Source organism: Heptranchias perlo, unplaced genomic scaffold (genome assembly GCF_035084215.1).
Source record: "Heptranchias perlo isolate sHepPer1 unplaced genomic scaffold, sHepPer1.hap1 HAP1_SCAFFOLD_148, whole genome shotgun sequence".
In the NCBI taxonomy this organism is placed as follows: domain Eukaryota; kingdom Metazoa; phylum Chordata; class Chondrichthyes; order Hexanchiformes; family Hexanchidae; genus Heptranchias; species Heptranchias perlo.
The window spans coordinates 884,645-956,733 of NW_027138733.1; the positions used below are offsets into that span (position 1 = coordinate 884,645).

The 72,089-nt window shown below is 49.6% G+C and overlaps 1 long non-coding RNA gene across 1 annotated transcript; it reads right to left on the reverse strand.

Moving 5' to 3' along the window:
- Positions 1 to 24,154: 24,154 nt before the first annotated feature.
- LOC137309125 (uncharacterized) lies at positions 24,155 to 46,037 on the reverse strand. The gene is made up of 3 exons (XR_010959758.1): positions 45,207 to 46,037; positions 33,628 to 33,847; positions 24,155 to 26,145 (listed from the first exon to the last, which is right to left on the reverse strand). It is a non-coding gene; the product is annotated as an uncharacterized lncRNA (long non-coding RNA).
- Positions 46,038 to 72,089: the final 26,052 nt, after the last annotated feature.

Sequence of the window (72,089 nt, forward strand, 5' to 3'; positions counted from 1 at the left end):
GGCTGGACTGGGCCCAGACTCTCACATCCAGTGCATGGACATCCCATAATCACCAGGTACAACATCCCATAATCACCAGGTATAACATCCCATAATCTCCAGGTACAACATCCCATAATCACCAGGTACAACATGACCATAATCCCCAGGTATAACATCCCATAATCTCCAGGTACAACATCCCATAATCCCCAGGTATAACATCACAAAAATCACCAGGTATAACATCCCATAATCACCAGGTATAACATCCCATAATCCCCAGGTATAACATCCCATAATCACCAGGTGTAACATCCCATAATCACCAGGTATAACATCCCATAATCACCAGGTATAACATCCCATAATCCCCAGGTATAACATCCCATAATCACCAGGTATAACATCCCATAATCCCCAGGTATAACATCCCATAATCACCAGGTATAACATCCCATAATCCCCAGGTATAACATCCCATAATCACCAGGTATAACATCCCATAATCACCAGGTATAACATCCCATAATCAACAGGTATAACATCCCATAATCCCCGGGTATAACATCCCATAATCACCAGGTGTAACATCCCATAATCCCCAGGTGTAACATCCCATAATCCCCAGGTATAACATCCCATAATCCCCAGGTATAACATCCCATAATCACCAGGTATAACATCCCATAATCCCCAGGTATAACATCCCATAATCCCCAGGTATAACATCCCATAATCACCATGTATAACATCCCATAATCCCCAGGTATAACATCCCATAATCACCAGGTGTAACATCCCATAATCCCCAGGTATAACATCCCATAATCACCAGGTATGACATCCCATAATCCCCAGGTATATCATCCCATAATCACCAGGTGTAACATCCCGTAATCCCCAGGTATAACATCCCATAATCCCCAGGTGTAACATCCCATAATCCCCAGGTATAACATCCCATAATCACCAGGTGTAACATCCCATAATCCCCAGGTATAACATCCCATAATCCCCAGGTATAACATCCCATAATCCCCAGGTATAACATCCCATAATCACCAGGTATGACATCCCATAATCCCCAGGTATAACATCCCATAATCCCCAGGTATAACATCCCATAATCCCCAGGTATAACATCCCATAATCACCAGGTGTAACATCCCATAATCCCCAGGTATAACATCCCATAATCACCACGTATAACATCCCATAATCCCCAGGTATAACATCCCATAATCACCAGGTATGACATCCCATAATCCCCAGGTATAACATCCCATAATCCCCAGGTATAACATCCCATAATCCCCAGGTATAACATCCCATAATCACCAGGTGTAACATCCCATAATCCCCAGGTATAACATCCCATAATCACCAGGTGTAACATCCCATAATCCCCAGGTATAACATCCCATAATCACCAGGTGTAACATCCCATAATCCCCAGGTATAACATCCCATAATCCCCAGGTATAACATCCCATAATCACCAGGTATAACATCCCATAATCACCAGGTATAACATCCCATAATCACCAGGTGTAACATCCCATAATCCCCAGGTATAACATCCCATAATCCCCAGGTATAACATCCCATAATCACCAGGTATAACATCCCATAATCACCAGGTATAACATCCCATAATCCCCAGGTATAACATCCCATAATCACCAGGTATAACATCCCATAATCACCAGGTGTAACATCCCATAATCCCCAGGTATAACATCCCATAATCCCCAGGTATAACATCCCATAATCACCAGGTATAACATCCCATAATCACCAGGTATAACATCCCATAATCACCAGGTATAACATCCCATAACCACCAGGTGTAACATCCCATAATCACCAGGTATAACATCCCATAATCACCAGGTGTAACATCCCATAATCACCAGGTGTAACATCCCATAATCACCAGGTATAACATCCCATAATCACCAGGTGTAACATCCCATAATCACCAGGTGTAACATCCCATAATCACCAGGTATAACATCCCATAATCCCCAGGTATAACATCCCATAATCACCAGGTGTAACATCCCATAATCACCAGGTGTAACATCCCATAATCACCAGGTATAACATCCCATAATCCCCAGGTATAACATCCCATAATCACCAGGTATAACATCCCATAATCCCCAGGTATAACATCCCATAATCACCAGGTGTAACATCCCATAATCACCAGGTGTAACATCCCATAATCCCCAGGTATAACATCCCATAATCACCAGGTATAACATCCCATAATCACCAGGTATAACATCCCATAATCCCCAGGTTTAACATCCCATAATCACCAGGTATAACATCCCATAATCCCCAGGTATAACATCCCATAATCACCAGGTATAACATCCCATAATCACCAGGTGTAACATCCCATAATCCCCAGGTGTAACATCCCATAATCACCATGTATAACATCCCATAATCCCCAGGTATGACATCCCATAATCCCCAGGTATAACATCCCATAATCCCCAGGTATAACATCCCATAATCACCAGGTATAACATCCCATAATCACCAGGTGTAACATCCCATAATCCCCAGGTATAACATCCCATAATCACCAGGTATAACATCCCATAATCCCCAGGTGTAACATCCCATAATCCCCAGGTATAACATCCCATAATCACCAGGTATAACATCCCATAATCCCCAGGTATAACATCCCATAATCACCAGGTATAACATCCCATAATCACCAGGTATAACATCCCATAATCACCAGGTATAACATCCCATAATCCCCAGGTATAACATCCCATAATCCCCAGGTATAACATCCCATAATCACCAGGTATAACATCCCATAATCACCAGGTGTAACATCCCATAATCCCCAGGTATAACATCCCATAATCACCAGGTGTAACATCCCATAATCCCCAGGTGTAACATCCCATAATCACCATGTATAACATCCCATAATCCCCAGGTATGACATCCCATAATCACCAGGTATAACATCCCATAATCACCAGGTATAACATCCCATAATCCCCAGGTATGACATCCCATAATCCCCAGGTATGACATCCCATAATCACCAGGTATAACATCCCATAATCACCAGGTATAACATCCCATAATCCCCAGGTATAACATCCCATAATCACCAGGTATAACATCCCATAATCCCCAGGTATAACATCCCATAATCCCCAGGTATAACATCCCATAATCCCCAGGTATAACATCCCATAATCACCAGGTATAACATCCCATAATCCCCAGGTGTAACATCCCATAATCACCAGGTATAACATCCCATAATCACCAGGTAAAACATCCCATAATCACCAGGTATAACATCCCATAATCCCCAGGTGTAACATCCCATAATCCCCAGGTATAACATCCCATAATCACCAGGTATAACATCCCATAATCCCAGGTATAACATCCCATAATCACCAGGTATAACATCCCATAATCCCCAGGTATAACATCCCATAATCCCCAGGTATAACATCCCATAATCACCAGGTGTAACATCCCATAATCCCCAGGTATAACATCCCATAATCACCAGGTGTAACATCCCATAATCCCCAGGTGTAACATCCCATAATCACCATGTATAACATCCCATAATCCCCAGGTATGACATCCCATAATCACCAGGTATAACATCCCATAATCACCAGGTATAACATCCCATAATCACCAGGTATAACATCCCATAATCACCAGGTATAACATCCCATAATCACCAGGTATAACATCCCATAATCCCCAGGTATAACATCCCATAATCACCATGTATAACATCCCATAATCACCAGGTATAACATCCCATAATCCCCAGGTGTAACATCCCATAATCCCCAGGTATGACATCCCATAATCCCCAGGTATAACATCCCATAATCCCCAGGTATAACATCCCATAATCCCCAGGTATGACATCCCATAATCACCAGGTATAACATCCCATAATCACCAGGTATAACATCCCATAATCCCCAGGTATGACATCCCATAATCCCCAGGTATGACATCCCATAATCCCCAGGTATAACATCCCATAATCCCCAGGTATAACATCCCATAATCCCCAGGTGTAACATCCCATAATCACCAGGTATAACATCCCATAATCACCAGGTATAACATCCCATAATCCCCAGGTATGACATCCCATAATCCCCAGGTATGACATCCCATAATCACCAGGTATAACATCCCATAATCACCAGGTGTAACATCCCATAATCCCCAGGTCTAACATCCCATAATCCCCAGGTATGACATCCCATAATCACCAGGTATAACATCCCATAATCACCAGGTGTAACATCCCATAATCCCCAGGTCTAACATCCCATAATCACCATGTATAACATCCCATAATCCCCAGGTATGACATCCCATAATCACCAGGTATAACATCCCATAATCACCAGGTATAACATCCCATAATCACCAGGTATAACATCCCATAATCACCAGGTATAACATCCCATAATCACCAGGTATAACATCCCATAATCCCCAGGTATAACATCCCATAATCACCATGTATAACATCCCATAATCACCAGGTATAACATCCCATAATCCCCAGGTGTAACATCCCATAATCCCCAGGTATGACATCCCATAATCCCCAGGTATAACATCCCATAATCCCCAGGTATAACATCCCATAATCCCCAGGTATGACATCCCATAATCACCAGGTATAACATCCCATAATCCCCAGGTATAACATCCCATAATCCCCAGGTGTAACATCCCATAATCCCCAGGTATAACATCCCATAATCCCCAGGTATAACATCCCATAATCCCCAGGTGTAACATCCCATAATCCCCAGGTATAACATCCCATAATCCCCAGGTATAACATCCCATAATCCCCAGGTATAACATCCCATAATCCCCAGGTGTAACATCCCATAATCCCCAGGTATAACATCCCATAATCACCAGGTATAACATCCCATAATCACCAGGTATAACATCCCATAATCCCCAGGTATGACATCCCATAATCCCCAGGTATGACATCCCATAATCACCAGGTATAACATCCCATAATCACCAGGTATAACATCCCATAATCCCCAGGTATAACATCCCATAATCACCAGGTAAAACATCCCATAATCACCATGTATAACATCCCATAATCCCCAGGTATAACATCCCATAATCCCCAGGTGTAACATCCCATAATCCCCAGGTCTAACATCCCATAATCACCAGGTGTAACATCCCATAATCCCCAGGTGTAACATCCCATAATCACCAGGTATAACATCCCATAATCACCAGGTGTAACATCCCATAATCACCAGGTGTAACATCCCATAATCACCGGGTATAACATCCCATAATCACCAGGTGTAACATCCCATAATCACCAGGTATAACATCCCATAATCCCCAGGTATAACATCCCATAATCACCAGGTATAACATCCCATAATCACCAGGTGTAACATCCCATAATCCCCAGGTATAACATCCCATAATCCCCAGGTGTAACATCCCATAATCCCCAGTCATGAACTCGGGATCACAGTCTCAGGATCAGGGGTCGGCCATTTGGGACGGAGATGAGGAGAAATGTCTTCACTCCGAGGGTTGTGAAATTCCCTCCCCCAGAGGGCTGTCGATGCTCAGTCGTTCAGTATAATCAAGACTGAGATCGATCGGTTTCTGGAAACTCAGGGAATCAAAGGATATGGGGATCGGGCGGGAAAGTGGAGTTGAGGTGGAAGATCAGCCATGATCTTATTGAATGGCGGAGCAGGCTCCAGGGGCTGTGTGGCCCACTCCTGCTCCTATTTCTTGTGTCCTTATGTTCTTCTCAGGGTGACTCGGGATGGGCAATAAATGCCGGCCTTGCCAGCGACGCCCACATCCCGAGAATGAATGAAAGAAATGGAACCAATTCCCATTATCTCTTTGTCTCTGTCTGATGGGCCCATTGATCAGTAAACCTGCTCCCGTCCACCTGCGATTCGGGAAACAGGTGGGAATTTGGGATTATGAAGAACAGCGACTGTTATTAGCAAAAGGTCAAGAATATTTAACTTTAATGAGCATCAAAGAATATCACAAATGAATGCAAATAACATTTAAACGTTAGATAAAATCACAGCGCCGAAACGGAACAGTTTAATTAAATTCAAGTATTGATCTTAATTCTGATTCACTGAGGTTTAAGTTGACTAATATTTACAATAATGTCTTAAGGGGCAGTATCTGTTATCCTGAGCATTTTATTGATCACACTGAAATCCATAAATACATTATCCCCTCATCGAATTCCAGTAATTATTTCATCCTGATAATTATTCTTGGTAAAAGCTATTTAATTTTTTATGACGGTGATCTATTTATTGGCCGTCCCAGTCCTGAATCAGCGAATGGAGAACAAGCTTGTTCCGAGGCTGATTTATAAGGAGGAAATTGAGAGAGAAAATTGATTTAAAAAGGAAACTGCAGAGATGTGGGGAGTTTCTGGTCAGTGTTAAAAGACGGACCTGCATTTATATAGCACCTTTCACCACCTCAGGACATCCCAATACACTTTACAGACAATGAAATAATTTTGACGTGTCGTCACTGTTGTAATGCAGAAAATGCAGCAGCCAATTTGTGCACAGCAAGATCCCACAAACAACAATGAGATAAATGGCCACATCATCTGTTTTTAGATGTCGGTTGAAGAATAAATATTGGACCCAGGACACGGGGGAGAATTCCCCTGTTATTCTTTGTAATAGTGCCATGGGATATTTTATGTCCACCTGAGAGGGCAGATGGGTCCTCAGTTCAACATCTCATCTGAAAAATGGCACCTCCTACAGTGCAGCACTCCCTCAGTACTGACCCTCTGACAGTGCAGCACTCCCTCAGTACTGACCCTCCGACAGTGCAGCACTCCCTCAGCACTGACCCTCCGACAGTGCAGCACTTTCTCAGTACTGACCCTCCGACAGTGCAGCACTCCCTCAGTACTGACCCTCCAACAGTGCAGCACTCCCTCAGCTCTGACCCTCCGACAGTGCAGCACTCCCTCAGGACTGACCCTCCGACAGTGCAGCACTCCCTCAGCACTGACCCTCTGACAGTGCAGCACTTTCTCAGTACTGACCCTCCGACAGTGCAGCACTCCCTCAGTACTGACCCTCTGACAGTGCAGCACTTTCTCAGTACTGACCCTCCGACAGTGCAGCACTCCCTCAGTACTGACCCTCCGACAGTGCAGAACTCCCTCAGTACTGACCCTCCGACAGTGCAGCACTCCCTCAGCACTGACCCTCCGACAGTGCAGCACTTTCTCAGTACTGACCCTCCGACAGTGCAGCACTCCCTCAGTACTGACCCTCCGACAGTGCAGCACTCCCTCAGTACTGACCCTCCGACAGTGCAGCTCTCCCTCAGTACTGACCCTCCGACAGTGCAGCACTCCCTCAGTACTGACCCTCCGACAGTGCAGCACTCCCTCAGCACTGACCCTCCGACAGTGCAGCACTTTCTCAGTACTGACCCTCCGACAGTGCAGCACTCCCTCAGCACTGACCCTCCAACAGGGCAGCACTCCCTCAGTACTGACCCTCCGACAGTGCAGCACTCCCTCAGTGCTGACCCTCCGACAGTGCAGCACTCCCTCAGTGCTGCCCCTCCGACAGTGCAGCACTCCCTCAGTACTGACACACAACACACTGAAACTGGACCCAGACCATAATATACAGTGTGATGTGGGTTGTGGAGATCACTCTCGGCGATGAGGATTTCTGAGTGAATGATTTCCATAATGAATGATCTGTTTATTAAGGGTTTTGTTTGGAGTTTCCATCACACTGGTTGATTGGGGATGAGTTGATGAGTTTGTCGTTCAGTTTGTGACACTTGCATTCCCAGACTGTGAATAATAACGGGCAGAATAACGGCAATTTAAATAATATTCAGAGTCTGCACCTTCTCCCAGTGAGGATCAGGAATCAGCTCGGTGCCATTTGCTCTCATTTATGGGGAGACAAACTCGGGGACTTGGGCTGATTTTTGCTTCAATTCCATCGACACAAACCTCTTCCCAACTTGCTCCGAGCAGCTGTTTCCAGATCTATTCCTGCCCGGTGATGGGATGGTTTGTTTGTTGACTGTGATGGGAAGATGTCTCTCCTTGTCTGCTGGGGAACGAGGAAGAAAAGGTTCAGGAGGTTCCCCGGGGGTCAGTCGGGACCTTTCAGGGGCCCCTTTACTGAAATATTAAAGGGGAAGCAAACTTGGAACCTGCCAGGTGAGGGGAGAGAGCGAGGGAGTGAGAAAAAGGGATGGGGAGGAGCTGAGGAGGGGAGGAGGGGGTGAGTGGGGAGAGGAAGATGTGAGCAGAGTTTGGGAGTTGCTTGCTGATAGAGGCAGGCGAGCGAGAGAAGTGGAAGAAAATCTTATTGACGTCTGTGTGTTGTTTGAAGTAAAGTCCAAGCCCATCAGTGATGGCGGGTTAGTCACCAGGGAGCGGCTGTCAGAGGGAGATGGGGACGGTGATGACCTTATATTGATGTTTCTGTCTGCTGGGCAGGATATGAAGGGAGGGAAATACTCTGACTGCTCTTTTCACTCTGCGATAGTCCACGGCCCACTAATTACTGGGAGGGTCGGGACCCCAATGTGACCCTATTTGCATTTTGTAAATGTGGAGCTTGTCATCCTGCCCGTGACCTTTGAACGACGAGCTCTGGGGACAGTTTCCAACCTACCCTGATTGTCGCTGGATGTGCAAAGACTGTCTCACCATTCGCTGTCTCCATACTGATCACTGTCCACTGCCCATATCTCATAGAGTCAGAGAGAGCAGGAGAAACTTCTTCACACACAGTCGTGAGGTCAGTGGTTGAGGCAGAAACTATGTCAACAATGAAGATTAAATTGGATCGGTGGATGAAGGGAAAGGGGATGAAGTGATGTGGGAACAGGGGGGAAATGTGATTGGAACTATTTGCTCGTGTGGAGGGTAAACACCGACACGGACTGGATGGGCCGAATGGCCTGTGTCCGTGTTGTGACTTCTGTGTATTTCTGTGTCTGGGATCTGGTCGGTTTTGAAATGTTATTGTGCAGAATTGATGAGAATAAAACAGGATTGATTTTAACATTCAGGACGTGAGTTGATTTGTGGCGTGTTCTCAGTGTTTGACTGTGTGTGTTTAATGTCTCAGTTTGTCTTGTCTTTAACCTCACTGAAACGTTCTTACTCTGGGTCAGATCCGAGCTCTATCTGGAACCTCCATCAGCTGGAGTGAGTCCCAATCCCAGACTGGGCAGGATTAATGTGATCCTCAATCTATCAGCGTGTTGCTGCTTCACGGTGTGAGGATCCCCAGTGAGTGACGGTGGGAGGGGGAATGTCTCTGTCGATGGGACCTTGTTATCACAGGGCAGCTGATCCATCTTCATCATCTGGACAATCTTCAGTTCATTGTCGCAGCTCCTTCAGTGGTGGAAATACTCGGATCTTTCCGATCGTCAGGCTCCCTCCTGACACGGAGTTAATCCGTGTTCAGTCCGGAGTTAATCCGTGTTCAGTCCGGAGTTAATCCGCGTTCAGTCTGTTGGGGAGGGTTTAAACTAATGTGGCAGGGGGATGGGAACCGATGCAGGAAGTCAGTGGGAAATAAAGTGGTGACAGAAACAAAAGGCAGTAAGGGAGAGTGTACAGAACATGACCGGACAGATGGTCTGAGAAAGCAGGGCAAAGACCAAGGGAAGTCTAGATTAAACTGCATTTATTTCAATGCAAGAAGTCTGATGGGCAAGGCAGATGAACTCAGGGCATGGATGGGTACATGGGACTGGGATGTTATAGCTATTACTGAAACATGGCTAAGGGAGGGGCAGGACTGGCAGCTCAATGTTCCAGGGTACAGATGCTATAGGAAAGATAGAGCAGGAGGTAAGAGAGGAGGGGGAGTTGCGTTCTTGATTAGGGAGAACATCACGGCAGTAGTGAGAGGGGATATATCCGAGGGTTCGCCCACTGAGTCCATATGGGTAGAACTGAAAAATAAGAAGGGAGAGATCACTTTGATAGGATTGTACTACAGACCCCCAAATAGTCAACGGGAAATTGAGGAGCAAATATGTAAGGAGATTACAGACAGCTGCAAGAAAAATAGGGTGGTAATAGTAGGGGACTTTAACTTTCCCAACATTGACTGGGACAGCCATAGCATTAGGGGCTTGGATGGAGAGAAATTTGTTGAGTGTATTCAGGAGGAATTTCTCATTCAGTATGTGGATGGCCCGACTAGAGAGGGGGCAAAACTTGACCTCCTCTTGGGAAATAAGGAAGGGCAGGTGACAGAAGTGTTAGTGAGGGATCACTTTGGGACCAGTGATCATAATTCCATTAGTTTTAAGATAGCTATGGAGAAGGATAGGTCTGGCCCAAAAGTTAAAATTCTAAATTGGGGAAAGGCCAATTTTGATGGTATTAGACAGGAACTTTCAGAAGTTGATTGGGAGAGTCTGTTGGCAGGCAAAGGGACGTCTGGTAAGTGGGAGGCTTTCAAAAGTGTGTTAACCAGGGTTCAGGGTAAGCACGTTCCTTATAAAGTGAAGGGCAAGGCTGGTAGAAGTAGGGAACCTTGGATGACTCGGGAGATTGAGGCACTAGTCAAAAATAAGAAGGAGGCATATGACATGCATAGGCAGCTGGGATCAAGTGGATCCCTTGAAGAGTATAGAGATTGCCGGAGTAGAGTTAAGAGAGAAATCAGGAGGGCAAAAAGGGGATATGAGATTGCTTTGGCAGATCAGGCAAAGGTGAATCCAAAGAGCTTCTACAAATACATAAAGGGCAAAAGGGTAACTAGGGAGAGAGTAGGGCCTCTTAAGGATCAACAAGGTCATCTATGTGCGGAACCACAAGAGATGGGTGAGATCCTGAATGAATATTTCACATCGGTATTTACGGTTGAGAAAGGCATGGATGTTAGGGAACTTGGGGAAATAAATAGTGATGTCTTGAGGAGTGTACATATTACAGAGAGGGAGGTGCTGGAAGTCTTAACGCGCATCAAGGTAGATAAATCTCCGGGACCTGATGAAATGTATCCCAGGACGTTATGGGAGGTTAGGGAGGAAATTGCGGGTCCCCTAGCAGAGATATTTGAATCATCCACCGCTACAGGTGAGGTGCCTGAAGATTGGAGGGTAGCAAATGTTGTGCCTTTGTTTAAGAAGGGCGGCAGGGAAAAGCCTGGGAACTACAGACCAGTGAGCCTGACATCTGTAGTGGGTAAGTTGTTAGAGGGTATTCTGAGGGACAGAATCTACAGGCATTTGGAGAGGCAGGGACTAATTAGGAACAGTCAGCATGGTTTTGTGAGAGGAAAATCATGTCTCACGAATTTGATTGAGTTTTTTGAAGGGGTAACCAAGAAGATAGATGAGGGCTGTGCAGTAGACGTGGTCTACATGGACTTCAGCAAAGCATTTGACAAGGTACCGCATGGTAGGTTGTTACATAAGGTTAAATCTCATGGGATCCAAGGTGAGGTAGCCAATTGGATACAAAATTGGCTTGACGACAGAAGACAGAGGGTGGTTGTCGAGGGTTGTTTTTCAAACTGGATGCCTGTGTCCAGCGGTGTGCCTCAGGGATCGGTGCTGGGTCCGCTGTTATTTGTTATTTATATTAATGATTTGGATGAGAATTTAGGAGGCATGGTTAGTAAGTTTGCAGATGACACCAAGATTGGTGGCATTGTGGACAGTGAAGAAGGTTATCTAGGATTGCAACGGGATCTTGATAAATTGGGCCAGTGGGCCGATGAATGGCAGATGGAGTTTAATTTAGATAAATGTGAGGTGATGCATTTTGGTAGATCGAATCGGGCCAGGACCTACTCCGTTAATGGTAGGGCGTTGGGGAGAGTTATAGAACAAAGAGATCCAGGAGTACAGATTCATAGCTCCTTGAAAGTGGAGTCACAGGTGGATAGGGTGGTGAAGAAGGCATTCAGCATGCTTGGTTTCATTGGTCAGAACATTGAATGCAGGAGTTGGGATGTCTTGTTGAAGTTGTACAGGGCATTGGTGAGGCCACACTTGGAGTACTGTGTACAGTTCTGGTCACCCTATTATAGAAAGGATATTATTAAACTAGAAAGAGTGCAGAAAAGATTTACTAGGATGCTACCGGGACTTGATGGTTTGACTTACAGGGAGAGGTTAGACAGACTGGGACTTTATTCCCTGGAGAGTAGGAGGTTAAGGGGTGATCTTATAGAAGTCTATAAAATAATGAGGGGCATAGATAAGGTCGATAGTCAAAATCTTTTCCCAAAGGTCGGGGAGTCTATAACGAGGGGGCACAGATTTAAGGTGAGAGGGGAGAGATACAAAAGGATCCAGAGGGGCAATTTTTTCACTCAAAGGGTGGTGAGTGTCTGGAACGAGCTGCCAGAGGCAGTAGTAGAGGCGGGTACAATTTTGTCTTTTAAAAAGCATTTGGACAGTTACATGGGGAAGATGGGTATCGAGGGATATGGGCCAAGTGCAGGCAATTGGGACTAGCTTAGTGGTATAAACTGGGCGACATGGACATGTTGGGCCGAAGGGCCTGTTTCCATGTTGTAACTTCTATGATTCTATGATTCTATGAGTTAATCTGTGTTCGGTCTGGAGTTAATCCGGTGCCTAACTCCTGATCTCACTATAGTTCACGATGTGCAGATGAGGAAGAGCAGGGGGCCCAAGATTCGATCCATGGCCTCCTTCCTCCGGTGTCAGTGTGGCTCAGTGGGTCGGACTCTCACCTCCGAGTCAGAAGGTCATGGGTTCAAGCCGCACTTGAGAGACTTGAGCACAAAATCCAAGCTGGCACTCCCGGTGTCAGTACTGAGGGAGTGCTGCACTGTCGGAGGGTCAGTACCGAGGGAGTGCTGCACTGTCGGAGGGTCAGTACTGAGGGAGCGCTGCACTGTCGGAGGGTCAGTCCTGAGGGAGTGCGGCACTGTCGGAGGGTCAGTACTGAGGGAGTGCTGCACTGTCGGTGGGTCAGTACTGAGGGAGCGCTGCACTGTCGGAGAGTCAGTACTGAGGGAGTGCTGCACTGTCGGAGGGTCAGTACCGAGGGAGTGCTGCACTGTCGGAGGGTCAGTACTGAGGGAGCGCTGCACTGTCGGAGGGTCAGTCCTGAGGGAGTGCGGCACTGTCGGAGGGTCAGTACTGAGGGAGTGCTGCACTGTCGGTGGGTCAGTACTGAGGGAGCGCTGCACTGTCGGAGAGTCAGTACTGAGGGAGTGCTGCACTGTCGGAGAGTCAGTACCGAGGGAGCGCTGCACTGTCGGAGAGTCAGTACTGAGGGAGTGCTGCACTGTCAGAGGGTCAGTACTGAGGGAGTGCTGCACTGTCAGAGGGTCAGTACTGAGGGAGTGCTGCACTGTCGGAGGGTCAGTACTGAGGGAGCGCTGCACTGTCGGTGAGTCAGTACCGAGGGAGCGCTGCACTGTCGGAGAGTCAGTACCGAGGGAGCGCTGCACTGTCGGAGGGTCAGTACTGAGGGAGCGCTGCACTGTCGGAGGGTCAGTACCGAGGGAGCGCTGCACTGTCGGAGAGTCAGTACTGAGGGAGCGCTGCACTGTCGGAGGGTCAGTACCGAGGGAGCGCTGCACTGTCGGAGGGTCAGTACCGAGGGAGCGCTGCACTGTCGGAGAGTCAGTACTGAGGGAGCGCTGCACTGTCGGAGAGTCAGTACCGAGGGAGCGCTGCACTGTCGGAGAGTCAGTAACGAGGGAGCGCTGCACTGTCGGAGAGTCAGTACCGAGGGAGCGCTGCACTGTCGGAGGGGCAGTACCGAGGGAGCGCTGCACTGTCGGAGGGGCAGTACCGAGGGAGCGCTGCACTGTCGGAGGGGCAGTACCGAGGGAGCGCTGCACTGTCGGAGGGGCAGTACCGAGGGAGCGCTGCACTGTCGGAGGGGCAGTACCGAGGGAGCGCTGCACTGTCGGAGGGGCAGTACCGAGGGAGCGCTGCACTGTCGGAGGGGCAGTACCGAGGGAGCGCTGCACTGTCGGAGGGGCATTACCGAGGGAGCGCTGCACTGTCGGAGGGGCAGTACCGAGGGAGCGCTGCACTGTCGGAGGGGCAGTACCGAGGGAGCGCTGCACTGTCGGAGGGGCAGTACCGAGGGAGCGCTGCACTGTCGGAGGGGCAGTACCGAGGGAGCGCTGCACTGTCGGAGGGGCAGTACCGAGGGAGCGCTGCACTGTCGGAGGGTCAGTGCCGAGGGAGCGCTGCACTGTCGGAGGGGCAGTACCGAGGGAGCGCTGCACTGTCGGAGGGTCAGTGCCGAGGGAGCGCTGCACTGTCGGAGGGGCAGTACTGAGGGAGAGCTGCACTGTCGGAGGGGCAGCACTGAGGGAGTGCTGTACTGTTGGAGGGTCAGTGCTGCACTGTTGGAGGGTCAGTGCTGCACTGTCGGAGGGTCAGTACTGAGGGAGTGCTGTACTGTTGGAGGGTCAGTGCTGAGGGAGTGCTGCACTGTTGGAGGTGCTGTCTTTTGAATGAGAATTTAAACCGAGGCCCCGTCTGCCCTCTCAAGTGGATGTAAAAGAGTCCCTGGCCATTATTTCAAAGAAGAGCAGGGGAGTTCTCCCCAGTGTCCTCACTAAAACAGATGATCTGGTCATTATCTCATTGCTGTTTGGGAACCATAGGTCCAAAGTCCCCTGTTCCTCCTGAGCCTGTTACACTCACCACACGTCATGTCTCAAATTACTCAGATGCTGGATCACAAAATATTATTCCTGAATGAAATCGATGTAATTTGTATTTGAGTGAATCAATACTAACTGTTCCCACCGTCTCCCTGGGGAACCTGTTCCATAGATTGACCACTCGCTCACTGAAATATTGTTCCCACAGATGAGTTTTGAATTGACCCCCTTCGAGCGCAGGCCGTGTCCTCGGGTTCTCCTGTTCTGGACGAGGTGAAACAGCTGGTCATGGTCGACATTCTCCAGTCCCTTTAGAATCCTAAACACAGGAACTGGGAATTTTTTTTGTTTTTTTTATTCGTTCACGGGATGTGGGCGTCGCTGGCGAGGCCGGCATTTGTTGCCCATCCCTAATTGCCCTCGAGAAGGTGGTGGTGAGCCGCCTTCTTGAACCGCTGCAGTCCGTGTGGTGACGGTTCTCCCACAGTGCTGTTAGGAAGGGAGTTCCAGGATTTTGACCCAGCGACGATGAAGGAACGGCGATATATTTCCAAGTCGGGATGGTGTGTGACTTGGAGGGGAACGTGCAGGTGGTGTTGTTCCCATGTGCCTGCTGCTCTTGTCCTTCTAGCTGGTAGAGGTCGCGGGTTTGGGAGGTGCTGTCGAAGAAGCCTTGGCGAGTTGCTGCAGTGCATCCTGTGGATGGTACACACTGCAGCCACAATGCGCCGGTGGTGAAGGGAGTGAATGTTTAGTGTGGTGGATGGGGTGCCAATCAAGTGGGCTGCTTTATCTTGGATGATGTCGAGCTTCTTTAGTGTTGTTGGAGCTGCACTCATCCAGGCAAGTGGAGAGTATTTCATCTCACTCCTGACTTGTGCCTTGTCGATGGTGGAAAGGCTTTGGGGAGTCAGGAGGTGAGTCACTCGCCGCAGAATACCCAGCCTCTGACCTGCTCTCGTAGCCACAGTATTTATATGGCTGGTCCAGTTAAGTTTCTGGTCAATGGTGACCCCCAGGATGTTGATGGTGGGGGATTCGGTGATGGTAATGCCGTTGAATGTCAGGGAGAGGTGGTTGGACTCTCTCTTGTTGGAGATGGTCATTGCCTGTCACTTGTCTGGCGCGAATGTTACTTGCCACTTATGAGCCCAAGCCTGGATGTTGTCCAGGCCTTGCAGCATGCAGGCTCGAACTGCTTCATTATTTGAGGGGTTGCGAATGGAACTGAACACTGTGCAGTCATCAGCGAACATCCCCATTTCTGACCTTATGATGGAGGGAAGGTCATTGATGAAGCAGCTGAAGATGGTTGGGCCTAGGAAACTGCCCTGAGGAACTCCTGCAGCAATGTCCTGGGGCTGAGATGATTGGCCTCCAACAACCACCACCATGTTCCTTTGTGCTAGGTATGACTCCAGCCATTGGAGAGTTTTCCCCCTGATTCCCATTGACTTCAATTTTACTTGGGCTCCTTGGTGCCACACTCGGTCAAATGCTGCCTTGATGTCAAGGGCAGTCACTCTCACTTCATCTGTGGAATTCAGTTCATTTGTCCATGTTTGGACCAAGGCTGTAATAAGGTCTGGAGCTGAGTGGTCCTGGCTGAACCCAAACTGAGCATCGGTGAGCAGGTTACTGGTGAGTAAGTGCCGCTTGATAGCACTGTCGATGACACCTTCCATCACTTTGCTGATGATTGAGAGTGGACTGATGGGGCGGTAATTGGCCGGATTGGATTTGTCCTGCTTTTTGTGGACAGGACATACCTGGGCAATTTTCCACATTGTCGGGTAGATGCCAGTGTTGTAGCTGTACTGGAACAGCTTGGCTAGAGGCGCAGCTAGTTCTGGAGCACAAGTCTTCAGCACTACAGCTGGGATGTTGTCGGGGCCCATAGCCTTTGCTGTATCCAGTGCACTCAGCCGTTTCTTGTTGTCACGTGGAGTGAATCGAATTGGCCGAAGACTGGCTTCTGTGATGGTGGGGATATCGGGAGGAGGCCGAGATGGATCATCCACTCGGCACTTCTGGCTGAAGATGGTTGCAAATGCTTCAGCCTTGTCTTTTGCACTCACGTGCTGGACTCCGCCATCATTGAGGATGGGGATGTTTGCAGAGCCACCTCCTCCCGTTAGTTGTTTAATTGTCCACCACCATTCACGACTGGATGTGGCAGGACTGCAGAGCTTTGATCTGATCCGTTGGTTGTGGAATCGCTTAGCTCTGTCTATAGCATGTTGCTTCCGCTGTTTAGCATGCATGTCGTCCTGAGTTGTAGCTTCACCAGGTTGGCACCTCATTTTTAGGTATGCCTGGTGCTGCTCCTGGCATGCTCTTCTACACTCCTCATTGAACCAGGGTTGATCCCCTGGCTTGTTGGTAATGGTAGAGTGAGGAATATGCCGGGCCATGAGGTTACAGATTGTGGTGGAATACAATTCTGCTGCTGCTGATGGCCCACAGCGCCTCATGGATGCCCAGTTTTGAGCCGCTAGATCTGTTCTGAATCTATCCCATTTAGCACGGTGGTAGTGCCACACAACACGTTGGATGGTGTCCTCAGTGCGAAGACGGGACTTCATCTCCACGAGGACTGTGCGGTGGTCACTCCTACCAATACTGTCATGGACAGATGCATTTGCAACAGGTAGATTGGTGAGGACGAGGTCAAGTAAGTTTTTCCCTCGTGTTGGTTCGCTCACCACCTGCCGCAGGCCCAGTCTGGCAGCTATGTCCTTCAGGACTCGGCCAGCTCGGTCAGTAGTGGTGCTACCGAGCCACTCTTGGTGATGGACATTGAAGTCCCCCACCCAGAGTACATTTTGTGCCCTTGCTACCCTCAGTGCTTCCTCCAAGTGGTGCTCAACATGGAGGAGGACTGATTCATCAGCTGAGGGAGGACGGTAGGTGGTAATCAGCAGGAGGTTTCCTTGCCCATGTTTGACCTGATGCCATGAGATTTCATGGGGTCCAGAGTCAATGTTGAGGACTCCCAGGGCTACTCCCTCCTGACTGTATATCACTGTACCGCCACCTCTGGTGGGTCTGTCCTGCCGGTGGGACAGGACATACCCAGGGATGGTGATGGAAGAGTCTGGGACGTTGGCTGAAAGGTATGATTCTGTGAGTATGGCTATGTCAGGCTGTTGCTTGACTAGTCTGTGGGACAGCTCTCCCAATTTTGGCACAAGTCCCCTGATGTTAGTAAGGAGGACCTTGCAGGGTCGACTGGGCTTGTTGTTTTGCCGTTGTCGTGTCCGGTGCCTTGTGGTCCGATGCCGGGTGGTCCGTCCAGTTTTATTCTTATTATGACTTTTTGTAGCGAGATTTTACAACTGAGTGGCTTGCTCGGCCATTTCAGAGGGCAATTAAGAATCAACCACATTGCTGTGGGTCTGGAGTCACATTTCGGCCAGACCGGGTAAGGACGGCAGGTTTCCTTCCCTAAAGGACATTAGTGAACCAGATGGGTTTTTACGACAATCCGGTAGTTTCATGGCCATCATTACTGATACTAGTATTTTAATTCCAGATTTTTCATTTAATTAATTGAATTTAATTAATTAATTGAATTTAAATTCGCCAGCTGTCGTGGCGGGATTTGAACTCATGACTCTGGATTTTAGTCCAGGCTTCTGGATTACTCGTCCAGTAACATAACCACTATGCTCCCGTCCAGAAACAGCCGAGACCCTGGAACACACACAAGGTCGAGGGGGTGCAGTCTGAGCAACACTGCGATCAGATCCAATCAAATCAAAGCTACAGGATGAAACTGGCAAAGTGAGGTCAGAACAGGAAGGAAATTCCCGGAGTGGGAATCTCAGGAGCAGCAGGAGAGACATTTGGGAATGTTCACTCACTCCTGAGTACTGGGTTTGGAGAAAATGTCCCCACTCTGCAAATTGCTAAACAATCAGTCCCAGGATCAGAAAAGTGAAATGATTGGAGATTCAAGTGGAAACAATTTCACTTTATTAAAATTTAAACAGGCGACATCAGGCCCAGATATAAATAATGAATAAACTGGTGTGTAGAATGCAGGGTATGTTTGACCTTCAGATCAGCACTGCTCTGTCTGAGGATTTCTCTCAAACCTTTCATTAAACCTTCCAATTGTGTCTCCACAATCACCAATTTCTGGCACTGCTCAGGACTCAGGCCCTGAAATCACAACAGGGATAGTTTTGGAGAAATGATTAACATGTTCAGCTAAGAAAGAAAGACTTGAATTTATATAGCGCCTTTCACCACCTCAGGACGTCCCAAAGTGATTTACAGCCAATGAACTACTTTTGAAATGGAGTCACTGTTATAATATAGGAAACGTGGCAGCCAATTTGCGCACAGCAAGATCCCACACACAGAAATGTGATAAATGACAAGATAATCTGTTTCTTAGTGATATTGGTTGAGGGATAAATATTGACCAGGACACCTGGGAGAATTCTCGAACAATGCCTTGTGATCTTTTACAGCAACCCGAGAGGGCAGATGGGACCTCAGTTTAATGTCTCATCCGAAAGACGGCAACTCTGACTTGGGACATAGAGGGAGGATTGATGGGTCATTGGAAGAAGATTGATGGGTCATTGGAAGAAGATTGATGGGTCGTTGAGAGAAGATTGATGGGTCATTGGAAGAAGATTGATGGGTCGTTGAGAGAAGATTGATGGGTCATTGGAAGAAGATTGATGGGTCGTTGAGAGAAGATTGATGGGTCATTGGAAGAAGATTGATGGAACTTGCGCTCCAGAGTGAGCCGTGCCTCCAGCCAAGCTGTTCCAGTACAGCTACAACACTGGCATCTACCCGACAATGTGGAAAATTGCCCAGGTATGTCCTGTCCACAAAAAGCAGGACAAATCCAATCCTGCCAATTACCGGACAGTGCTATCAAGCAGGCACATGGGAACAACACCACCTCCCCTTGACAGTCAATGGCATTACCATCACCGAATCCCCCACCATCAACATCCTGGGGGTCACCATTGACCAGAAACTTATCTGGACCAGCCATATAAATACTGTGGCTACAAGAGCAGGTCAGAAGCTGGGTATTCTGTGGCAAGTGACTCACCTCCTGACTCCCCAAAGCCTTTCCACCATCTACAAGGCACAAGCTGGAGTGTGATGGAATACTCTCCACTTACCTGGATGAGTGCAGCTCCAACAACACTCAAGAAGCTTGACACCATCCAGGACAAAGCAGCCCGCTTGATTGGCACCCTATCCACCACACTAAACACTCCCTTTACCACTGGCGCACCGTGGCTGCAGTGTGTACCATCCACAGGATGCACTGCAGCAACTCGCCAAGGCTTCTTCGACAGCACCTCCCAAACCAGTGACCTTTCCCACCTAGAAGGACAAGGGCAGCAGGCACATGGGAACAACACCACCTGCACGTTCCCCTCCAAGTCACACACCATCCCGACTTGGAAATATATCGCCGTTCCTTCATTGTCGCTGGGTCAAAATCCTGGAACTCCCTTCCTAACAGCACTGTGGGAGAACCTTCACCACACGGACAGCAACGGTTCAAGAAGGCGGCTCACCATCACCTTCTCAAGGGCAATTAGGGATGGGAAATAAATGCCGGCCTCGCCAGCGATGCCCACATCCCATGAATGAATAAAAAATAAACATTGGGAGAAGATTGATGGGTCGTTGAGAGAAGATTGATGGGTCGTTGGGAGTAGATTGATGGGTCGTTGGGAGTAGATTGATGGGTCGTTGGGAGTAGATTGATGGGTCGTTGGGAGTAGATTGATGGGTCGTTGGGAGTAGATTGATGGGTCATTGAGAGAAGATTGATGGGTCGTTGGGAGTAGATTGATGGGTCGTTGGGAGTAGATTGATGGGTCGTTGGGAGAAGATTGATGGGTCATTGGGAGAAGATTGATGGGTCGTTGGGAGAAGATTGATGGGTCGTTGGGAGAAGATTGATGGGTCATTGAGAGAAGATTGATGGGTCGTTGGGAGAAGATTGATGGGTCATTGAGAGAAGATTGATGGGTCGTTGGGAGAAGATTGATGGGTCATTGAGAGAAGATTGATGGGTCATTGAGAGAAGATTGATGGGTCGTTGGGAGTAGATTGATGGGTCGTTGAGAGAAGATTGATGGGTCGTTGAGAGAAGATTGATGGGTCGTTGAGAGAAGATGATGGGTCGTTGAGAGAAGATCGCTGTGGAGGGGAAGAGAACCAAGAACCTCAGTCTGTGAAAACCAGTGGACGGTGTCGGCCATGACTCAGTGGGGAGCAATCTCGCCTCTAAGTCATGAAGGTCATGGGTTCAAGACCAACTAACAACGGGTCTCACGAAGAGATCGAAATCTTCAGGTTATTTTAATCAGCCGACACCCCTGTAAAATTATACTAAATGTGATACAGAAAGCGTTCCCAGTTTAAATGAGGTCGGATGTCTGCGATATGCTCCCTGACCCCTGACCCCCGACATCAGCCCAGTCACCTCCTACCGCTGTAAAAGGCCCATCGTGGATCATCACCACTCAGAATCTTGTGGTGAAGTAACTGCAAACTCAACAAGAACCTCCGATTCCTCAAACACTCTCAGCTTCCTCTCTGTGGCCTGAAAAGGCCCCAGGCTTTTAGTTTCAGACCACATTCTGTCAGCTGTGATAATTAATCATTAATTCCCGGCCTGGTTCCCAGTGGGTGAGAGTTCGGTCTTATACTGGAACGCTGGGCTGATTGATCATGTTCTGGATTCAGAATGGAGGGAGATTCTGTTACATTCCGACTCGAATTTCACTCAACATCAAATGTGGGATTGGAGCAATTATCGTGTTTTGGGACCAATGATCTGTGGTCGATCTCTCAAACCGGAGGATTGTGAGAACAGGTCTTCCCGAATGAGTCTTAAACACTCTCCCCTCTGGGTCAGAAGGTTCGAGTCCCACTGCAGAGACTTGAACCCATAATCCAGGCTGACACTCCAGGGCAGCACTGAGGGAGTGCTGCACTGTCGGAGGGTCAGTACTGAGGGAGCGCTGCACTGTCGGAGGGTCAGTACTGAGGGAGTGCTGCACTGTCGGAGGGTCAGTACTGAGGGAGTGCTGCACCGTCGGAGGGTCAGTACTGAGGGAGCGCTGCACTGCAGGAGGGTCAGTACTGAGGGAGTGCTGCACTGCAGGAGGGTCAGTACTGAGGGAGCACTGCACTGCAGGAGGGTCAGTACTGAGGGAGTGCTGCACTGTCGGAGGGTCAGTACTGAGGGAGCGCTGCACTGTCGGAGGGTCAGTACTGAGGGAGTGCTGCACTGTCGGAGGGTCAGTACTGAGGGAGTGCTGCACTGCAGGAGGGTCAGTACTGAGGGAGCACTGCACTGCAGGAGGGTCAGTACTGAGGGAGTGCTGCACTGTCGGAGGGTCAGTACTGAGGGAGTGCTGCAGTGTCGGAGGGTCAGTACTGAGGGAGTGCTGCACCGTCGGAGGGTCAGAACTGAGGGAGCGCTGCACTGCAGGAGGGTCAGTACTGAGGGAGTGCTGCACTGTCGGAGGGTCAGTACTGAGGGAGTGCTGCAGCGTCGGAGGGTCAGTACTGAGGGAGCGCTGCACTGCAGGAGGGTCAGTACTGAGGGAGTGCTGCACTGCAGGAGGGTCAGTACTGAGGGAGCACTGCACTGCAGGAGGGTCAGAACTGAGGGAGTGCTGCACCGTCGGAGGGGCAATACTGAGGAAGTTACTTGCAGAGACTGGAGAACTGGGATGGTTCTCCTCAGAGGAGAGAAAGTTAAGTGGAGATTTAATTGAGGTTTTCAAAATCGTGAGGGGAGAAAAATTGGATAGGGGCCGTTTTTGGGCGTAGGTCGTGTGATGTGCTGTTACCCAGAGCCCAATGACCCCTGTGCAGGACACAAGTTTCAGCCCACCCGAGGACTCTCCTGCAATCAGCGTTCATTCCAGGCCTTGTGGGTGGAATCAATGCAATTCGCACTTTCCACCACCAGAGGGTGCTCAATCTCTTAAAGGGAGGATGTTTCTGAGAAATCTCTTAAAGGTAGCTGGTACCTGTTATTTGCTGAGCGGGAAATGAGAGTCGGAGAATCTGAAGGAGGGAAAATGGCGGAGTCACCGAGTGAATTCCCCGGGACCCGGGGTTTCTGCATCAGCCGATTAATCGCAGTCTGAGAGCTGCTGGATGTCCAGGTCAGACATTGAAATCCTCGCCGCCCGACAGATGTGTTACCCCCCTGGGCAGTCCCAGAAGCTCTCAGCGATGCCCAGGAGACCCCGGGGGTGAAATTAGGCTCTGGCGTTAGTGCAACACGGGCAATAGTGAATGGACAGCCCATTTTACACCTGCACCATTTTCTTTCCCACTGAAGTCAGTGTAACTCGGGCTGTCGATTCACCATCGCTGTTTGGAGCGACCGTCAAAGAACAATTTCAAACCCCAGCCTCAGATTTTCACAGCAGCACTTTAAAGGGACCGTGCCCTGTCACTACCATTCACTACTGAGATTAATACAGTCATGCCCTGTCACTACGATTCACTGCTGCGATTCATGCAATTGTGCCCTGTCACTACTGAGATTCATGACGTTATGCCTGCCACTACTATTCACTACTGAGATTCATGACGCGTGCCTGCCACTACTATTCACTACTGAGATTCATGCAGTCATGTTTGCCACTATAATTCACTCCTGAGAGTAATGCTGTTGTTCCCAACACTACCAGGATTCACTGCAGAGATTAATGCGGTCATGCCTTCCATGACTATGATTCACTACTATGATTAATGCAATCGTGCCTGCCACTGCTACTATTCACCACTGAAATTAATGCACTCGTGCCTGCCTACTATGATTCACTACTGAGATTAACGCAGTCGGCCTTCAACTACTACGATTCACTGCAATGATTAGTGCAATTGTGCCTGCCTCTAATATGATACAACAGCAACAACAACCTGCATTTATATAGCGCCTTTAACATAGTAAAACGTCCCAAGGTGCTTCACAGGAGCGTTATCAAATAAAATTTGACACCGAGCCACATAAAAATATTAGGACAAAAGCTTGGTCAAAGAAGTAGATTTTAAGAAGCATCTTAAAAGAGGAGAGATAGAGAGATGGAGCGGTTTAGGGAGGTAATTCCAGAGCTTAGGGCCTAGGCAGCTGAAGGCACGGCCGCCAATGGTGGAGCGATTAAAATCGGGGATGCTCAAGAGGCCAGAATTGGAGGAGTGCAGAGATCTCGGAGGGTTGTAGGGCTGGAGGAGGTTACAGAGATAGGGAGGGGCGAGGCCAGGGAGGGATTTGAACACAAGGATGAGAATTTTAAAATCGAGGCGTTCCCGGACCGGGAGCCAGTGTAGGTCAGTGAGCACAGGGGGTGATGGGTGAACAGGACTTGGTGTGAGTTCGGATACGGGCAGCAGAGTTTTGGAGGAGCTGAAGTTTACGGAGGGTGGAAATGGGAGGCCGGCCAGGAGAGCATTGGAATAGTCAAGTCTGGAGGTAACAAATGCATGGATGAGGGTTTCAGCAGCAGATGAGCTGAAGCAGGGGTGGAGACGGGCGATGTTACAGAGGTGGAAGTAGGCGGTCTTGGTGATGGAGTGGATATGGTGTCGGAAGATCATCTCAGGGTCAAATAGAACTCCAAGGTTGTGAACGGTCTGGTCCAGCCTCAGACAGTGGCCAGGGAGGGGGATGGAATCGGTGGCTAGGGGAGGAAATTTTTGCTCATTCTGGATGTCAGACAAACAGTGTGACAAATCAGAGATAGTGGAGGGGGTCGAGGGACGTACTACACTACTGAAATTAACGCAGTCGTTCCTTCCATGACGACAGTTCTCGACCGTGATTAATGCAGTCGCACCTGCCATTACTATAATTCACTACCGTGATTAATGCAGTCGTGCCTGACATTACTATAATTCACTACTATGATTAATGCAGTTGTGCCTGCCACTATTCTGATTCACTACTGTGATTAATGCAGTCGTGCCTGACATTACTATAATTCACTACTGTGATTAATGCAGTCGTGCCTGACATTACTATAATTCACTACTATGATTAATGCAGTTGTGCCTGCCACTATTCTGATTCACTACTGTGATTAATACCACGACAATTCTGCAACTAAAGTAGTAAAATTATGCAACTGAAGGAGACAATTAATTGGAACGCCACGAATTACAAGGAAACTCACCAAAAGCAGCTATTTTTAGATTTAGTGACAGACCCGAACAAAGAAAATCACAAAGACCCCGGATCCTTAAAAGCAGCAAAACACTGAGCTCCTGACATCATCAGAGGGGCAGAGCCAGGAGTGACATCATCAGAGGGGCAGAGCTGGGAGTGACATCATCAGAGGGCCAGAGCCGGGAGTGACATCATCAGAGGGTCAGAGCCGGGAGTGACATCATCAGAGGGGCAGAGCCGGGAGTGACATCATCAGAGGGGCAGTGCCGGGAGTGACATCATCAGAGCGGCAGAGCTGGGAGTGACATCATCAGAGGGCCAGAGCCGGGAGTGACATCATCAGAGGGCCAGAGCCGGGAGTGACATCATCAGAGGGCCAGAGCCGGGAGTGACATCATCAGAGGGCCAGAGCCGGGAGTGACATCATCAGAGGGCCAGAGCCGGGAGTGACATCATCAGAGGGCCAGAGCCGGGAGTGACATCATCAGAGGGTCAGAGCCGGGAGTGACATCATCAGAGGGCCAGAGCTGGGGGTGACATCATCAGAGGGGCAAACTGGGAGTGACATCATCAGAGGGGCAGAGCCAGGAGTGACATCATCAGAGGGGCAGACCGGGAGTGACATCACCAGAGGAGCTGACCCGGAAACGACAGCACCAGAGGGGCAGACCTGGAAATGACATCATCAGAGCCCAAACCAGAAGTGACCTCATCCGAGTCTCTGATATCAGGATTAATTTAACAGTTTTAGGGATTTATTCCCACAGTAAAATGCTGGAAACACGGGTTCAGTGAATGTGGTTTGAAATGTGTGTAAATGTGTCAGTGAGTCAGTGACCCGGTGAAATGACACAGTCCCGGCCTCGTAGTCCAACTGAACTCGGATCCGGTTGTTAGGTGAGATCAGTGTGAGGGGAGTGAGCCGGGAATTGTGCCAGGCTCCGAGAGAAACATTATAATAATATAAACACCAGGATTTACTGTTGTTCCCAAGATCAGAGTTTCTCCCCTCCCTCACTGCGCTCCCACACACAATCCCTATTCCCCAACGTTTCCCATCAGTCTCCACATCCCAGGAATGGGATCCTGAGGAGAAACTCTGGGAGCAGAGGACTTGGGGATCGTCTTTAAACCTCTCTGGGTGAGGTGGGTAGGGCTGATCCTGTCCAGTCCGTGTTACTGATCTCAGATCATCCGACAGAACCAAGTTCCAGTTTGCTGTCTTTGGATCCAGGCTCATCGCTGACCTTTGCCCTAGAGAGGAGAGAAGAGATTGGTCAGACAGGGTTATTCCACTCCCATCAATGATTGACAGCTGCAGGGTGGGAGTGTCAGTATTTCCCAGACACCGTCAGCCCCATATTACCTCTTAGACTGTGTTCATCCCCTGTTAAATAAATGGCCTTTGATCAGAATCCCTGTTAAATAGCAGTGTGTGGGTCCCAGTGCTGTACACTCAGTGCAAACACGCAAGCCCCTGGCACTGTGCACACGTTCTCCCAGACACAATGGAGGGGATTCACCGGCACACAACACATCCCACAGATTCACAGTCGCAGCCCCACAATCTCAGCACTGGCTGTACTGGGAACACACAGCTCACAGGAGTGTGTCCTGGGCTCTCTCCCTCCTGTTACTGTCCCATCCTGAATACAGCAGTGTGACCTGGGCTCTCTCCCTCCTGTTACTGTTCCATCCTGAATACAGGAGTGTGCCCTGGGCTCTCTCCCTCCTGTTACTGTTCCATCCTGAATACAGGAGTGTGCCCTGGGCTCTCTCCCTCCTGTTACTGTTCCATCCTGAATACAGGAGTGTGACCTGGGCTCTCTCCCTCCTGTTACTGTCCCATCCTGAATACAGGAGTGTGCCCTGGGCCCTCTCCCTCCTGTTACTGTTCCATCCTGAATACAGGAGTGTGACCTGGGCTCTCTCCCTCCTGTTACTGTCCCATCCTGAATACAGGAGTGTGCCCTGGGCCCTCTCCCTCCTGTTACTGTCCCATCCTGAATACAGGAGTGTGCCCTGGGCTCTCTCCCTCCTGTTACTGTCCCATCCTGAATACAGGAGTGTGCCCTGGGCTCTCTCCCTCCTGTTACTGTTCCATCCTGAATACAGGAGTGTGCCCTGGGCTCTCTCCCTCCTGTTACTGTTCCATCCTGAATACAGGAGTGTGCCCTGGGCTCTCTCCCTCCTGTTACTGTTCCATCCTGAATACAGGAGTGTGCCCTGGGCTCTCTCCCTCCTGTTACTGTTCCATCCTGAATACAGGAGTGTGCCCTGAGCTCTCTCCCTCCTGTTACTGTTCCATCCTGAATACAGGAGTGTGCCCTGGGCTCTCGCCCTCCTGTTACTGTCCCATCCTGAATACAGGAGTGTGCCCTGGGCTCTCTCCCTCCTGTTACGCTGCTCACAGCTCTGATTAAAGTCTCCACTGGTTTACACACAGCAGTGAGGATTCAGTTGTGAATTGAGATGAATCTGATGTCCCTTCTGTACATTAAACTGTTGCTCCCTGTTCACTCTGAATTCACCAACACTCCCTCTGGCCCTGGGTCTCAGACTTGGACCAATTCCGAGCTGTGAGGAGGGAACAGGTGCAGGAACTCGACCCTCGAATCCCTCGCACTGAACCCTGACTGAAGAAACATCACCGTGAAAGAAAGGGTTAAATAGGAAAATAGAGGTTTCAGTAGGAAAATAAAGATTTCAATAGAAAAATAGGGTTAAATAGGAAAATAATGCGTTAAATAGAAAAATTAAGAATTGAATAGAAAAATGAAAGTTTAAATGGAAAAATAAGGGGCTCAATTTGGCAATGGTGGTGGGTTGGCAGCTGGCTGCTGTCAGGAGCTGCAGCGTGTGGTGTGGGGGAGAGAGAGAGGGAGCCAGATGTCATCCGGCACTGGAACGGAAGACCGGCGGGGGGTGGGGGGGGGGAGAGAGAGTGGAAGATCCGGGGTGGGGGGTAGAGGGGAAGATTGGGGGGGAGAAAGGGAAAGATTGGGGGGGAGAATGGAAGATGGGGGCAGAGAGGGGGAAGATCGGGGGAGGCGGAAGATCGTGAGGACATCAGGGGAAGATCGGGGGGTGAAGGGTGGGACATCGGGGGGGTGAAGAGGGGGACATCGGGGGGTGAAGGGTGGGACATCGGGGGGTGAAGAGGGGGACATCGGGGGGTGAAGAGGGGGACATCGGGGGGGGGGGGTGAAGGGTGGGACATCGGGGGGTGAAGAGGGGGACATCGGGGGGTGAAGAGGGGGACATCGGGGGGGGGGGTGAAGGGTGGGACATCGGGGGGTGAAGGGTGGGACATCGGGGGGTGAAGGGTGGGACATCGGGGGGGTGAAGGGTGGGACATCGGGGGGTGAAGAGGGGGACATCGGGGGGTGAAGAGGGGGACATCGGGGGGGTGAAGGGTGGGACATCGGGGGGTGAAGGGTGGGACATCGGGGGGTGAAGGGTGGGACATCGGGGGGGTGAAGAGGGGGACATCGGGGGGTGAAGAGGGGGACATCGGGGGGTGAAGAGGGGGACATCGGGGGGTGAAGGGTGGGACATCGGGGGGGTGAAGAGGGGGACATCGGGGGGTGAAGAGGGGGACATCGGGGGGGTGAAGCGTGGGACATCGGGGGGTGAAGAGGGGGACATCGGGGGGGGGGGGTGAAGGGTGGGACATCGGGGGGTGAAGAGGGGGACATCGGGGGGGTGAAGGGTGGGACATCGGGGGGTGAAGAGGGGGACATCGGGGGGTGAAGGGTGGAACATCGGGGGGTGAAGAGGGTGACATCGGGGTTGAAGAGGGGGACATCGGGGGGTGAAGGGTGGGACATCGGGGGGTGAAGAGGGGGACATCGGGGGGGGGGGGTGAAGGGTGGGACATCGGGGGGTGAAGAGGGGGACATCGGGGGGTGAAGGGTGGGACATCGGGGGGTGAAGAGGGGGACATCGGGGGGGGGGGGGTGAAGGGTGGGACATCGGGGGGTGAAGAGGGGGACATCGGGGGGGTGAAGGGTGGGACATCGGGGGGTGAAGAGGGGGACATCGGGGGGTGAAGGGTGGAACATCGGGGGGTGAAGAGGGTGACATCGGGGGGTGAAGAGGGGGACATCGGGGGGGTGAAGGGTGGGACATCGGGGGGTGAAGAGGGGGACATCGGGGGGGGGTGAAGGGTGGGACATCGGGGGGGTGAAGAGGGGGACATCGGGGGGGGTGAAGAGGGGGACATCGGGGGGGGTGAAGGGTTGGACATCGGGGGGTGAAGGGTGGGACATCGGGGGGTGAAGAGGGGGACATCGGGGGGTGAAGAGGGGGACATCGGGGGGGGTGAAGGGTGGGACATCGGGGGGGGGTGAAGGGTGGGACATCGGGGGGTGAAGAGGGGGACATCGGGGGGTGAAGAGTGGGACATCGGGGGGTGAAGAGGGGGACATCGGGGGGTGAAGAGGGGGACATCGGGGGGGGGTGAAGGGTGGGACATCGGGGGGGGGTGAAGGGTGGGACATCGGGGGGGGTGAAGGGTGGGACATCGGGGTTGAAGAGGGGGACATCGGGGGGGGGTGAAGAGGGGGACATCGGGGGGTGAAGGGTGGGACATCGGGGGGGGTGAAGAGGGGGACATCGGGGGGGTGAAGAGGGGGACATCGGGGGGTGAAGAGGGGGACATCGGGGGGGTGAAGAGGGGGACATCGGGGGGTGAAGAGGGGGACATCGGGGGGTGAAGAGGGGGACATCGGGGGGTGAAGAGGGGGACATCGGGTGGTGAAGAGGGGGACATCGGGCGGGTGAAGAGGGGGACATCGGGGGGTGAAGAGGGGGACATCGGGGGTTGAAGAGGGGGACATCGGGGGGTGAAGAGGGGGACATCGGGGGTTGAAGAGGGGGACATCGGGGGTTGAAGAGGGGGACATCGGGGGGTGAAGAGGGGGACATCGGGTGGTGAAGAGGGGGACATCGGGCGGGTGAAGAGGGGGACATCGGGGGGTGAAGAGGGGGACATCGGGGGGTGAAGAGGGGGACATCGGGGGGGTGAAGAGGGGGACATCGGGGGGTGAAGAGGGGGACATCGGGGGGTGAAGAGGGGGACATCGGGGGGGTGAAGAGGGGGACATCGGGGGGTGAAGAGGGGGACATCGGGGGGTGAAGAGGGGGACATCGGGGGGGTGAAGAGGGGGACATCGGGGGGTGAAGAGGGGGACATCGGGGGGTGAAGAGGGTGACATCAGAGCGGAGGACATCGGAGAAGGGTGCAAACGTGGGTAAATTTAGTGTTTTTATTTCCGTCTATGGTTTTTTATTTAATTAATTTTGTTTCTTGTTCCCTGATCCGGCCTTCATGCCTGGTTTTAGAACCAGGTGCCCATTCTAATCCCACCTTCCAGCACCCGGTCCGTAGCCCTGCAGCTTACAGCACTTTAGGTGCAGGTCCAGGTACTTTTTAAAAGAGTTGAGGGTCCCTGCCTTTACCACCAATTCGGGCAGTGAATTCCATACACCCACCACCCTCTGGGTAAAAAAGTTTTTCCTCGTGTCCCCTCTAATCCTTCCACCAATCAGCTTAAATCTATGTCCTCTAGTTCTTGAACTCTCCACTAGGGGAAACAGGTACTTCCTGTCTACTCTCTCTGGGCCCCTCATAATTTTGTACACCTCAATCAAGTCTCTCCTCAGCCTCCTCTGCTCCAAGGAAAACAACCCCAGCCTATCCAATCTCTCCTCGTAGCTGCAATTTTCAAGCCCTGGCAACATTCTTGTAAATCTTCTCTGCACTCTCTGCAGAGCAATTACATCCTTCCTGTAATGTGGTGACCAGAACTGCGCACAATACTCCAGCTGTGGCCTTACCAGCATTTTATACAGTTCCATCATTACATCCCTGCTTTTGTATTCTGTACCTCGGCTAATAACGGAGAGCATTCCGTATGCCTTCTTCACAACCTTATCTACCTGTACTGCCACCTTCAGGGACCTGTGCACATGCACTCCAAGGTCTCTCACTTCCTCTACCCCTCTCAATATATTCCCGTTTACTGCATATTCCCTTTTACTGTTTGCCCTCCCTAAGTGCATTACCTCACACTTCTCCGGGTTGAACTCCATTTGCCACTTTTCCGCCCACTTCACCAACCCATTGATATCTTCTTGGAGTCTACAGCTATCCTCTTCACTATCAACTACACGGATAATTTTTGTGTCGTCTGCAAATTTGCCAATCATACCCCCTACATTCAAGTTCAAATCATTAATATATACCACAAACAGCAAGGGACCCAACACTGAGCCCTGTGGGACACCACTGGAAACGGATTTCCATTCGCAAAGACATCCATCGACTTTTACCCTTTGTTTCCTGTTACTGAGCCAATTTTGGATCCAATTCATCACATTTCCCTGTATCCCTGGGCTTTTACCTATCTGACCAGTGTGCCATGTGGGACCTTGTCAAATGCCTTACTAAAATCCATGCAGACAACATCCACTGCACTACCCTCATCAATCCTCCTTGTCACTTCCTCAAAGAATTCAATCAGATTTGTAAGGCATGACCTTCCCTGAACAAATCCATGCTGACTATCCCTGATCAAACCATGCCTTTCCAAGTGACAGTTTATCCTGTCTCTCAGTATTGATTCTAATAGTTTACCCACCACCGAGGTAAGACTGACCGGCCTATAACTGTTCGGCCTTTCCCTCGTACCCTTTTTAAACAATGGTGCTACGTTTGCAGTCTTCCAGTCCTCCGGTACCTCCCCTGTATCTGGTGAGGATTGGAAAATGATCCTCAGAGCATCCGCTATTTCCTCCCTGGCTTCCTCCAATAGCCTGGGAAACAATCCATCCGGCCCTGGTGACTTATCAACTTTCAAGGATTCCAGTCCCTCTAGCACTTCCTCTCTTGTTATGTTTACTTTATCCAATATTTCACAGCTCTCCTCTTTAACTACTATGTCCGGATCATCCCTTTCCTTTGTGAATACGGAGACAAAATATTCATTTAAAACCCTACCCACATCCTCTGCTTCGACACACAAGTTACCCTTATCATCCCTGATAGGTCCCACCTTTTCCTTAGCTATCCTCTTGTTCTTAATGTACTGAAAAAGCCGCCCAGGTAAGTTAAAAATCTTTCTAAGTACTTAATCTGTCACAGGGAAAGTGCCTTAAGTACCTCAATGAGGTACATTTGGCTCTTTAACTGTCATCCCGCCAGCTTTAATTGCCGGCGGGACTTCCGTTTTCGGGTTGCCAGCGTGCACACAGGTGGGTCCCTGGGAAACTCGGAAGTCGGCGGGTTGGAGCCGGCTTCCGAACCCAAACGGGATTTCTGCGATTTTCGGAGTCCCCCCCACCCCCCCCCCCCACCTTGCCTCCAACACGCCCGCAATTGCCTCCTAAAATCACCCCCAAAGAGTTAAATAGAAAAAGGGTTAAATAGATAAATAAAGATTTAAATAGAAAATGAAGGGTTAAATAGAAAAATAAGGAGGTGACTAGAAAATTAAAAATAAAAATTTATATAGAAAAATAAAGGGTTAAATAGGAACAGAGTTAAATAGAAAACTAAAGAGTTAAATAGAAAACTAAAGAGTTAAATAGAAAACTAAAGAGTTGAATAGAAAAATAAAGGATTAGAGAAAATAATAAAGGATTAAATAGAAAAATAAAGGGTTAAATAGAGATTAAAAACAGTCAGTGTGATCCCCTGTGATATAAACACAACTTGGAATATTCCCACTTCCCCTGATCCCTGTTGACTGCTCGATGACGATCCCTGGGACAGGGGCTACCCCTGTTGAGCTGATTCTGCCCCCTCCCCGGAGCACAGATACTGACAGCCCTGTGAGGGACAGTGTCCCTTTAAGAGACACTCTGATTGACAGTGTGTAACCCCGCCCCTACCTGACCCATGGCGGGTGAAGCTTTGGCCCATTCCAGTGAGGAATGTTTAAAGCAGGTGTCACTGGCGACTGAGGATTAATCTCAGGCTCCTGATCCACACACACAGGGACCTGAGATTAAAGTTCGGGGATATTCCCAGCTGTCTGAACACAACTAACCCGACCTGCTACCAGTCCCCTATAGAATCATAGAATCAGACAGTAAGAAGGAGGCCATTCGGCCCATTGTGCCCGTGCCGGCTCTTTGAAATAGCTATCCAGTTAGTCCCACTACCCCGCTTTTTCCCCAATGCCCTGTAAAATTTTTCCTTTTCAAGTATTTATCCAGTTCCCTTTTGAAAGTTTCTACTGAATCTGCTTCCACCGCCCTTTCAGGCAGCGCATCCAGATCATCAAAACTAGCTGCGTAAAATATTTCTCCTCATCTCCCGTCTGGTTCTTTTGCTAATTACCTTAAATCTGTGTCCTCTGGTTGCTGACCCCCCGCCAGTGGAAACAGTTTCTCTCTCTGGACTCGATCAAAACCACTCAAAATTTTGAACACCTCTATTAAATCTCCCCTTAACCTTCTCTGTTCTAAAGAGAACAATCCCAGCTTTTCCAGTCTCTCCACATAACTGTAGTCTCTCATCCCTGGTACCACTCTAGTATATCTCCTCTGCACCCTCTCCAAGGCATTGACATACATACAATTACATACAATACATCACAGCCTCGATTAGGGTGTGATCTTTCAAGGCCTCTTTCATTAAATGTGGTTTTAAATGAAGGGAGCAAAAGGAAGTTTCACATTTCAGACACGTCTTCACAGCTGGGGTTCGATTCCCATCACAGTACTCACACATGACACAACCTGAATCGGCAGGAGGCTGTGAGCGATTGTATTTCTCCACGATATTACACAGCGTGAAGTTTCTCTCCAGACTGGGCCTGGGGTTGAATTTCCGGCGACACTGAGGGCACTCAAACCCTTCTGGGCCTGCGGTCTGGGCCCAAACTCCCTCAATACATTTCAAACAGAAACTGTGCAGACAGGGTAATATCACAGGGTCCTGGTACACCTGGAGACACACAGCACAGGTTAATTCATCCTCGAAAGCTCCGGGCTCTGTTACTACAGCACCTGAAAGAGTTTTCAAGTTTTCACGCAGCAAAGAAGAGAGGGCAAGGAAGCAGACCAGGAAGGAGTGAAAATGTTAGTTTCACTTTCATTTCTCACTTTGGTTGAAGATGAACCCTTTCAGGCCTGCAGTAGCAGCTCAGAACCAAAATCAGAAAAACAAGATTGCAATTTTACAATCTGGAGCCAGAATACAGCAAGCTGGGCTCAGTAAACACAAACTGAAAACTAATCAGCTCAGACCAGACCCTAAATGGTTTAACAAATGATTTAAAACTGATATAAAGAGGAACAATAACCTTTACAAATCCCCCAGAGAGGAAAGGGAAGGAGCTCTCTGGGAGGAATAGAAAAATATACAGAAAAAGTTAAAATATTTATCAGTGGGCAAAGAGAGATGAGAAAAAGCAAAGCAGCAGAGGCTACAGGTCTTAGTAAACTCGACACGAAACATGTCCGACCAACACAGAGCTGGAAACCAAGAAAGACAAAAGAATGTTGGACAACAAATCCAAAACAGGAGAATACAGTCAGAGGAAGTCATGGTCAAACAGTACAGGGCTCTGGTCAGACCCACTCGAGTACTGTGTCCAGTTCTGGTCAGACTGCACCTCGAGTAATTTGTCCAATTCTGGTCAGTCTCACCTCGAGTACTGTGTCCAGTTCTGGTCAGACCCACCTCGAGAACTGTGTCCAGTTCTGGTCAGACTGCACCGAGAGTACATAAGAACATAAGAAATAGGAGCAGAAGTCGGCCAATCGGCCCCTCGAGCCTGCTCCGCCATTCAATAAGATCATAGCTGATCTGATCCTAACCTCAAATCTAAATTCATGTCCAATTTCCTGCCCACTCCCCGTAACCCCTAATTCCCTTTACTTCTAGGAAACTGTCTATTTCTGTTTTAAATTTATTTAATGATGCAGCTTCCTGGGGCAGCAAATTCCACAGACCTATTACCCTCTGAGTGAAGAAGTTTCTCCTCATCTCAGTTTTGAAAGAGCAGCCCCTTATTCTAAGATTATGCCCCCTAGTTCTAGTTTCACCCATCCTTGGGAACATCCTTACAGCATCCATCCGATCAAGCCCCTTCACAATCTTATATGTTTCAATAAGATCGCCTCTCATTCTTCTGAACTCCAATGAGTAGAGTCCCAATCTACTCAACCTCTCCTCATATGTCCACCCCCTCATCCCCGGGATTAACTGAGTGAACCTTCTTTGTACTGCCTCGAGAGCAAGTATGTCTTTTCTTAAGTATACAGTATTCCAGGTGCGGTCTCACCAATACCTTATATAACTGCAGCAATACCTCCCTGTTTTTATATTCTATCCCCCGAGCAATAAACGCCAACATTCCGTTGGCCTTCTTGATCACCTGCTGCACCTGCAAACTAACATTTTGATTTTCTTGCACGAGGACCCCCAGATCCCTTTGTACTGCAGTACTTTCCAGTTTCTCGCCATTAAGATAATAACTTGCTCTCTGATTTTTCCTGCCATAATGCATAACCTCACATTTTCCAATATTGTATTGCATCTGCCAAATCTCTGCCCACTCACCCAGCCTGTCTAGATCCCATTGTAGGTTTTTAATGTCCTCCTCACTCTCTACTTTCCCTCCCATTTTTGTATCATCTGCAAACTTTGATGTGTTACACTCGGTCCCCTCCTCCAAATCGTTAATATAGATTGTAAAGAGTTGGGGACCCAGCACCGACCCCTGTGGAACACCACTGGCTACAGGTTGCCAGTCCGAGAATGAACCATTTATCCCAACTCTCTGCTTCCTGTTAGATAACCAATCCTCCACCCAGGCCAGAATATTACCCCCAATCCAGTGATTCTTTATCTTGAGCAATAATCTTTTATGTGGCACCTTGTCGAATGCCTTCTGGAAGTCCAAATACACTACGTCCACTGGTTCCCCTTTATCCACCCTATACGTTATATCCTCAAAGAACTCAAGCAAATTTGTCAGACATGACTTCCCCTTCGTAAAGCCATGCTGACTTTGTCCTATTAAATTATGTTTATCCAAATGTTCTGCTACTGTCTCCTTAATAATTGACTCCAAAATTTTACCCACCACAGATGTTAAGCTAACTGGTCTATAATTTCCAGCCTTCTGCCTACTACCCTTTTTAAATAAGGGTGTTACATTGGCAGTTTTCCAATCTGCCGGGACCTTTGCCGAGTCCATAGAATTTTGGAAAATTATTACCAAAGCATCCACAATCCCTACTGCCACTTCCCTCAAGACCCTAGGATGTAAGCCATCAGGTCCAGGGGATTTATCCGCCTTGAGTCCCATTAATTTACTGAGTACTAATTCCTCAGTGATTTTAATCGTATTTAGCTCCTCCCCCCCTAGAGCCCCCTGTTTGTCCAGTTCTGGTCAGACCCACCTCGAGTACTGTGTCCAGTTCTGGTCAGACCTACCTCGGGTACAGGAGGAAGCCATTCAGCACTTGAGCCCGTTCCGCCATTCAATTAGATCATGGTTGATCTGTATCTTAACTCCATCTACCTGCCTTGGTTCCATAATCCGTAATACCCTTAACTAACAAAAATCTATCAATCTCAGTTTTGAAATTTTCAATTGATCTCCAGCCTCAACAACTTTTTGGGGGAGAGAGTTCCAGATTTCTACCACCCTTTGTGTGAAGAAGTGCTTCCTGACATCACCCCTGAACTTTCTAGCTCTAATTTTAAAGTTTTGCCCCCTTGTTCTGGATTCCCCCACCAGAGGAAATGTTTCTCTCTATTTACCATATCAAATCCTTTAATCATCTTTAAACACCTCAAATTAGATCACCCATTAATCTTGAATACTCAAGAGAATACAAGCGTAGTCAATGCAACCTGTCCTCATAATTTAACCCTTTTAGCCCCGGTATCATTCTGGTGAATCTGTGCTGCACCCTCTCCAGGGCCAATATATCCTTCCTGAGGTGCGGTGCCCAGAACTGAACCCAGTCTCCAGATGGGGTCTGACCAGAGCTCTGTACAGCTGGAACATCACTTCCTCCCCTTTGTATTCCAGCCCCCGAGATAAAGGTGAACATTCCATTCATCTTTTTAATTATTTTTTGTACCTGTCCACTGGCGTTTAGTGATTTCTGTACTTGGGCCCCTAAATCTCTCTGCTCCTCCACAGTTCCCGGCTTCTCACCATTTAGAAAATACTCTGATCGATCTTTCTTAGGTCCAAAGTGAATGACCTCACACTTCCCCACATTGAACTCCATCTGCCCCAGTTTTGCCCACTCACTGAATCGACCAATGTCCCTTTGCAACTTTCTGCTCCCATCTACACTATTTACTGTGTCACCTAACTTAGTGTCGTCAGCAAACTGAGATACACGGCTCTCTATTCCTTCATCCAAGTCACTGATAAATATAAATTTAACCCTGACTGATTCTTTGTCCTGCCCCAGTTTAATGAGACCGAGACCATGTGGAGCCCACGGTCAACACATCAGACCAGTTACACTTTACCCACTAAACCATGGGCAGGAGGGCTTCAATAACTGATTGCTCGGTCTCTGAAAGGAACCAGGAATGCTCACTAATATTTCACCTTCAATTCCTTTTGTGGATGTGCACTAAGTGCTGGTCTTACCAGCAACACCACATCCCATGAATGAATTAAAAAATATGCAAATACGCACACACATGCATACACACACATATAAGCATATACATATGCACACACATACATACATAAACACATAAACATAGACACACATGTTCGTTGACAACCCCTCAGATAATGAAGCAGTCCGTGCCTGCATGCAGCAAGACCTAGACAACATCCAGGCTTGGGCTGATACGTGGCAAGTAACATTCGCACCAGACAAATGCCAGGCAATGACCATCTCCAACAAGGGAGAGTCTAACCACCTCCCCTTGACATTCAACGGCATTACCATCGCCGAATCCCCCACTATCAACATCCTGGGGGTCACCATTGACCAGAAACTTAACTGGACCAGCCACATAAATACTGTGGCTACAAGAGCAGGTCAGAGGCTGGGTATTCTGCAGCAAGTGACTCACCTCCTGACTCCCCAAAGCCTTTCCACCATCTACAAGGCACAACTCAGGAATACGATGGAACAATTTGCCTGGATGAATGCAGCTCCAACAACACTCAAGAAGCTCGACACCATCCAGGACAAAGCAGCCCGCTTGACTGGCATCCAATCCAACACCCTAAACATTCACTCCCTTCACCACCAACGCACCATGGCTGCAGTGTGTGCCATCCACAGGATGCATTGCAACAACTCACCAAGGCTTCTTTGAAAGCACCTCCCAAACCTGCGACCTCTACCACCTAGAAGGACAAGAGCAGCAGGCACATGGGAACAACACCACCTGCACGTTCCCCTCCAAGTCACACACCATCCCGACTTGGAAATATATCGCCGTTCCTTCATCGTCGCTGGGTCAAATTCCTGGAACTCCCTTCCTAACAGCACTGTGGGAGAACCTTCACCACACGGACTGCAGCGGTTCAAGAAGGCGGCTCACCACCACCTTTTCAAGGGCAATTAGGGATGGGCAATAAATGCTGGCCTTGCCAGTAACGCCTACATCCCATGAACAAATAAAAAATTTACACTATACCTACACACACACACATATACACATATACATATAGACACACACAGACATAAACACATACACATACATTCACACATATATATACAGACACATGCAGGTACATATACATACATACATATGTAAACACACACATACAAATACAGACAAACATACACACATATATACAAACATGCATACATTATCTCACTGAAATGTATAAAATTCTTAGAGGGCTTGACAGGGTGGATGCTGAGAGGATGCTTCCCCTGGCTGGAGAGTCTCGAACTAGGGGTCACAGTCTCAGGATAAGGGGTCGGCTATTTAGGACTGAGATGAGGAGGAATTTCTTCACTCAGAGAGTTCTCTACCGCAGAGGGTTGTCGATGCTCAGTCGTTGATTATATTCAAGAATGAGTTCGATGGATATTTGGACTAAGGGAATCAAGGGATATGGGGATCGGGCGGGAAAGTGGAATTGAGGTTGAAGATCAGCCACGATCCGATTGAAAAGGGGAGCAGGCTCGAGGGGCCGTGTGGCCTACTCCTGCTCCTATTTCTTATGGTCTCATGTTCTAATGCACATACATACATCTACATAGACACACACACATATACATACAAACACACATACTCATATACATGGACATGCGCACATACATAAACATGACACATATACATATAAACACGCACATACATAAACACACACAAACACACACACACGCACCTACATAAAGACTTACACGTACATACACACAAACACACACACATAAACACAGACACATAGACACACACACAGGGCAGGTCAGTCAGTGTGAACACGGACGGGGGGATCATGTCCATTCTTGGCCCTTCCTCAGGCGTTCTGTTTCTTTACAATTTTCAGAGACATCTTTGGAATTTGAGGTGAGCACCACTGCCCTGTGAAACAATGTTTGTTTTCTGGCATCACAATTATCTCTCGATGTAAAATGCCTGGTTGTGATGGAAACGGAGGAGTGAGAAGCATTCCGATTGAACTTAAGGAAACAAAAGCAGGCGGTGTCGAGCCAATGGCCCGAATATTTGTCAGTTGGCCCTCGCTGCGATAAGCAAAATAATTCAATTTTGAAGCCTGATACTCCCTACATTACAACAGTGAGTACACTTCAAAAAGCACTTCATTGGCTGTAAAGCTCTTTGGGACATCATGAGGTCGTGAAAGGTGCTTTATAAATGCGAGTTCTTTCTTTTCCTTGATATTGGTACGGATAAAACTACATTGACAACTGGTTTAAGATTATTCTGATTGTCTCTGGGGAACGAGGCCATTGGCGCAGAACACAAGGACCTGTTGACAAGACTCCTGTTAGAACTCGTCGTCACATTTTTCTTCTTGCAGAAAGAAACCTGCGGGGAATCAGACCGGTTCGACTTGTTTTAACGAGAAGAAGCCGATTCCCTCCAGTGATAAAGGAGCATCAGGAATGAGAAGGTTTCCCCCTCCCTCCCTTCTTAAATAGTGGGGTGACATTTTCAATTTTCCAATCCAAAGGCACAATTCCTGAACCGAGAGAGTTTTGGTAAATAATGACGAGTGCACCTGCTCTGGTCATTGCATTTCGACAGAATGAACAAGTATATCTCTGATAATTTGTAACCCCAGGTAATAACAAATGATTCCAATCATTCTTTGGCAAACCTCTCTTTTGGTGATCTATTATGTGGAGGAGCTTTAAAGTGCTGCCACTTTCATGGATTGTTGAACGGTGGTTTCTGCATTTTATGAAATATCTTTCGATGATCTTCAGCTGTTCTCTGCTTCCACCACAAGCTCCACTCAATTCCCTTCAAATGTCACTAAGTGAAGTGGCTCTGTGAACAATCTGCTCATTGCAACCTCTCAAGAACAGAGTTGAGAAACACTGGGGGTGAAAACAGGCGGCTGATTCACTATCAATCGTTTTGCACAACTCCCAAAGATGATTTTTATTATTGATTCTGGGGATGTGGGCGTCCCTGGCAAGGCCGGCATTTATTGCCCATCCCTAGTTGCCCTGAGAAGGTGGTGCTGGGCCTTCTTCTTGAACCACTGGGAGCGGGTTTGATACAAACTGAGTGTCTCGCTCGGCCACTTCAGTGGGAGGTTAAGGGTCAACCACGTTGGTGTGGGACTGGAGTCACATATAGGCCCAGACCGGGTAAGGACGGCAGGTTTCCTTCCCTAAAGGACATTAATGAACCAGTTGGGTTTTTACGCCAATTCGACAGCTTCATGGTCACTTTTACAGAAACCAGATTGTTTAAATTGAATTCAAATCCTCAAACTCCCATGGTGGGATTTGAACTCATGAACTCTGGATTGTTAGTCCAACCCCCATTGTTCTGGAATTCCCTCCCCAAACCCCTCTGCCTCTCCAACCCGTCTCCTCCTTTAAGATTTTCCTTAAAAACCCCTTTTGGACAACTCTGTAATATCACGGGGGTGAAATCGCTCGACACCAGGAGCGAATCAACGGCCGGTTTCACACTGTGTCCGATTCCCACCTCCATTCACAATCGATCCTCGGGCGAGGTGTGAAACAGGCTGTCGATTCCCCATCACCCGTTTCACACTGTGTCCGATTCCCACCTCCATTCACAATCGATCCTCGGGCGAGGTGTAAAACAGGCTGTCGATTCCCCATCACCCGTTTCACACTGTGTCCGATTCCCACCTCCATTCACAATCGATCCTCGGGCGAGGTGTAAAACAGGCTGTCGATTCCCCATCACCCGTTTCACACTGTGTCCGATTCCCACCTCCATTCACAATCGATCCTCGGGCGAGGTGTGAAACAGGCTGTCGATTCACCATCACCCGTTTCACACTGTGTCCGATTCCCACCTCCATTCACAATCGATCCTCGGGCGAGGTGTAAAACAGGCTGTCGATTCCCCATCACCCGTTTCACACTGTGTCCGATTCCCACCTCCATTCACAATCGATCCTCGGGCGAGGTGTGAAACAGGCTGTCGATTCCCCATCACCCGTTTCACACTGTGTCCGATTCCCACCTCCATTCACAATCGATCCTCGGGCGAGGTGTGAAACAGGCTGTCGATTCCCCATCACCCGTTTCACACTGTGTCCGATTCCCACCTCCATTCACAATCGATCCTCGGGCGAGGTGTAAAACAGGCTGTCGATTCCCCATCACCCGTTTCACACTGTGTCCGATTCCCACCTCCATTCACAATCGATCCTCGGGCGAGGTGTAAAACAGGCTGTCGATTCCCCATCACCCGTTTCACACTGTGTCCGATTCCCACCTCCATTTACAATCGATCCTCGGGCGAGGTGTGAAACAGGCTGTCGATTCCCCATCACCCGTTTCACACTGTGTCCGATTCCCACCTCCATTCACAATCGATCCTCGGGCGAGGTGTAAAACAGGCTGTCGATTCCCCATCACCCGTTTCACACTGTGTCCGATTCCCACCTCCATTCACAATCGATCCTCGGGCGAGGTGTGAAACAGGCTGTCGATTCCCCATCACCCGTTTCACACTGTGTCCGATTCCCACCTCCATTCACAATCGATCCTCGGGCGAGGTGTGAAACAGGCTGTCGATTCACCATCACCCGTTTCACACTGTGTCCGATTCCCACCTCCATTCACAATCGATCCTCGGGCGAGGTGTGAAACAGGCTGTCGATTCCCCATCACCCGTTTCACACTGTGTCCGATTCCCACCTCCATTTACAATCGATCCTCGGGCGAGGTGTGAAACAGGCTGTCGATTCACCATCACCCGTTTCACACTGTGTCCGATTCCCACCTCCATTCACAATCGATCCTCGGGCGAGGTGTGAAACAGGCTGTCGATTCCCCATCACCCGTTTCACACTGTGTCCGATTCCCACCTCCATTCACAATCGATCCTCGGGCGAGGTGTAAAACAGGCTGTCGATTCCCCATCACCCGTTTCACACTGTGTCCGATTCCCACCTCCATTCACAATCGATCCTCGGGCGAGGTGTGAAACAGGCTGTCGATTCCCCATCACCCGTTTCACACTGTGTCCGATTCCCACCTCCATTCACAATCGATCCTCGGGCGAGGTGTGAAACAGGCTGTCGATTCCCCATCACCCGTTTCACACTGTGTCTGATTCCCACCTCCATTCACAATCGATCCTCGGGCGAGGTGTGAAACAGGCTGTCGATTCACCATCACCCGTTTCACACTGTGTCTGATTCCCACCTCCATTCACAATCGATCCTTGGGCGAGGTGTGAAACAGGCTGTCGATTCCCCATCACCCGTTTCACACTGTGTCCGATTCCCACCTCCATTTACAATCGATCCTCGGGCGAGGTGTGAAACAGGCTGTCGATTCCCCATCACCCGTTTCACACTGTGTCCGATTCCCACCTCCATTCACAATCGATCCTCGGGCGAGGTGTAAAACAGGCTGTCGATTCACCATCACCCGTTTCACACTGTGTCCGATTCCCACCTCCATTCACAATCGATCCTCGGGCGAGGTGTGAAACAGGCTGTCGATTCACCATCACCCGTTTCACACTGTGTCCGATTCCCACCTCCATTCACAATCGATCCTCGGGCGAGGTGTGAAACAGGCTGTCGATTCCCCATCACCCGTTTCCCACTGTGTCCGATTCCCACCTCCATTCACAATCGATCCTCGGGCGAGGTGTGAAACAGGCTGTCGATTCCCCATCACCCGTTTCACACTGTGTCCGATTCCCACCTCCATTCACAATCGATCCTCGGGCGAGGTGTAAAATGGGCTGTCGATTTACACTATTGGCACAGACCAATTTCACACCTTTCTACATTGGCTCCATGTCCCACTCTCCTGTGAAGCACCTTGGGACGTTTCTTCAATGTTAGAGACGCTATATAAATGCAAGTTATTTGTTTGTTATGGAACATTTCCTTCAATGGGCTAAGTCTTGGCTCCTTATAATGGCCAACAGTAAATGAATAAAATAACTATGCAAGCAACATTGTACAACACTGACCCCAATGATATTTGACACAGAAAAACAAGTGCACCATGAAAGTAATTAAATCATTTATTCTCACCTCTGAGTCTGAAGGTCAAGGGTTCAAGTCCCACTCCTGAGACTTGAGGACAAAATCCAGGCTCATACTCCAGTCCAGTACTGAGGGAGTGCTGCACTGTCGGAGGGTCAGTATTGAGGGAGCGCTGCACTGTCGGAGGGTCAGTACTGAGGGAGTGCTGCACTGTCGGAGGGTCAGTACTGAGAGAGTGCTGCACTGTCGGAGGGTCAGTATTGAGGGAGCGCTGCACTGTTGGAGGGTCAGCACTGAGGCAGCGCTGCACTGTCGGAGGGTCAGCACTGAGGGAGCGCTGCACTGTCGGAGGGTCAGTACTGAGGGAGTGCTGCACTGTCGGAGGGTCAGTACTGAGGGAGTGCTGCACTGTCGGAGGGTCAGTACTGAGGGAGTGCTGCACTGTCGGAGGGTCAGTACTGAGGGAGTGCTGCACTGTCGGAGGGTCAGTACTGAGGGATAGAATGTGAACTGGTTTATCTTCACAGAATGTCACACGACTGGCTGAGAATGGACAGAGAGATGAAGCATCGAAGTATTTACTGGACATGGTGATGAGGAGAGTTGTTCGGGCAGGAATGGCCATGTGGGAGATATTTGTGAAATTGCAGATAGCAAAACCAAAGCTCAGAACGATCCTGAAAGAAACCTGCAGGAAGGGTATTGTACGACATGTACTATAATCAGAGGCAAAGGCAAGAGTTTATTTTCATGTGTTTTTGCATTGTTTCAGACGGATTTTAATTTTTTAAACCAGGTTCTGATTTACATTATGAAGCAACCTGGAATCAGCTGGGGTCTGAAGCAATGCATTACCTGAAAGGTGTGTTACTGATGCCCATTTATTTTTATGTTTAATTTGAAGTGAAACAAGTAAGATTAATGAAGATAAAGTCATTGAATTGTAGCATTTCACAGGATAATACAGCACAGGAGGAGGCCATTCGGCCCGTCGTGTCTGTGCCGGCTCTTTGAAAGATCTATCCAATCAGTCCCACTGCCCCGCTCCTTCACCAAGGCCCTGCAAATTTTTCCTTTTCAAGTATTTATCCGATTCCCTTTTGAAAGTTATTATTGAATCTGCTCCCTCCGTCCTTTCAGGCAGCGCATTCCAGATCAGAACAACTCACTGCGTAAAAAAAAATCTCCTCATTTCCCCTCTGGTTCTTTTGCCAATTATCTTAAATCTGTGTCCTCTGGTTACCGACCCTCCTGCCACTGGAAACAGTTTCTCCTTATTTACTCAGTCAAAAACCCTTCATGATTTTGAACACCTCTATTAAATCTCCCCTTAACGTTCTCTGCTCTAAGGAGAACAATCCCAGCTTCTCCAGTCTCTCCACATAACTGAAGAGCCTCATCCCTGGTACCATTCTAGTAAATCTCCTCTGCACCCTCTGTAAGGCCTTGACATCCTTCCGAAAGTGCAGTGCCCAGAATTGGACACAATTCTCCAGCTGAGGCCTGACCAGTGATAATCTGTTCTGTTGTAATTCTGAGTGCAACAATTAACATATTTTCTGAAATGATCCCAAGATATTGAGCAACAACACAAGGAAACTCTCTGCAAAAAACATCAAACACTGACGATGAGAACGATACAGGGAAAGCAGTCTGTGAAGACCTTACCACCGCCTGATCAATACCCGGAATTAATAGTCACTTCCTCTGCCCGTGAGCTGAGACTTGTGGAGCAGGAACTGTTGGCCAGAGGTCAGGACCATGAGAAGTGACAACAGAACCAAGTCAAGAATGAGCTGGAGAAAATCCAGATTGGTCAATTATTCGGAAGCAGTTTTGGTAAAGGCCGCCGATCTGGGACCTCAGTGGTCAGCGGTGTGGCCAGGATTGGGAACAGCACCATGGTGCAAAAGACTGTCCATGATTGGGCCGCGGGGAAAATCTGCTCTCAGTTTCAGTTTGTCTTTCATTTCAGATTCCGTGACCTGAACGCCATTCACGGTCGAACGAGCCTGAAAGCCGTGGCACCGGATTACTTACACACGGAGCTGGAACATGTGTGGGAAGCCCCGGAGAACCTGCTCTTCATCTTTGACCAACTGAATGAATTCAAGGATACCACTGATTTCACAGATACCAAGAGAGACACAGAGGCTCAGCCCCACTGTTTGGGAGCGGACTGTTGGTGTGAAGTGTCTGACATTGTGTGCTGTCCCATACAGCAGAAGCTGCTGCCAGGCTGCTCAGTGTTGGTCACCAGCCGTCCGACTGCCTTCGACACTGGACAAGGCTGAGGTCAATCTGTTGGCCCAAATCTTGGGCTTCCTGGCCAATGAAAGGAAGGAATACTTCGGACGGATCTTTGGGAATGAGAAGCTTGGAGACGATGGGGAAAAATTCGATAAGGGTCCGTTTTGGGCGGACTCCACACCCGACGAACCCTCCACAAGCAGGTCGCAAACTTGGACCCATCGGAGAACTCACCCGCAATCAGCCTTCCTTTCCAGGCCTTGTGGGTGGAATCAATGCAATTCGCACTTTGCAACGCCAGAGGGAGCTCAATCTCTTAAAGGGAGGATGTTTCTCAGAAATCTCTTAAAGGTAGCTGGTACCTGTTATTTGCTGAAAATAACAGTCTACTGTCTGCATGGAGTCTGAACGGAGATCGGACATCACACAGGTAAAACACAGATTCAGATCCCATCCCTATGTTTACAAACTGATGAGTTATGTTAAAACATTGATTAAAGATTGCGCACTACGAAATCCCACATCCTCCAATCTGCACACCAGACCTCACCAATCTGCCGATCTGAGTTGGTACCAGGCCTGCGAGAGTGCGTGCACCAAGGTTCTCTGCTGATGCGCTGGAGACCTTGGGTGCAAGAGGTGGACAGAAGGAGGGACATCCTATAACCGCGGGAGTGGGGGGGGGGGGGGGCAAGAGGCCCTCCAGACATGTACTCAAAAAACAGTGGGAGGCAGTGGGGGACGAAGTCAATGCCAGGCGCACAGCATCATGAACATGGATGCAGTGCAGGAAGAAGTTCAATGCTTTGACATGAGTGGTCAAGGTGAGTGAGGTCAACTGTCAAGTGGTGTCTCCGACCAACTGCTCCACACACGACACCCCCATCGCCCACACACCAATAAACTCTTCCCATCAATACTCAACTCTTCCAATCAGATGCTTCCTCTCACCCTTACACATTACCACTGTTTCAAGCCGCCCACCCACAACTCACAGGCCACACCCACTGGCAGCTATTCAACCATGACAGGTACATCACCCAGACTCACGTCCCGCTTTCTTGCAGGAGAAGGTGGCGCATATCAAGAGGCAGCAAGTGGCAGTGGCCATTAGCCCCTCGAGCCTGTTCCACCATTCAATGAGATCATGGTGGACCTGTGACCTAACTCCATGTACCCGTCTTCGCCCCATATCCCTTAATACCCTTGGTTCACAGAAATCGATCAATCTCAGATTGAACATTCACAATTGAGCGAGCATCAACTGCCGTCTGTAGAAGAGCGTTTCAAACGTCTCCCACCCTTTGCGTGTAGAAGCATTTCCGAACTTCACTCCTGCACTTCCTGGCTCTAAATCTTAGGCTATGTCCCCGCGTCCTAGTATTGAAGTGTAGGAGACCTCCAAAGACAATAATCCAGCCACTAACCTGTAAATCCTGCATGGCCCCTTTAAATAGCACCGGTGGGGTGTCCTCCAGGCACTCGAAGACACGTTCAGATGGTCGGGGTGAAGACTGTGCATTGAGCTGAGCGTTAAGTCCCAAAATGGTGTCTAGCACTTTAAATCAGCCATAATGAAGCCATTTTCTCCTGACTTTACTTGATTCCAGCGTTTGTTATCTGCGCCTGCGCTAACTCCTATACCAAGATGGCGTCTGGCGCACGTCACGCAGGAAACATGTGTGTGCATCCAAGACGCCATCTTGGATGTCGGAGAGGCCGTGTAGCGTCGAAACAACAAGCGCTACATGGCCCCATTTAGCGCCCGATGTGTTTAAATACGTGGGGGAGAATGATGTTGTGAACATCATGTGTTTCAACACTTCCTACTGTGGGATCTTCTGCTCCATTAGAAACCTCTTTAAAGACCCCTGGGGAGCGAGGCCCTTTCCCAGAACCATCACCCAATTGTTCTCAAATTACATCCACAACATTTTTCAACCCCATGACCGTCCTGATGTGGACATCCCTAGTGAGGTGTTTTTTTTATTCATTCATGGGATGTGGGCATCGCTGGCGAGGCTGGCATTTATTGCCCATCCCTAATTGCCCTCGAGAAGGTGGTGGTGAGCCGCCTTCTTGAACCGCTGCAGTCCGTGTGGTGAAGGTTCTCCCACAGTGCTGTTAGGAAGGGAGTTCCAGGATTTTGAGCCAGCGATGATAAAGGAACGGCGATAAATTTCCAAGTCGGGATGGTGTGTGACTTGGAGGGGAACGTGCAGGTGGTGTTGTTCCCATGTGCCTGCTGCTCTTGTCCTTCTAAGTGGTAAAGGTCGCGGGTTTGGGAGGTGCTGTCGAAGAAGCCTTGGCGAGTTGCTGCAGTGCATCCTATGGATGGTACACACTGCAGCCACTGTGCATCGGTGGTGAAGGGAGTGAATGTTTCGGGTGGTGGATGGGGTGCCAATCAAGCGGGCTGCTTTGTCCTGGATGGTGTCGAGCTTCTTGAGTGTTGTTGGAGCTACACTCATCCAGGCAAGTGGAGAGTATTCCATCACACTCCTGACTTGTGCCTTGTAGATGGTGGAAAGGCTTTGGGGAGTCAGGAGGTGAGTCACTCGCCGCAGAATACCCAGCCTCTGACCTGCTCTCGTAGCCACAGTATTTATATGGCTGGTCCAGTTAAGTTTCTGGTCAATGGTGACCCCCAGGATGTTGATGGTGGGGGATTCGGTGATGGTAATGCCATTGAATGTCAAGGGGACATGGTTAGATTCTCTCTTGTTGGAGATGGTCATTGCCTGGCAGTTGTCTGGCCACTTATCAGCCCAAGCCTGGATGTTGTCCAGGTCTTGCTGCATGCGGGCTCGGACTGCTTCATTATTTGAGGGGTTGCGAATGGAACTGAACACTGTGCAATCATCAGCGAACATCCCCATTTCTGACCTTATGATGGAGGAAAGGTCATTGATGAAGCAGCTGAAGATGGTTGGGCCTAGGACACTGCCCTGAGGAACTCCTGCAGCAATGCCCTGGGGCTGAGATGATTGGCCTCCAACAACCACGACCATCTTCCTTTGTGCTTGGTATGACTCCAGCCACAGGAGAGTATTCCCCCTGATTCCCATTGACTTCAATTTTAATAGGGCTCCTTGATCCCACACTCGGTCAAATGCCGCCTTGATATCAAGGGCAGTCATTCTCACCTCACCTCTGGAATTCAGCACTTTTGTCCATGTTTGGACCAAGGCTGTAATGAGGTCTGGAGCCGAGTGGTCCTGGCGGAACCCAAACTGAGCATCGGTGAGCAGGTTATTGGTGAGTAAGTGCTGCTTGATAGCACTGTCGCGACACCTTCCATCACTTTGCTGATGATTGAGAGTAGACTGATGGGGCGGTAATTGGCCGGATTGGATTTGTCCTGCTCTTTGTGGACAGGACATACCTGGGCAATTTTCCACATTGTCGGGTAGATGTCAGTATTGTAGCTGTACTGGAACAGCTTGGCTAGAGGCGCAGCTAGTTCTGGAGCACAAGTCTTCAGCACTACAGCCGGGATGTTGTCGGGGCCCATAGCCTTTGCTGTATCCAGTGCACTCAGCTGTTTCTTGATATCACGTGGAGTGAATCGAATTGGCTGAAGACTGGCTTTTGTGATGGTGGGGATATCGGGAGGAGGCCGAGATGGATCATCCACTCAGCACTTCTGGCTGAAGATGGTTGCAAAGGCTTCGGCCTTGTCTTTTGCACTCACGTGCTGGACTCCGCCATCATTGAGGATGGGGATGTTTGCAGAGCCTCCTCCTCCCATTAGTTGTTTAATTGTCTACCACCATTCACGACTGGATGTGGCAGGACTGCAGAGCTTTGATCTGATCCGTTGGTTGTGGAATCGCTTAGCTCTGTCTATAGCATGTTGCTTCCGCTGTTTAGCATGCATGTCGTCCTGAGTTGTAGCTTCACCAGGTTGGCACCTCATTTTTAGGTACGCCTGGTGCTGCTCCTGGCATGCTCTTACTATGAACCAGATTTGATCCCCTGTCTTGTTGGTAATGATAGAATGAGGAATATGCCGGGCCATGAGGTTACAGATTGTGATGGAATACAATTCTGCTGCTGCTGATGGCCCACAGCGCCTCATGGATGCCCAGTTTTGAGCTGCGAGATCTGTTCTGATTCTATCCCATTTAGGGGAGTGGTAGTGCCACACAACACGTTGGATGGTGTCCTCAGTGCGAATACAGGACTTCGTCTCCACGAGGACTGTGCGGTGGTTTCTCCTACCAATACTGTCATGGACAGATGCATTTGTGACAGGTAGATTGGTGAGGACGAGGTCAAGTAAGTTTTTCCCTCATATGTTGGTTCACTCACCACCTGCCGCAGGCCCAGTCTGGCAGCTATGTCCTTCAGGACTCGGCCAGCTCGGTCAGTAGTGGTGCTACCGAGCCACTCTTGGTGATGGACATTGAAGTCCCCCACCCAGAGTGCATTCTGTGCCCTTGCTACCCTCAGTGCTTCCTCCAAGTGGTGTTCAACATGGAGGAGGACTGATTCATCAGCTGAGGGAGGGCGGTAGGTGACCTGATGCCATGAGATTTCATGGGGTCCAGAGTCAATGTTGAGGAGTCCCAGGGCCACTCCCTCCTGACTGTATATCACTGTACCACCACCTCTGGTGGGTCAAGACATACCCAGGGATGGTGATGGAAGAGTTTGGGATGTTGGCTGAAAGGTATGATTCTGTGAGTATGGCTCTGTCAGGCTGTTGCTTGACTGGTCTGTGGGACAGCTCTCCCAATTTTGGCACAAGTCCCCAAATGTTAGTGAGGAGGACTTTGCAGGGTCGACTGGGCTTGGTTTGCCTTTGTCTTGTCCAGTGCCTCGTGGTCCGTCCGGTTTTATTCTTATGGTAACTTTTTTTAAGCGAGATTTTACAATTGAGTGGCTTGATAGGCCATTTCAGAGGGCAATTAAGAATCAACCACATTGCTGTGGGTCTGGAGTCACATATAGGCCAGACCGGGTAAGGACAGCAGGTTTCCTTCCCTCAAAGGGCATTAGTGAACCAGATGGGTTTTTACGACAATCTGGTAGTTTCAAAAGGGAATCTGATAAATACTTCAAAAGGGAAAAGGCTGCAGGGCGATGGGGAAAGAGCAGAGGAGTGGGATTAATTGGATAGTTCTTTCAAAGGGCCGGCACAGGCACGATGGGCTGAATGGCCTCCTTCTGTGTTGTATGATTCTGTGATGAAACATTGTGTTTTAAACTACAGTTGGTTTATGACATCTGGAGGTCCCGTGAGGGAGAGACATGAGCAGAGCTTGAAGTCGAGATCAATTAACTGAACGTGTCTCAGAAATGTCAAGTGTTCCTCAGAGAAAATCACTGACGATCCGTTTCATTCCCAAGTGTCTCCTCATTCAGTGAGGACAAGGAGCTGGTGGGTTTTTCTCAGACACAATAAGAAGATGTAAATGAAAGACAAGGGCAGGGCGATCGAGGGGAAAGTGAAGGAGGAGGCTTTGAAGAATGAGTTTGGAAAGTGCTGAGAGAGCCTGTAATGTGGGAGGATGCGATTGTCTTATTACAGGAAGGGGGAGTAACCGAGCTCTCAATGGCTGCTGTCCATACTGTGAGCTCTCACACTCCAGCACAGGGGGATCCCAGGTTTATTCTTCCCCTAAAGGTCTGTGTCTGTTCGTTCAGGAACCTTGTCAGGGGAGAGGAGCTGCGAGGGGAGGTGAGGCAAAGACTGTTAACTGTCGAGAGATTCTCCAGCTGTCAGGCTGTAATGAGAAGGGAAAATAGAACAGGATATGGGGAACAGAGTTTCGAGCAGACAGGCCCAGATAAAGAGCAAGCACCAGAGCAGGCATGATGGGCCGAATGGCCTCCTTTTGTGCTGTGATTCTATAATGGAGCTAATGAACCACCAGTGTCAGAATCTATTGAAATGACTGGGATTAAGCCCAGGATTCGGGGAGCTGTGTTGTAAAAATCACAGGAGATTCTGTGGGTTCAAAAGTTTAATTCCAGTGTTGTTATAACGACCTGTAGAGGTGACACTGGGCCAGGTTACCTGCTCAATTGGACAATGGACAGATATTAAACCTAGTCCAGTGTTTCCAGAGGTAGAGAGGGGGAGAGGTTTAGGGAGGGAATTCCAGAGGTTACGGCCTAGGCAGCTGAAGGAGGGGTGATGAAAATCGGGGATGCACAAGAGGCCAGAATTGAAGAAACGTAGAGATCTTGGAGGGTCGTAGAGAGGGGGAGGTTACAGAGATGTCGGAGGGTTGTAGAGATAGGGGGAGGTTACAGAGATCTCAGAGGGTTGTAGAGATAGGGGGAGGTTACAGAGATCTCGGAGGGTTGTAGAGATGGGGGAGGTTACAGAGATCTCGGAGGGTTGTAGGGATAGGGGGAGGTTACAGAGATCTCGGAGGGTTGTAGAGATAGGGGGAGGTTGCAGAGATCTCGGAGGGTTGTAGAGATAGGGGGAGGTTACAGAGATCTCGGAGGGTTGTAGAGATAGGGGGAGGTTACAGAGATCTCGGAGGGTTACAGAGATAGGGGGAGGTTACAGAGATCTCGGAGGGTTGTAGAGATAGGGGGAGGTTACAGAGATCTCGGAGGGTTGTAGAGATAGGGGGAGGTTACAGAGATCTCGGAGGGTTACAGAGATAGGGGGAGGTTACAGAGATCTCGGAGGGTTACAGAGATAGGGGGAGGTTACAGAGATCTCGGAGGGTTGTAGAGATAGGGGGAGGTTACAGAGATCTCGGAGGGTTGTAGAGATAGGGGGAGGTTACAGAGATCTCAGACGGTTGTAGAGATGGGGGGAGGTTACAGAGATCTCAGACGGTTGTAGAGATGGGGGGAGGTTACAGAGATCTCGGAGGGTTGTAGAGATAGGGGGAGGCGAGGCTATGGAGGGATTTGAAAACAAGGATAAGAATTTTAAAATCAAGGCGTTGCCGGACTGGGAGCCAATGTAGGTGAAATGAAATGAGCTTTTGTGTTCAGAGTAATTCTCTTCATTACAGGAAACAGCTAATTTCTGATGTCACAAGGCAGCTTTTTATCTCATTGATTTTATTCGCTCTTTTGCTCTTTCCCTCGATCAGAAAAAACAATCAGAAGTTTGGGACAAAATCTATTTCTGACCCTTCTTGTTCAAGGTCTCTCCATCTTTCTCCTTCCCCAATTTACCCGAAAGTTTCACAGACACAAACACTGAGAAAGATGGAACAGAATCAACAATAAAAAAATCTCTCTGGACTGATTTTTATTATTAATTCTGGGGATGTGGGCGTCGCTGGCAAGGCCGGCATTTATTGCCCATCCCTAGTTGCCCTGAGAAGGTGGTGCTGGGCCTTCTTCTTGAACCACTGGTAGCGGGTTTGATACAAACTGAGTGTCTCGCTCGACCACTTCAGAGGGATGATGTGGAGATGCCGGTGATGGACTGAGGTGGACAAATGTAAGGAATCTTACAACACCAGGTTATAGTCCAACAGTTTTATTTGAAAATCACAAGCTTTCGGAGATTATCTCCTTCGTCAGGTGAGTGAGTGAATGAGAGGTTCTCAAATCGCATATCTTATATTAGGCTGGGAATCAAAGGTGTCGTTGGTGTTCAGACAGGTTAGCTATGGAAAACAGTATGTCCCAGTATACTGAATACACAAGGGTCAAATTACACAGACAAGGAGAGAAAGAGACCCGAAAGGCAGAGAAAGAGAGAGAGAGAGAATGTCCAGTTTTATTAAAAACAGATAACTTTTTTTTTCCACTGGTGGGGTTACGTGTAGCGTGACATGAACCCAAGATCCCGGTTGAGGCCGTCCTCATGGGTGCGGAACTTGGCTATCAATTTCTGCTCGACGATTTTGCGTTGTCGTGTGTCTTGAAGGCGCCTTGGAGAACGCTTACCCGAAGATCGGTGGCTGAATGTCCTTGACTGCTAAAGTGTTCCCCGACTGGGAGGGAACCCTCCTGTCTGGCGATTGTTGCGCGGTGTCCGTTCATCCGTTGTCGCAGTGTCTGCATGGTCTCGCCAATGTACCATGCTCCGGGGCATCCTTTCCTGCAACGTATGAGGTAGCCAACGTTGGCCGAGTCACAGGAGTATGAACCATGTACCAGGTGGGTGGTGTCCTCTCGTGTGATGGTGGTATCTGTGTCGATGATCTGGCATGTCTTGCAGAGGTTGCCGTGGCAGGGTTGTGTGGTGTCGTGGACGCTGTTCTCCTGAAAGCTGGGTAATTTGCTGCGAACTATGGTCTGTTTGAGGTTGGGTGGCTGTTTGAAGGCGAGTAGTGGAGGTGTGGGGATGGCCTTAGCAAGGTGTTCGTCGTCATCGTTGACATGTTGAAGGCTGCGGAGAATATGGCGTAGTTTCTCCACTCCGGGGAAGTACTGGACGACGAAGGGTACTCTGTTGGTTGCGTCCCATGTTTGTCTTCTGAGGAGGTCTATGCGATTCTTCGCTGTGGCCCGTCGGAACTGTCGATCGACAAGTCGAGCATCATATCCCGTTCTTACGAGGGCGTCTTTCAGCGTCTGTAGGTGTCCATCGCGTTCCTCCTCGTCTGAGCAGACCCTGTGTATTCGCAGGGCCTGTCCATTGGGGATGGCCTCTTTGACGTGGTTAGGGTGGATGTTGTAAGATTCCTTACTTCAGAGGGAGGTTAAGGGTCAACCACGTTGGTGTGGGACTGGAGTCACATATAGGCCCAGACCGGGTAAGGACGGCAGGTTTCCTTCCCTAAAGGACATTAGTGAACCAGTTGGGTTTTTACGACAATCCGACAGTTTCATGGTCACTTTTACTGAGACCAGATTTTTATTTCCAGATTTATTTCTTAAACTGAATTTGAATTCTCAATCTGCTCTGGTGGGATTTGAACTCACGATCTCGGGATTATTGGTCCAGTAACAGAACCACGACATTTACACAAAATTTCTCCCCAACATCAGCGTCAAGGAGCAGAATCACCTCGGGAGTCAATATTACTGCCAGTGATTGCAAACATTGAGAGATTCCCCTGGAGTTGGTCCGATGATGAAACTCTGTTTATCTGTTGACCTTGTGGTGATTTAAGGTCCCTTTTCACCAGCCCGAACCACAATGGACAAACACTGGGCTTTTTGCTGCATTTTCCCGCCCTGTTTATTTCCTCCCTCTTTATTTCTGTTAAGATGGGGTTCCATCAGGGAATCTCTCTCCTCCACCACAGCAGATTTCAAGGTTATCTGTGGGACAGTTCATTGAAAATTCATCCTCCGACTGTTCTTCAAACAGTGAGGAGATTAAACATCACCCCCCCTGGGGTTTGGGTCTCAATCGGCAGTTTGTTTCTCTGCTGAAGGGAGCGATGAAAGAAAAATGATCCCAAGAAGTGAGGAGGGGAAAATCGTCCAGAAATAATTCAGACCCGAGATAGGAGAGGACTGTGGGTGAGTTGGGAGATTCTGTAAAGGGCGAGGTGAGAGTAGGTTCATGTTTCATTCTCCAGATAAACCCTGTGTGGGCGACAGTTCATCATCTCAGGGTCTGCTCCCCATCCCCACCTCGATGTGGAAAAACATTAATATATCGGATCTCACCCAGTCCCGTGTAAATCTGTATAATTAATATCACAGGGGGATCTCACTCAGTCCCGTGTAACTCTGTATAATTAATATCACAGGGGGATCTCACCCAGTCCCGTGTAACTCTGTATAATTAATATCACGGGGGGATCTCACCCAGTCCCGTGTAACTCTGTATAATTAATATCACAGGGGGATCTCACACAGTCCCGTGTAACTCTGTATAATTAATATCACAGGGGGATCTCACTCAGTCCCGTGTAACTCTGTATAATTAATATCACAGGGGGATCTCACCCAGTCCCGTGTAACTCTGTATAATTAATATCACGGGGGGATCTCACCCAGTCCCGTGTAACTCTGTATAATTAATATCACGGGGGGATCTCACCCAGTCCCGTGTAACTCTGTATAATTAATATCACGGGGGGATCTCACACAGTCCCGTGTAACTCTGTATAATTAATATCACAGGGGGATCTCACCCAGTCCCGTGTAACTCTGTATAATTAATATCACGGGGGGATCTCACCCAGTCCCGTGTAACTCTGTATAATTAATATCACAGGGGGATCTCACCCAGTCCCATGTAACTCTGTATAATTAATATCACAGGGGGATCTCACCCAGTCCCGTGTAACTCTGTATAATTAATATCACAGGGGGATCTCACCCAGTCCCGTGTAACTCTGTATAATTAATATCACAGGGGGATCTCACCCAGTCCCGTGTAACTCTGTATAATTAATATCACAGGGGGATCTCACCCAGTCCCGTGTAACTCTGTATAATTAATATCACAGGAGGATCTCACCCAGTCCCGTGTAACTCTGTATAATTAATATCACGGGGGATCTCACCCAGTCCCGTGTAACTCTGTATAATTAATATCACAGGGGGATCTCACCCAGTCCCGTGTAACTCTGTATAATTAATATCACAGGGGGATCTCACCCAGTCCCGTGTAACTCTGTATAATTAATATCACGGGGGGATCTCACCCAGTCCCGTGTAACTCTGTATAATTAATATCACAGGGGGATCTCACCCAGTCCTGTGTAACTCTGTATAATTAATATCACAGGGGGATCTCACCCAGTCCCGTGTAACTCTGTATAATTAATATCACAGGGGGGATCTCACCCAGTCCCGTGTAACTCTGTATAATTAATATCTCAGGGGGATAATTGGGCCGCTGGTTAACAGGATAATCTGGAATAATTTCCCCAACACAGCCCCTCAGTGACATCATCACTTCCCCCTCAGTGACATCATTACTGCCCTTCAGTGACACCATCACTGCCCCTCAATGACATCATCCTCTCCCCTCAGTAACATCACCCCCTTCCCCTCATTTCTCCTGTCTGCAAACCTCCTTTGTGTTCAATGTCTGTGGGCCCTCCCCTCCCCTCTACTGCAACCCTCCCCTCCCCTCCACTGCAACCCTCCCCCTCCCGCTCCTCCTCTGCTTATCCACTTCCCCTCCCCATCCACTTCCCTCCCCTCCCCCCTCCCCCTCCCCCGGAGTTGTTTTTCGGTCTCAGGGAGCCCCCAAGGAACAGGATTGGATTGAGATTTAACGGCTGTTTATTCTCCAGCCATCGAGGACATGAATTAACTGAAAGTTCTGGAGATATCTGTAAAATGTCAAGTGGAATATTGTCTCCATATTCCATCTGACACAGTGATCTATCGATCGAGCTCTGTTCCTCGGTATAATTACAATCTCTCCTCAAACCTCCAGCTCCTGTCAATGTCTCACATCCTAATGACTAAATTCTTTATATTTCTCATTGTGTAAAACACCTTCCCAGCGACAGCCCTCAAAGGCTCGTCGTTTAAAACAGGAAACTAAAAACTTTCACTCACAAGATTTCAGTTTTTCAGGAATTGTGTTTTTGTTCAACGTGTAATATTCATAACAACAGCAACCTGCATTTATATAGCGCCTTTAACGTAGTGAAACGTCCCAAGGGGCTTCACAGGAGCGATTATCAAACAAAATTTGACACCGAGCCAAAGGAGATGTTTGGACAGATTCCACCCACTGAGCCACGACTGACACCTGGATTTGTTGTGATGTTTTTATCCCGGTAACAGTGGATTATCTACTGGTCCATCTCCGCCCATCGTGCCTGTGCGGCTCTTTGAAAGATCTCTCCAATTAGTCCCACTCCCCTGCTCTCTCCCCACAGCCCTGCAAATTCTCCTTTTCCAGTATTTCTCCAATTCCCTTTTGAAAGTTATTATTGAATCTGCCTCCACCGCCCTTTCAGGCAGCGCATTCCAGATCAGAACAACTCCCAGATTTCTCTCTCTCCAGAATTTCAAAGCTGAAACAGGGCAGCTCATTGAAAATGTAAGAAAGAGATAAATTCTGTTTGTCAAACCCACTGTGATCTGAAGCGGTGAAACGATGGAGGTGATGCTCAGAATACCCGACCCGTAGACCCGGGACATCAGCAGGAGAATTATTCCTGAGGATTCTGTGCCTGGGACTGAAAAGGAGGAGAATCTCAATGTTCATTTATTAACCGTGTGAGAGGCTGTGTTTCTCCCATCGACATTTTATACAACAGGGTTCATGGAACAGGCTGATGGACAGAGTGTGGGAGATCCTGCTCTCAAATTATCAGCCTGGGTTTTGTGCTCAAGTCTCTGGAGTGGGACCTGACCCCTTGACCTTCTGACTCAGAGGTGAGAGTTCTACCCACTGAGCCACACCTGACACAAGGAGCTGGTTGACGGTCGGTGGACGTGTGAGAGCTGCGATAAAGATTAACAAGCTCTCGGAGACTGAAGTCACGTCCAGTAATTGGCAGAAATCTGTGGGAGAAAGTCCAGAGTCTGTGTTGTACTAACTCCTGCTCCCCTCGTAACATTGAATCTACCGTTTGAACAATGTCGAGAGGGCAGGTTGTGATGGTTTAAGTCACAGAATGATCCGATTTTCTGCTCAGAAATGTGTCTTTTTTCTTGTTGCGATTTCAGTGTTTTGCCGGAAATAATAAGAATCTGGAAATAGTCAGCTGGAGAAATCTTTGTTGTAACTGGGCCCTGAAGCAAGGCCGGGGTAATTCACTCTGACAGATGGCAGCGTTGGGATGTAATTTGTCTCCACACGGCGTGAGGTGAATCTGGGAATCCTCCCACCTCCGACTGTTTCCTCATTCTCCTGTTTCTCTGTCCCCTCACCCCTCACAACACCGCCTGGACATTCGATGGAGACACGCCCAGATTTCAGGCCCAAAATGGGCCCTAAACATCCAATATGGCGGGCAGGGCACGCTCATTACACGCCGGAAGTGCGCCGGCCGCCATATTGGAAAAGGCAAAAAAAGGGCTTCAGGTAGATAAGGTTGTGAAGAAGGCATACGGACTGCTCTCCGTTATTAGCCGAGGTATAGAATACAAACACAGGGATGTAATGATGGAACTGTATAAAACGCTGGTAAGGCCACAGCTGGAGTATTGTGCACAGTTCTGGTCACCACATTACAGGAAGGATGTAATTGCTCTGGAGAGAGTGCAGAGAAGATTTACAAGAATGTTGCCAGGGCTTGAAAATTGCAGCTACGAGGAGAGATTGGATAGGCTGGGGTTGTTCTCCTTGGAGCAGAGGAGGCTGAGGGGAGACTTGATTGAGGTGTACAAAATTATGAGGGGCCCAGATAGAGTAGACAGGAAGTACCTGTTTCCCCTAGCGGAGAGTTCAAGAACGAGAGGACATTGATTTAAGCTGATTGGCGGAAGGATTAGAGGGGACATGAGGAAAAGCTTTTTTACCCAGAGGGTGGTGGGTGTATGGAATTCACTGCCCGAATTGGTGGTAGAGGCAGGGACCCTCAACTCTTTTAAAAAGTACCTGGACCTGCACCTAAAGTGCTGTAAGCTGCAGGGCTACGGACCGGGTGCTGGAAGGTGGGATTAGAATGGACACCTGGTTGTTCTTCGAGCCGGCGCGGACATGATGGGCCGAATGGGCCCCTTCTGTGCTGTATTTTTCTATGGTTCGATGTGCGACACCAGTGGGTGATTAAAGGGCCTGATCCGATTCCTGACTGTGGTTTGACCAGGACTCGGTGAGCAGAGTGAAGGGCCTGATCGAAGCTAGTTACAGGCTGGGTCCTCGAGAGTTTCACTGGTCTGGGGAGGGATGGGAAGTTCCGAGTGAGGTCACAGTATCCAATGTCGGGCACACTCCAGCCCTACACCCCTCCCTATCTCTGTAACCCCCTCCAGCCCTACACCCCTCCCGATCTCTGTAACCTCCTCCAGCCCCACACCCCTCCCGATCTCTGTAACCTCCTCCAGCCCCACACCCCTCCCTATCTCTGTAACCTCCTCTAGCCCTACACCCCTCCCTATCTCTGTAACCCCCTCCAGCCCTACACCCCTCCCTATCCCTGTAACCTCCTCCAGCCCTACACCCCACCCTATCTCTGTAACCCCCTCCAGCCCTACACCCCTCCCTATCTCTGTAACCCCCTCCAGCCCTACACCCCACCCTATCTCTGTAACCCCCTCCAGCCCTACACCCCTCCCTATCTCTGTAACCTCCTCCAGTCCTACACCCCTCCCTTTCTCTGTAACCCCCTCCAGCCCTACACCCCTCCCTATCTCTGTAACCCCCTCCAGCCCTACACCCCTCCCTATCTCTGTAACCTCCTCCAGCCCTACACCCCTCCCTATCTCTGTAACCTCCTCCAGCCCTACACACCTCCCTATCTCTGTAACCCCCTCCAGCCCTACACCCCACCCTATCTCTGTAACCCCCTCCAGCCTGACACCCCACCCTATCTCTGTAACCCCCTCCAGACCTACACCCCTCCCTTTCTCTGTAACCCCCTCCAGCCCTGCACCCCTCCCTATCTCTGTAACCTCCTCCAGCCCTACACCCCTCCCTATCTCTGTAACCCCCTCCAGCCCTACACCCCTCCCTATCTCTGTAACCTCCTCCAGCCCTACCCCTCTCCCTATCTCTGTAACCCCCTCCAGCTCTAAACCCCTCCCTATCTCTGTAACCTCCTCCAGCCCTACACCCCTCCCTATCTCTGTAACCTCCTCCAGCCCTACCCCTCTCCCTATCTCTGTAACCTCCTCCAGCCCTACACCCCTCCCTATCTCTGTAACCTCCTCCAGCCCTACACCCCTCCCTATCTCTGTAACCTCCTCCAGCCCTACACCCCTCCCTATCTCTGTAACCTCCTCCAGCCCTACACCCCTCCCAATCTCTGTAACCTCCTCCAGCCCTACACCCCTCCCAATCTCTGTAACCCCCTCCAGTCCTACACCCCTCCCTATCTCTGTAACCTCCTCCAGCCCTACACCCCTCCCAATCTCTGTAACCTCCTCCAGCCCTACACCCCTCCCTATCTCTGTAACCCCCTCCAGTCCTACACCCCTCCCAATCTCTGTAACCTCCTCCAGCCCTACACCCCTCCCAATCTCTGTAACCTCCTCCAGCCCTACACCCCTCCCAATCTCTGTAACCTCCTCCAGCCCTACACCCCTCCCAATCTCTGTAACCTCCTCCAGCCCTACACCCCTCCCTATCTCTGTAACCCCCTCCAGTCCTACACCCCTCCCTATCTCTGTAACCTCCTCCAGCCCTACACCTCTCCCTATCTCTGTAACCCCCTCCAGCCCTACACCCAATTCCTCCAATTTTGGCCTCTTGTCCATCCTCCACTCCCTTCGCCCCACCATTGGCGGCCGTGCCTTTGGCTGTCTCGACCCTGAAGTCTGGAATTCCCTCCCTAACCCTCTCCCCCTCTCTACCTCTCTCTCCTCCTTTAAGATGTTCCTTAAAGCCCATCTCTTTGACCAAGCTTTTGATCTCTTGTCCTAATATCTCCTAATGTGTCTCGGTGTTAATTTTTGTCTGATTTACTCTCCTGTGAAGCGCCTTGGGCCGTTTTACTCGGTTAAAGCCGCTGTATAAATGCCAGTTGTTGTTTTGCTTTCACTGGGACTCAGTCAGTTCGATGGAAATCCGAGAAAGACAATCTGTCCCCACAGGTCATCATTCACCCATCACTGGCCAATGAACACAGACCCTTTAATGAGCATCTGCGAGAGACGAGAAGGAAAGAAAAGGCTTGATAACGGGAGCAGAGACAGGCAGCAGGTTACACGGGAACCTCCTCTCACTCCTCACACACCCAGGCAGCCTGTCGCCCACAGCTTGAATTATTCATTGCAGCCCAATCAAAGATTGATCAATAAACCCAGGATCAAGGTGCTGTGGTGAAGACTGAGAATGAGAGGGAGCGAGAGGCAGCGACTGTGGAGAAAGTGACTTGTGTCACATTCACTCTCGGCTCTGGGAACCTCCCAAACAGAAAGCACCTCCTCACCCCCAGCCCTCCCGTCTTGTGAAGGGTCTCGGGGGGAATAGCATTTACTTTCCTGCAGTCATCCCCCATTCCCTCTCTCTCTTCTCTCTCTGTCTCTATCCCTCTCTCTCCCTCTCTCTCTCTCACTCTCATTCTCTCTCCCCCATTCCCTCTCTCTCTCACTCTCATTCTCTCTCTCATTCTCTCTATCCCTCTCTCTCTCTCTTTCTACCTGTCTCTCCTCTCCCTTTCTCGCTCTGTCCCTCTCTCATTCTCTCTCTCGCCTCTCCTCTCATTCTCTCTCTCTCTCTTGCATTCTCTCTATCCCTCTCTCTCCCTGCTTCTCTCTTCTCTCTCTCTCTCTCTCCTTTACTGAAAGATCCCTTGAGGGGAATCGAGGAGAGTTCAGGACCTCACGACAGAGCGATCGGCAAAACAGCAGGAGATCGGACTGTTTCAGAACTCAGGGCCCATGAACACCTGACCAGTGAGGGTAAGTCTCTCCTCTCTCCCCTCTCTGTCTCTCTCTCACTCTCTCTCCCCCTTCTCTCCCTCCTGTGAATTTGTGGAATCTGATGGTGGGTCTATCCCAGTCAGACAGCATCGTCACAACTCCCCGTTACACCCGATGGGAGTGTTGGAAAGTAGAAAGACTTGTATTTATTTCGAGCCTTTCACAACTTCAGGACGGCCCAAAGTGCTTGACAGTCAATGGAGTATTTTTGAAGTGTGGTCACTGTTGTCATGTAGGAAACACGGCAGCCAATTTATGCACAGCAAGATCCCATAAACAGAAATGAGACAATGACCAGATCATCCATTTTAGTGATGTGGGTTGATCGATAAATATTGGCCCAGGACACGAGGGAGAACTCCCCTGCACTTCTTCGAATAGAGCCGTGGGATCGTCCAGATCCACCTGAGAAGGCAGATGGTGCCTCGGTTTAACATCTCATCCAAAAGTTGGCACCTCTTACAGTGCAGCACTCCCTCAGTACTGACCCTCCGACAGTGCAGCACTCCCTCAGTACTGACCCTCCAACAGTGCAGCACTCCCTCAGTACTGACCCTCTGACAGTGCAGCACTCCCTCTCCGACAGTGCAGCACTCCCTCAGTATTGACCCTCCGACAGTGCAGCACTCCCTCAGTAGTGACCCTCCGACAGTGCAGCACTCCCTCAGTACTGACCCTCCGACAGTGCAGCACTCCCTCAGTACTGACCCTCCGACAGTGCAGCACTCCCTCAGTACTGACCCTCTGACAGTGCAGCACTCCCTCAGTACTGACCCTCCGACAGTGCAGCACTCCCTCAGCACTGACCCTCCGACAGTGCAGCACTCCCTCAGCACTGACCCTCCGACAGTGCAGCACTCCCTCAGTACTGACCCTCCGACAGTACAGCGCTCCCTCAGTACTGACCCTCCGACAGTGCAGCACTCCCTCAGTACTGACCCTCCGACAGTGCAGCACTCCCTCAGTACTGACCCTCCGACAGTGCAGCACTCCCTCAGTACTGACCCTCCGACAGTGCAGCACTCCCTCAGTACTGACCCTCCGACAGTGCAGCACTCCCTCAGTACTGACCCTCCGACAGTGCAGCACTCCCTCAGTACTGCACTGGGAGTATCGGCCTGGATTATGTTCTGAAGTCCCTGGAGTGAGACTTGAACCCATGACCTTCTGACTCAGAGGTGAGAGAGCTGCCCACTGAGACACGGCTGACACTGAGTTTATCCCCTATTGGGTATTAGAATATCAAACCACAGCACATCACTAAACACAGTGTGTGATTCTGTCTGATATTAATTAAATTATGGGGAAGGGGGAGAAGATGGATTGACAGAGAAAGTTCCTCCCAACTCACTCTCTTTGATTCAGCCTCTTATTGTTTCAACAGAGAAATCGAGACAGAGAGAGGGAGAGGTGTTGGAAATAACATTGACCAAAGGCCAGAACTCAACCTGTGAATCGAAGAGTTTGCATCGACCGGGGGTTTTAGGGATTCCGGGTTTTGGGTTTTAAGGTTTTTTGGGGTTTTAGGGATTTTATGTTTTTTGGGGGTTTTGGGGTTTTTCGGGTTTTTTGGGTTTCTTACGTTGATCCCCCAACCCCAAAACCTGCGCCTCTCGAACCATGAATAGAATGAACGCTCGTCACCTCAATCACCATTCTCTAGATCAAAGAACCAGTCCGAATATCGAGGCACAGCCGAGGAGGTCAACAGAATGAATCGAAACCCGAGGATTGAGACCAGAACATGGTGTCTGGTCAATCACACAAACTCCTCCCAACTTTCAAAAAGGAATCGGATAAATACTTGAAAAGGAAAAAAATCGCAGGGGAAAGAGGAGGGGAGTGGGACTGGTGGGAAAGATCTTTCAAAGAGCCATCACAGGCACGATGGGCCGAATGGCCTCCCTCTGTGCTGTCCGATTCTGTGATTACTCCGAAGAGAATTCTCCTGCCTATTTCTGATGGGGCTTTGTGAAGAATTGTATTCACTAACCACACACGGTCAATATTTAACCTGCAGGAAAGTCTCTGTGAAATAGTGTTAGGGTGGAAATGGAGATGGGGGTTTGGAAATGGAGATGGGGGTTTGGAAATGGAGATGGGGGTTTGGAAATGGAGATGGGGGTTTGGAAATGGAGATGGGGGTTTGGAAATGGAGATGGGGGTTTGGAAATGGAGATGGGGGTTTGGAAATGGAAATGGGGGTTTGGAAATGGAGATGGGGGTTTGGAAATGGAGATGGGGGTTTGGAATTGGAGATGGGGGTTTGGAAATGGAGATGGGGGTTTGGAAATGGAGATGGGGGTTTGGAAATGGAGATGGGGGTTTGATCCACAAACTGTAAATGAGATTTGGGGGGAAGTACAAACAGCAAACGCTGCCTGTATTCAGAGCCTGGGCAGTGAGAGGGGAATTAAACCCTGCTCTGTGCCCCTCAGCGAGTCTGTCTCTCCTTTCACTGCCGCTGGTTCTGTTCAGCGATTGTGTCCGTGTCTGTCCTTCTCCTGGGAAATCTCACAGTCACTGCCGACCTCCAGATACTTTCTTCTTGCGAGTCTCCTTGCTGACACCTTGAAAGGACTGAGAGCGACTAATCTAATCTGTCCAGACTGGCTGAGATCAGGAGCGGCCGATAGCAGTGTCAGTGATGGATTAATGTAAGGAATCTTACAACACCAGGTTATAGTCCAACTGTTTTATTTGAAAATCACAAGCTTTCGGAGGCTTTCTCTTTCGTCAGGTGAGCAAGTGTGGGATTCCATGGAAGGTTACCGCATTTATAGTCAGAGAACAATACCTGGTGATTGCAGATAATCTTTCCAACTGCCCGTTGTCAAGGCAATCAAAGTGTTCAGACAGAGTGATGTTACCTACAGGACCACCGAATACACAAACAGCCAGAACACAAAACAGAGAGAGAAAGGGAGAGAAACATCCGAAAGGAAGAGAAAGACAGAGAATGACCCGTTGTGTTAAAAACAGATAACTTTTTTTCGCTGGTGGGGTATCGTGTAGCGTGACATGAACCCAAGATCCCGGTTGAGGCCGTCCTCGTGGGTGCGGAACTTGGCTATCAATTTCTGTTTGACGATTTTGCATTGTCGTGTGTCTTGAAGGCCGCCTTGGAGAACGCTTACCCGAAGGTCGGTGGCTGAATGTCCTTGACTGCTGAAGTGTTCCCCAACTGGGAGGGAACCCTCCTGTCTGGTGATCGTTGCGCGGTGTCCATTCATCCGTTGTCGCAGCGTCTGCATGGTCTCGCCAATGTCCCATGCTCCGGGGCATCCTTTCCTGCAACGTATGAGGTAGACAACGTTGGCCGAGTAACAGGAGTATGAACCATGTACCTGGTGGGTGATGTCCTCTCGTGTGATGGTGGTATCTGTGTCGATGATCTGGCATGTCTTGCAGAGGTTACCATGGCAGGGTTGTGTGGTGTCATGGACGCTGTTCTCCTGAAAGCTGGGTAATTTGCTGTGAACGATGGTCTGTTTGAGGTTGGGTGGCTGTTTGAAGGCGAGTAGTGGAGGTGTGGGGATGGCCATAGCGAGGTGTTCATCGTCATCGATGACATGTTGAAGGCTGCGGAGAACATGGCGTAGTTTCTCCGCTCCGGGGAAGTACTGGACGACGAAGGGTACTCTGTTGGTTGCGTCCCGTGTTAGTCTTCTGAGGAGGTCAATGCGATTTTTCGCTGTGGCCCGTCGGAACTGTCGATCGACGAGTCGAGCGTCATATCCCGTTCTTACGAGGGTGTCTTTCAGCGTATGTAGGTGTCCATCGCGTTCCTCCTCGTCTGAGCAGATCCTGTGTATTCACAGGGCCTGTCCATAGGGGACGGCCTCTTTGACGTGGTTAGGGTGGAAGCTGGAAAAGTGGAGCATCGTGAGGTTGTCCGTGGGCTTGCGGTAGAGTGAGGTGCTGAGTTGCCCGTCTTTGATGGAGATTCATGTGTCCAAGAAAGAAACCGATTCTGAGGAGTAGTCCACGGTGAGCTTAATGGTGGGATGGAACTTGTTGATGTTATGGTGTGGTCTCTTCAGTGATTCTTCGCCATGGGTCCATAGGAAGAAAATGTCGTCGATGTATCTGGTGTATAGCGTTGGTTGGAGGTCCTGTGCAGTGAAGAAGTCGTGCTCGAACTTGTGCATGAAAATGTTGGCGTATTGGGGTGCGAATTTGGTCCCCATGGCTGTTCCGTGTGTTTGGGTAAAGAACTGGTTGTCGAAGGTGAAGACATTGTGATCCAGGATGAAGCGGATGAGTTGTAGGATGGCGTCTGGGGATTGGCTGTTGTTGGTGTTGAGTATTGATGCTGTCGCAGCGATGCCATCATCATGGTGGATTAAGGACGGCCAGTTCCTGGGGTGGTGTCCCCTGATCTTCAGGGAGTCAAACTCCCGAATCCCACCCCATGGGAACGGGCTGTGACGATTCGAGTCTCAAATCTGTGCCTTGTGGAGAAATGAGGCTTCATGAAATGAGCGGGAGAGGTTTGCGGTTCCATTAGTTCCTGTTTTACACCCGTCACCTGCCATTTCAGCAGGGGGTGTTGGACAGTCCAGGAAATAGGAACAGGAGGAGGCCATTCAGCCCATCGAGCCTGTTCCACCGTTCATTGGAACAGGAGGAGGCCATTCAGCCCCTCCAGCCTGTTCCACCATTCAATTGGATCCTGGCTGATCTGTATCTTAACTCCATCTACCCGCCCTGGTTCAGTAACCCTTAATACCCTGGCCGAACAAAAATCTATCGATCTCAGTTTTGAAATTTTCAATTGACCCCCAGCCTCAACAGCTTTTTGGGGGAGAGAGTTCCAGATTTCCACTCCCCTTTGTGTGAAGAAATGCTTCCTGACATCACCCCTGAACGGCCGAGCTCCAAGTTTAAGATTATTCTCCATTGTTCTGGACTCTCCCACCAGAGGAAATAGTTTCTCTCTATCTCCCCTATCGAATCCTTTAATCCTTTGAATCCCCTCGATTCGATCAGCCCCTGGTCTTGTTTTATCCCCTGTCCCCGGCCTCTTCGTGTACTGACCGTGCCTGAGTTATTTCCTGGAACACCAGGTGTTCATTCACTCATTTTCTTTCCTTATTCTGTTCCATTTCCCTCAGACTATGAGAAGAGGGGAAGGTTTGTTCATTGATCCCGAGACCAATGAATGGGATTCACGAGTGGAATCATCCGGCTGTCCGGATTCTAAATTAGGAATGGAATTTTTGGGAAAATGTGATTCATTAATTCAATATTTTGCAAAGTCTAGATTAAATCAAAACATAGAAATCATTAAACTATCATTCCCTCCCCTCCAATGTTTGAGATCGAGGTCCATATATAAGGGGAAGGATGAATGAAGGATCCAAACAGGAGGGGCCCGATTGTCAGTCGTGGCTCAGTGGGCAGAACTCTCACCTCTGGCTCAGAAGGTCATGGGGTCAAGTCCCACTCCAGAGACTCGAAGACAAAATCCAGGCCAACGCTCCAAGTGCAACACTGAGGGAGTGTTGCAGTGTCAGAGGGGCAGTACTGAGGGAGTGTTGCAGTGTCGGAGGGTCAGTACTGAGGGAGTGTTGCAGTGTCGGAGGGTCAGTGCTGAGGGAGTGTTGCAGTGTCGGAGGGTCAGTGCTGAGAGAGTACTGCACTGTTGGAGGGTCAGTGCTGAGGGAGTGCTGCACTGTCGGGGGGTCAGTACTGAGGGAGTGCTGCACTGTCGGAGGGTCAGTACTGAGGGAGTGCTGCACTGTCGGAGGGTTAGTACTGAGGGAGTGTTGTACTGTCGTAGGGTCAGTACTGAGGGAGTGCTGCATTGTTGGAGGGTCAGTACTGAGTGAGTGAGTGCTGCTCTGTCGGAGGGGCCATCTTTCGGATGAGTCTTAAATCAAAGCCCCATCCGCCCTCTCAGGTGGATGTAAAAGATTCCATGGTTAATACTTGAAGAAGAGCAGGGGAGTTCTTCCCAGTGACCTGGAAAATATTTATCCCTCAACCAACATCACTGAAAGACAGAATGTCCAGTCATTTATCTCATTGCTGTTTGTGGGATCTTGCTGTGCGCAAATTGTCTGCTGCGCTTCCAAAATCACAACAGTGACGACACTTAGAAAAGACATACTTGCTCTCGAGGCAGTACAAAGAAGGTTCACTCGGTTAATCCCGGGGATGAGGGGGTGGACATATGAGGAGAGGTTGAGTAGATTGGGACTCGACTCATTGGAGTTCAGAAGAATGAGAGGCGATCTTATTGAAACATATAAGATTGTGAAGGGGCTTGATCGGGTGGATGCGGTAAGGATGTTCCCAAGGATGGGTGAAACTAGAACGAGGGGGCATAATCTTAGAATAAGGGGCTGCTCTTTCAAAACTGAGATGAGGAGAAACTTCTTCACTCAGAGGGTGGTAGGTCTGTGGAATTTGCTGCCCCAGGAAGCTGTGGAAGCTACATCATTAAATAAATTTAAAACAGAAATAGACAGTTTCCTAGAAGTAAAGGGAATTAGGGGTTACGGGGAGCGGGCAGGAAATTGGACATGATTTTAGATTTGAGGTTAGGACCAGATCAGCCATGATCTTATTGAATGGCGGAGCAGGCTCGAGGGGCCGATTGGCCTACTCCTGCTCCTATTTCTTATGTTCTTATGAAACTTCAAACAGTACTTCATTCGGTGTAAAGTGATTTGGGACATCCTGAGGTGGTTTAAGGCGCTATATAAATACAAATTCTCTCTTTCTTCTTTGCTGCAATTCCTTCCTGTCTCCCTTTGAATGTTCAGTACAGTTTCTGCCTTTCATTAATGTTTAAACATTATTAATTATTCTTTGAATATGTTGAATTGAAGAACCATTAACCTTTTAGCAGTGAGACAAATATCAATTCTCTGGCGACACAGCGTTGAATGTTCTGTGTGTTTTGTTGCTGAGATTCATTGTGAGTGACCCACAGTTTCTGTCTCCAGACTCCCAAAGTACAGAACCTTGTGCTGAGAGGGAGCTGGTTCATTAGGAACGGTTAATGACCAAGTATTGGAGGAAAGGGGAGGGAGCAGCAGCCCATCCCCCACTCCCACTGGTTGGGGAGACTGTGGACATACTCTGCCTGCCCCTCACTCTTGGTCAATATAAACCTGCTGTGTGTGAGTGGATAATATCAAATATGCTCCAATAATCAGCGTTAGATGCCCCTTACAGTGCGGTCACTCGATGGTCAATTATTCCTGTTATAATGAACACTCGGTGTATTGAGAGTGGGTCAGGAGACCGAGAGGTGATTACAGAACATTGGACAGCTCAGCATTTCCATTGGTTTAAGTTCCCCGTTTCAGCAAATCATTCCAGGCGTTAATCGTTGGGGCAATTTGGGATTTCTCTCTGGGAATGAGGCAGTGGGAAAGTCATTAAACACCGTGAGAGTATTTATCCTTTGTGTGATGAAACGTACAATTTTACTGAATCAGGAGAAGTTCTGATTGGATTTCGATCGAGACCTAATTTTGTTCGGGTTCAATTTCAAATATTGCTCCCAGAATTCCTTCACCAAAGGTCTGGTTTCAAAGCTACCTGAGCAGCCTATCAGGAGGTAGAATTCATGTTTGACGTCTTAATGTGTTCAAAACAGTTCTGTGGACACAACTTATTGCTCGATAAAAACAGCACTCACAGAATCTGTATGATCATTGGATCAAACCTCATTCTGTTTTCCATCTTTGTGGTATTGGTTGCAATGATCTTCATGGCAGTGTTCCCTGGGCTCTCGGGGTGAGAGAGTATCACTCCCTCCAGACAGTGTTCCCTGGGCTCTCGGGGTGAGAGAGTATCACTCCCTCCAGACAGTGTTCCCTGGGCTAGGGGTGAGAGAGTATCACTCCATCCAGACAGTGTTCCCTGGGCGAGGGGTGAGAGAGTATCACTCCCTCCAGACAGTGTTCCCTGGGCTAGGGGTGAGAGAGTATCACTCCCTCCAGACAGTGTTCCCTGGGCTCTAGGGGTGAGAGAGTATCACTCCCTCCAGACAGTGTTCCCTGGGCTCGAGGGGTGAGAGAGTATCACTCCCTCCAGACAGTGTTCCCTGGGCTCTAGGGGTGAGAGAGTATCACTCCCACCAGACAGTGTTCCCTGGGCGAGGGGTGAGAGAGTATCACTCCCTCCAGACAGTGTTCCCTGGGCTCTAGGGGTGAGAGAGTATCACTCCCTCCAGACAGTGTTCCCTGGGCTAGGGGTGAGAGGGTATCACTCCCTCCAGACAGTGTTCCCTGGGCGAGGGGAGAGAGAGTATCACTCCCTCCAGACAGTGTTCACTGGGCGAGGGGTGAGAGAGTATCACTCCCTCCAGACAGTGTTCCCTGGGCTAGGGGAGAGAGAGTATCACTCCCTCCAGACAGTGTTCCCTGGGCTCTAGGGGTGAGAGAGTATCACTCCCTCCAGACAGTGTTCCCTGGGCTCTAGGGGTGAGAGAGTATCACTCCCTCCAGACAGTGTTCCCTGGGCTAGGGGTGAGAGAGTATCACTCCCTACAGACAGTGTTCCCTGGGCTAGGGGAGAGAGAGTATCACTCCCTCCAGACAGTGTTCCCTGGGCTCTCGGGGTGAGAGAGTATCACTCCCTCCAGACAGTGTTCCCTGGGCTCTAGGGGTGAGAGAGTATCACTCCCTCCAGACAGTGTTCCCTGGGCTAGGGGTGAGAGAGTATCACTCCCTCCAGACAGTGTTCCCTGGGCTAGGGGTGAGAGAGTATCACTCCCTCCAGACAGTGTTCCCTGGGCTCGAGGGGTGAGAGAGTATCACTCCCTCCAGACAGTGTTCCCTGGGCATGGGGTGAGAGAGTATCACTCCCTCCAGACAGTGTTCCCTGGGCTCTAGGGGTGAGAGAGTATCACTCCCTCCAGACAGTGTTCCCTGGGCTAGGGGTGAGAGAGTATCACTCCCTCCCGACAGTGTTCCCTGGGCTCTTGGGGTGAGAGAGTATCACTCCCTCCAGACAGTGTTCCCTGGGCTCTCGGGGTGAGATAGTATCACTCCCTCCAGACAGTGTTCCCTGGGCTCCAGGGGTGAGAGAGTATCACTCCCTCCAGACAGTGTTCCCTGGGCTAGGGGGGAGAGAGTATCACTCCCTCCAGACAGTGTTCCCTGGGCTCGGGGTGAGAGAGTATCACTCCCTCCAGACAGTGTACCCTGGGCTCTCGGGGTGAGAGAGTATCACTCCCTCCAGACAGTGTTCCCTGGGCTCTCGGGGTGAGAGAGTATCACTCCCTCCAGACAGTGTTCCCTGGGCTCGGGGTGAGAGAGTATCACTCCCTCCAGACAGTGTTCCCTGGGCTCCAGGGGTGAGAGAGTATCACTCCCTCCAGACAGTGTTCCCTGGGCTCGGGGGGAGAGAGTATCACTCCCTCCAGACAGTGTTCCCTGGGCTCGGGGTGAGAGAGTATCACTCCCTCCAGACAGTGTACCCTGGGCTCTCGGGGTGAGAGAGTATCACTCCCTCCATACAGTGTTCCCTGGGCTCTAGGGGTGAGAGAGTATCACTCCCTCCAGACAGTGTTCCCTGGGCTAGGGGTGAGAGAGTATCACTCCCTCCAGACAGTGTTCCCTGGGCTCTAGGGGTGAGAGAGTATCACTCCCTCCAGACAGTGTTCCCTGGGCTAGGGGTGAGAGGGTATCACTCCCTCCAGACAGTGTTCCCTGGGCGAGGGGAGAGAGAGTATCACTCCCTCCAGACAGTGTTCCCTGGGCGAGGGGTGAGAGAGTATCACTCCCTCCAGACAGTGTTCCCTGGGCTAGGGGAGAGAGAGTATCACTCCCTCCAGACAGTGTTCCCTGGGCTCTAGGGGTGAGAGAGTATCACTCCCTCCAGACAGTGTTCCCTGGGCTCGAGGGGTGAGAGAGTATCACTCCCTCCAGACAGTGTTCCCTGGGC